Raw genomic sequence first — 70,986 nt, 5'->3', positions numbered from 1 at the left:
ACCCATTGCTAAACTTTGGCCTGGAAGCATCAAATTGCACTTATGATCATTCATATTTACATAAGCTGAGTGCAGAGGTAAAGAGTACTATAAGGGCAAGGCAGAGGAGAAAGACTTAAAAGCACTTCCCTAGCGCTGGGTTGAATTTGTGTGCATTAATCAGTCTGATTTTTGCACTTGTAAATACTAGAGTTTTTGCAAAATTTGCTGCATGGGGCCCTTTACAACAGGTGCAGGGCTTGACCACAGCATATTTGCTTCCCCTATATCTATTAATGTGCCACTGTGTAATTTTTGCAGTGTTTCACATAGCGTGGATTAAACAAATAGGAACACGTGCCTCCCTATTCCTTCTGCAGAAGCAGCAAGGGGGGAGGAAGGGCAAAAGAAGAAGTGAGTATTTCTGCTGGCAGAAATTAAAAACAGCTACAGAACACCCAAAGAGCTTTTCTTTGAACAACATACTGATGTGTCTGTCTACTGCTGAGTCCCACTGCACTATAGCAACTCCTGTATGTATACACATAAGTACACACATACGTATATACAGAATATCTAGGCTAGGTTTTCTTATGAAGATAGTTTCTGTCTCCTTACACAGCACTGAAATAGTTAGTGACAGAATATATGCCTTTCACCCTTTGTCTACATGTATATACACAGCTATGCCAAACTCCCCAAACACTGTAAACCTTACTCAAGGCACAAACTGACTGCAACTGGGTGAGAAACCTGACCTGATTCTTGCCTCCCTGGGCACACCTCCACCCAGTGATCCTCATGGTATATCCCAACTTACCAGATGCTCCCAATGCAAAGAGAGCACCTCCTTAATTCATTACGGATTGTTTATGATTGGCAAGTTGAATAACACTTACTGGAAGCGTTTTATTGAACAAGCACAGCGCTGCAGACAGACAGGGATATTAGGCAGCTCTATGTTCCTTTCCTTCTATAGCACGTAGATAAACTGTTGGAATATTTTCCTTGCTCGCAACTCAGTCAAATGGATTGTAAAAGCACTTGGGAATTAGCCCAGGATTTTTTATGATGGTCTTGAAGAAGAACACTGTGAGTACTTCTTTAAACATCCCAGCTCAGGTCAGTGAGTGAATTGCTTTTCTTAGTGCCTATGGAGCCCTTAAAAAGATCACACTTCAGTTTGGCATTACTGGGGACTGGCTGGAGAGGCGCAGGCTTCAGGCACCACCGGCGTGTGAAGCAGACACTGTGCCTTTATTTGTCTCGTGGCCTTGGGGAGCAGGCTGTCAGGCACAGATCTGCTGCAAGACCCCTCTATCAGGGCCATACGCCCTGTCCTCTCCATGTCCTGCACCAACATGCCAGTACGGCACTGGTGTGGTGCGTGGGGTCAGCAGTGAAGGTGCTGGTTCACCTCCCTGTGCAGGAGCCCTCAGGCAGGTAAGCTGGGCCTTGCCTTCACCTGCCCCATCCCTCCCACCCCCCAGGCACTCTGCATCTCCTCAAAACCTTTGCAGCACAGCCAGGGTGGCTCATCTTTGTATATTGCGATAACTACTCTACTAAAGCTAAACCAGGATTTTATTTATTTATTTATTTTTAACCCAAAGAGCTCTGGATGGTGGCATGTGAATGCAACCACAAAGCTTTGGAGAGCCTCTGGAGGTGGATGCGGACAGGGCATTGCACCTTGGAAGTCCACAAGAGCAGCATAACAGGTGTGTAAGGATGTCCTTCTGCTCATTCTGGCCTTTTGTAAGATGAAGCTATGTGTCATATGCTTAATATTAAATGGACTAAACAGGTCACTTGGTTCCTCTTTAATTCTTTTAATCTTCTTATGAGATACAAAATAGGATTAGGTCAGAAACTGGTTTTTAAATATAAAGGTTTGGCAGGGGGTTGCTTGCTTTGCTGTTTTGGGACGTCGAAAGCTGTCCCTTAGGAAGACTATTCTCTCTAGCAGGTTTATGCCTCCTTACTCAATATCCGTGAAGATTCCTGGGAGTCAATTACAATCATAGCAGCAGGAAGAGTCAGACTGCAGTTAAACCTTCCAGCCCCCACACAGTAACAGGAAAATCCTGTTTGAAGAATAAGGGAAGAGCCTATTCTACACCATAAGAGATAACGTGCGGATAAAGCTGCCATCCCTCCACCCTCTACATGGCTACCAGGCTGTAAATGACCGCAGAGTCCAGCCCAGTGGGTGTTTTTACATTTTTTTATGTTCATTTATACAAGGAGGGCTGCCCAAGGTGGGATTAGGAGAGATGGGGTTCTTAGAAGCTTTTACCCATTTGAGCTAGCAATAGTTTTGCTTAATGACCATACAAGCTCAAATCACTGCAGAAATAATTGTTTTGTAGCCCTTGCTTTTTTATTTTTTTGTCCAGACTGAAAACCAGGGAGGGACAAGAACTGTTGGTAGGGAGATGAACAGCAGCACAAGCCACCCAGCATAGGAATGGGAAAAGAGAGGGTGTCTGTTATGGCTCTACTCAGGGTCCCATGAGTGTTGATGCTGCTGGCACATAGCTGTGTTGAGTAAGTAAATCTACAACATCCCGAGGGCAGATTTTCCCAGGAGAGGTGCTGGAAACTTTTGCAACACTGTGCGTGGTCTCAAGTTGCACCTGGGGGGGTTCAGCCTGGATTTCAGGATGAATTTTTTCACTGAGAGGGTGGTCGAACGTTGGGCTGCCCAGGGAAGCCATGGAGTTTCTGTCCCTGGAGGTATTTTAAGAGACGCGTGGATGTGGCACTGAGGGACACAGCTTAGGGATGGGACTTGGTAGGTCAGGCTGACAGCTGGACTTGGTGATCTTGAAGGTCTTTTTCAACCTGAATGTTTCTGTGGTTCCATACACCAACAATGTAAAGCTAGTGTTGGTCGAGTAGTGAGTAGGATTCCCATAACTGACACTTCCCAGCATATAGGCAAATTAGTAGGGATTTTTAGCCAAGAATCACAACTTTTTTTCCCAGAAAAACACCCTGAGGTGCAACATCAAATTCACAGAGCTTCCTTCTAATCTAACTGAGGAGCCAGAAAGAACAAACACCACCCATCTTATCTGCTGACTTCAGGGAAAACTGCTTTGCATCTCACTGCCAAACCATGCATTTTCTGGTAGATAGTGTTCTTCTGTTAAATTAAAGAGAATCTTAAACTTTGTTTTTACTTAGGAAAAACACACATACATATACATTTAAATATTTTCCAAATTTTTGCAGACATTTTAATTTCTTTATTTTCTTATATAATATATTATATAATATATTCTTATATTCCTTTTTAATTTTTTCTACAGTAGCGTCAAAGTGATTAGAAATTGGCAACAAAAATTTATCTGAAAAAAAATCAAAACAATCAAAAGCCTTATTTGGGTAAGAAGACACTTGGAGAGGAAAAAAGCACTAAATATGGCCAATTCATTAGGGCTTTTCTCTCACACAACATTCCCATAAGCAAAGCAGTTGAAATGTCTATAAGGTTGGTGCTAGACTGTTGTATAACTGTTCTCAGAAGATATTTATCAGTGATTCACTGGCAGACCAGAGTTATCTACCTGCAGGGGTCTTTCTCGGGTCTGCTGCTACCTTCTATATACAAATAAAGGAACCTGTACTTTTCCCCCTGTACTCAGCTTCCCCCTGTACTCAGCTCTGGTGAGGCCGCACCTTGAGTACTGTGTTCAGTTTTGGGCCCCTCGCTACAAGAAGGACATCGAGGTGCTTGAGCGGGTCCAGAGAAGGGCGACGAAGCTGGTGAGGGGCCTGGAGAATAAGTCCTACGAAGAGCGGCTGAGGGAGCTGGGCTTGTTCAGCCTGGAGAAGAGGAGGCTCAGGGGCGACCTTATCGCTCTCTATAGGTACCTCAAGGGAGGCTGTAGCGAGGTGGGGGTTGGTCTGTTCTCCCACGTGCCTGGTGACAGGACGAGGGGGAATGGGCTTAAGATGAGCCAGGGGAGTTTTAGGTTAGATGTTAGGAAGAACTTCTTTACTGAAAGGGTTGTGAGGCATTGGAACAGGCTGCCCAGGGAAGTGGTGGAGTCACTATCCCTGGAAGTCTTCAAAAGACGTTTAGATGTAGAGCTTAGGGATATGGTTTAGTGGGGACTGTTAGTGTTAGCTCAGAGGTTGGACTCGATGATCTTGAGGTCTCTTCCAACCTAGAAATTCTGTGATTCTGTGATTCTGTGAACTGCTCTTTGTTTTCAGGTCTTTATTTATTTATTTATTTTTCCCCAAGGGATTTTAAAGTGTTGGGCAAAGATCAGATGCTTCTCTGCTAGTCAGATGCTCCTTCACGGAGAGCACGTGGTTGCGCTGGCTGTGTGTTCATTATGTAAACGACTTCCAGTTTTTCTAGTGGGTTAACGTAAGGCAAGTGTCTATAATAGCATCAATGAGGAGTTAGATCTGATGGATTTGGTCCTGGCAAGTAATAAATTAAAGGCCAGTCATCTTCAGTTTGGAGTATATAAAAGGTTATTTCTGAGCATTTGGAAAATAACAAGAAGAGGAATAGCAACTACCATGAAATTGTATCAGGTAAAAATAACAATCAAAATTCTTTCTATGAATGGCTTAGAAGATTCATAAATAAGCAAAAAGAAATAGATATCAGATATCTGGACTTCAGTAAAATATTTGTCTCATGATGCATTCACATAATCTAGCTAAAATACCTACAGGGTCAGTACAACATGGTTTCATTCCTTGTCAAGACAGAGAGGTGGCTACAGGGGTCTAGCCTACCTACGGGTTTGTTTAATGTTTTCACTAAAAGTATGGATGATGGAATAGAAAACGCATGTATGAAAATTGCTGATAGTGCAAACTGCAAAGACTGTGAGTATCATGGAGGATGGTTTGAATTCACTATACTCTCAACACTTGGAGCAATGCTTTGAAGAATGAAACTCAGTAGGGACCAGTTCAAAGTCGGACACTCAGGCATGAATGATCAGTGGCACTACAATAGGATGAGAAGGAGATGGGGAGGCAGTTGTTTTTTCTCAAAGGATCAAGAAAATAAAATGGATCACAGCAAGCATCTATCATTCCTCATACCCTGCCACTGCTTTTGGTGCCAGAAATAGCACATGCATTGATCCCAGTGGCTGAAACAGGTCTTTACACTGATGTGGATCCATAGGCTGCTGATGTTTGGAGAGGAGACCAGAAAGAGAAATCCAGAGAATTTCAAGCTCTGTATAGTTTGCTTCACACAGCTGGCAGGTTAAAAATATTTTGCAAAGGGGACTTAGGAAAAGCAGATACATTCCCCCAAACAAATAAGCAGACAAAAACAAACAAAAAACTTCACAACATTTAGAAAGCTGATGCAATGCACAGAAATGCCAAAAAAAAAAAAAAAAAAAAAAAAAAAAAAAAAGATCCCACAGCCAGATGCAGGTGTGATCAGGAACGGGAAGGCAGGAGGGGCTGCACATTTGGGTGGCAGCCCCCAGCACCCACAACCTCCAGCAGATGCAGCTGACTACAAAAGATGACAAATGATATCTAACAGCTTTTTTTCTTTTTTTTCTTTTTTTCTTTTTTTTATAGAGATTACATATTACAGACCATAGAGTGTGATTATTATCAGACTGCACTGAAACATAACAGAAAGGTTGGTCAATGACTTTAGCAGATGCCAAGCTAGCTACAGTCACATTAAACACAGATACAACCTAAATACTATTTCACTACACGAATTTTACTCACAAGGTTCTCAGGTGACTGAATTACAAAAGGTGGATGAGAACTTGGATTGCCCAAACACTGCTGCAGATTCTCCCATGTTCATTGGCATCTATCCCAAATTCATTGAAACCAGCTGCAAAAGTGGAGGTTGTTGCTGTGGGAGGAAGAGCTGAACTCCCAGATCAGAAGAGCAGAAGCTGAGCTGGGAGGGGGGTGGATGAAACACTGGACTGATCGCCTGCACGTGACTGTGCTTTATCAGTCAGGAAACCAGCTGCCTCCTTGGCTGTGGTGCTGCAGCAAAGGGTAACTGGAAGCATGTGATGCGATGCGATAGGGACAGTTCTGGTTCAAAGAAGAGCTTCTCCCGTTATCTTTCAGAAAAAAAAAAAAAAAAAAAAAAAAAAAAAAAAAAAAAAAACTGTTGATCATCTTGCTCCTCTCCTAAAAACAAAAAATAGGCTCTGAGTCAAAACATTTTGAAAATGCATCTTAGTAAATACACCTTTAATTCTGAGCTCTGTGTTCCAGCTAATCACAGCTGCTTTCCTTGGAGCCATTAGTCTGCTTGCAGGGAAGGCAAGGAGAGCAGGCCAGCAAAAATGTGAATTATTTATGTTCCTGCTGAAAGCACGAGTCTTGTCACTAGAGCCTTGCTTGATTGAATGGATCTGTAGAGACAGTTTCTGTAGCAACCCAGAACCTCACCCAGCAAAATGTCACCCAGGCAGTCACAGGTAGCACAGAACAGTAATAAATACATTCCTGGGGAGCTGCAGATGACACAGATGTGCCAAAGTAAAATATATCCGGGTTTTGAGGCCTTCATTCTCCCAAGACCCAAGAAGATGCCATTTCAGACTAACTAGGGTACTGGTAACAACCCAGCTGTGACAACACAGGGTTTCGAAAGGTTACACAAGCCTTTGTGGGAACTCAGAAAGTCTTTAGCATCTGCTCAGGCAGTTGCTTACCATAGAAGCTGCTTTGGTCAGGCTCTTACAGGTAGCCCAGCTAGCTGGAGTTGGCAGAAAGAAAGATGTGGTTATCCACCACAATGCCAGGTGTTGTGTATGCATACCAGGCACTGGGTTTGATAATGTTGTCCAAAATGTTTCAGAGGTTGGGTTTTTATGCCACTTCATTTAGTGTAGATTGACAAAGGCAGGGATATGCGGATTCAACAGTTTTTCCCCTGTCGTTAGCCTTTGATATTGTCTTGTTGCTGTTTGCAGCCTGCCTGCCCTCCTGTAAAGACAAACCCATCACAATTAAAAGGTTACAAATTACAAGCTGTCAGGACTATCTTGCAAAGCTTGGCTACAGGTTAGAATAGACGTACAGGTCTAGACATACTAAACATATTTTTCAGTCAGTATTTGAATTTTTCCTAATTATCAACACATCAAATTGTCTGTTACTGAATATATTCATGTTGCCTTCAGTTTTGAGGCTGTGAAATACAGATCACTTTAGAAAAAATCCAATACGCAGAATTTCACCTGTACTGCAATGTTAGCAGATGGTTCCTTCACCATGCATCTCCAGTGGAGTCCTGTCCACCACCAGACACTATAAGAGCAAGCCAAAAGTTTGTTGTGCTTTACAGAGTCTGCATTTCCAGCGTTTTCTACAGTTTGACCTTACAAACAAAACTAGACTCTCTGCATCCAGAGTAACTGGAGCGCTTAGCTCTGAAGAGGAGATAATCCAGTTATAAAAAGCTTATGGTTAGTTGGTCAGAGGTCACGAAGGTACAACTCTGAACATGAATAAAAGTGTGAGAAGCTGCATGAGTCCTGCATGACCTGGACAAGGAGTGATCTGACTGGCAGGGCTGGAGGCAGGGTTTATATTTATAGGTTTTGCTGACTTCACAACACCAGGATTATAACAACATTCAATAATCAATACATTTGCTGGCAAAATCCTGTCGATATACTTTCAAGAAAAACATCCGTTGCTGTTTTGATATAAGCAATATATAGTAATATATTGTAGTGATCTAAACTTGATCCTGTCTAGGAGGCTTTACGAGCTCTTCCACTGTAGCTGTGCTGGCAAACTTTCCAGTCGAGACTGCTGTGCAAATGAAGTAGTGAAGAGCGTGATGCTCATGACAGCAGAGCTGCTTCTGAGGCTTGAGGAGGGAGTAAAGCTTTTCACCCTTCGGGAGGAACCACAAAGAAACACTGTCTGCTTCCTTAAGTGAATCTCGGCTGGAGAACAAAGGACAAAGCTGTGTACAGTGAGGTAATTTACATCTCATTAAAACGATCTTTAAAAATCTACACTGTGTTTGTTTCTTTTGTATCTGTGTTTTTCCTTCTTAAACACGTGAAAAACGTTGTGTGTGTGTGTTTTTTTTTTCTTCACTAGAATAAAAGCAAGAACATTTCTAGGTGCCTAGAGATTTTTTTTTCTATACTTGTTTAGCTGTAAAGTAATTTTCAAAGGAATTTTATTAAACTTCCCAGAAAAATTCAGCTCAAGCATAACCACAAGGAGAAGCATTTTCAAGCACAACTATAGATGGTTGGGAATGTAATAAATTCTTGAAGGCTACTTACCCTGATATATTTTTTGACATAGCACTATACCATCACAATTATCCCACAAGATTAATTATCATTTGCTGGTGATTCGCAAGTGCATGTGCTACAACCAGGTTTATTCTAAATGCTTTTTGGTGAGTGTATACCAGCAAAAAATTCCATCTGTACAGAAAGACTTTAACCAACATCCATGCCAACTGGGATAGGAAGAGGTGGAACACATTTGTCCCAGAAGCATTTTTGAATGATTTCAGCAAAGCTATGCTGTGATGGGATATGCTTTTACAAGGTGGTTTCAAAAATGCAGGTAATGAAGCATGCTTTTGCAGGTGTGGATAAATCCACACTCTGGCCTTACTGTTCATAGAATCATACAATCATAGAATATCCTGAGTTGGAAGGGACCCTTAAGGATCATCAAGTCCAACTCTTGACACCGCACAGGTCTACCCAAAAGTTCAGACCATGTGCCTAAGTGCACAGTCCAATCTCTTCTTAAATTCAGACAGGCTCGGTGCAGTGACCACTTCCCTGGGGAGCCTGTTCCAGTGTGCAACCACCCTCTCTGTGAAGAACCCCCTCCTGATGTCAAGCCTAAATTTCCCCTGCCTCAGCTTAACCCCGTTCCCGCGGGTCCTGTCACTAGTGTTAATGGAGAAAAGGTCTCCTGCCTCTCGACACCCCCTTACGAGGAAGTTGTAGACTGTGATGAGGTCTCCCCTCAGCCTCCTCTTCTCAAGGCTGAACAGGCCCAGTGACCTCAGCCGTTCTTCGTACGTCTTCCCCTCAAGGCCTTTCACCATCTTCGTAGCCCTCCTCTGGACACTTTCCAACAGTTTCATGTCCTTTTTATACTGTGGTGCCCAGAACTGCACACAGTACTCGAGGTGAGGCCGCACCAGCGCAGAGTAGAGCAGGACAATCACCTCCCTTGACCTACTAGCGATGCCGTGCTTGATGCACCCCAGGACACGATTGGCCCTCCTGGCTGCCAGGGCATGTTGGCGTGGCAATTTCCGTAGCGATATACAACTTTTAGGCAGCCCAACGATAGACTCAATGTGGGTTCTGTACCACTCCTAACGAGCTGTGCCACGAATCTCTTGCAGCATGGAGTGTTCCCACAACTCGTTAGCATGGGGGCCTCACAGGCTAACAGTCAGTAGACCTTGAGGAGGTACTAGTGGCTGCGTACTACAACCAGTAAAGACAAACTAATGACACGCTCAAATACTGGGTGCGCTCAGGCATGCAGGGTGTGCATGGATTCAGGGATCCTAGGGGCGTGCTCCGGGGGGCTGATAACTGCTTCACCTCACACCAGCCTCCGTTGATTGCTGACTTATAAACAGCAAATCTGCTTTTGAGGGTGGCCTTGACATCCTCATCAAAGCAGTTGTGCTTGTTTTCTCGGTTTTACTCTAGTAATTAGTATGAGGGAGCATTCTAACTTACAAATATAGTACTTCGGGGAGGAGCTCGATTTCTTCACCCCCACATTTTCCCCCTAGGAGCTGAACACTATATACTGTTTTTGCCAAATAAACTGAGTTTACATGATGGCTTGACTCCTGATACATGATTAATGCTTGTCACAGGCAGCGTGTCTTCAAATAGCTGGCTAACATTTACACTGAGAAAAAGCCTTGCAGTCCTAGCTTCAGTTGGACGGAAACAAAAACTTGAGTTTCATTTTCTGGTCTTATGATGGCACACTGCAAAGGAGAAGTGGTGTGTGCAACGTACAGCATTTCGAGGTGTACCGGAACAAACACAAACGACCAATTAAACAGGCAGATTCAAGACGCCAGTGCATTTCCTGCTCCCTCTTTCCCATTTTGAAGGTCTCATTTTTCAGAAAAGGATGCAAACGCTGAGGTAGAAACTAAAACGCGCTTTTATGAGATAAAAGGGCAATAAGCTGTTTTTACCACAGACCTGCCAGGTCTCAACTTTTGCTATCGTTCTGCTGCACTTGCAGACATACTTTAAAAACGATTTTGTGACAGGACCGTTTTGCAAGTGTACTTCAATTTGCAAGTGTATGTTAATGAAGCATTTACCCGTGGCCTCCTTTGCCCTGCTGATGGCTCCTCACAGTTAATAAGTAACGTGAAGAGAAGGAAGAACTGGACCTTAAACATATTAAGAAGTGAGCGTTATCATCTTTGGGCAAATATCATGGTACAAGAGCAGGTTTTGCTACCTCCAAACCTTGGGGTTTGCAAACCCCAAACACTGCTCCTTGACCCCTTGAGTGGGACAACTAAACTAAGAAGAAACGTCTCCTAATTTCTGACCTAAACCCTGTCTGGTTTTTAGGTGTGATTGGCACAAGGACCTAAACCCCTGTTTTTTGGGGGGTGACTGGGACAATGACCTAAATCCCTGTTTTTTAGGGGTAAAAAGGCACAAGGCAGGCGGACTGGGGATGGAGCAGGGGTGGCTGCCTCCCTCCTTCCTGATGAGGGAATTCCCGGGCCGCACAAATCCCCTGGGTTCCATCGCCACAAGCTCCCCGTTAGGGGACAAGGCGGTTGCTGAGCGGGACCCTGGGGGGCCACCAGGCCGCGGCCTCTCCCCGGGGCCTAGGCCACAGGGGTGGTGGCGGGTAGGCCGCGTTGCTATGGCAACCATGAGCCAATAGAGAGCGCGGCGCGGGTGGGGCCTCGCCGGGAGCGCAAATCATCATCGAGGGCCGGGAGGAAAAGGCGGGACCGAGCGCGGGGGCCCAATCGGAGCAAGGGGCGGAAAGGGAAGGCGGGAGGAGAGGGCCGAGGGAGCCGTGAGCGAAGGGGGTAGGGAAGCGCGGCCAATCGCGAGCCGCCCTTCAGGGGGCGAGCGCGGGCCTTGAGCGCATCAACCAATCAGCGGAGAGAAAGGGCGTTCCCAACCGCCCGAAGGCGGGCGTTCTATCGGGCGGGCCAATCCCCGCCCGAGCCGGGGGCCCGCCAGCCAATCGGGAGGCGGCGAGGGAACAAAAGGGGCTTTCCAAGCCGCCGGCCCCTTTCCCCTCAGCGCAATTTCACATGACGCAACGGTTGGAGGAAGAGGTCCGCGGGCCGTAGCCGCCGCCGCCATTTTGTGAGCGCCCGGGAACGGAGCCGGCGGCCGGCCGAGCGGAGGCGCGGCGGCACCCGCGGCACCGGCACCAGCACCTCAAGCAGCGCCGGCGGCGGCGGGAGGGAGCCGCGGCCCGAAGGATGCGGTAGAGGAAGCCCAGCGGCAGCGGCGGGGGGGGCGGCATCGCTCGGCGGCGGAGGCGGCGGCAGCATAAAAAAAAAAAAAAAAGAGAGAGGAAAAAAAAAAAAAAAGGGGGGGGAGATCTCGCGGGGAGGGGGCTGTCTGTCGGTCGGTGGGGGTCGGGGCGCCCCGGTCGGAGGAACATGTCGGCCCCGGAGGGCAGCGCTGGTAGCAGCGAGGCCCGGGAGGACGCGTGTCGCGATTACCAGTCGTCGCTGGAGGACCTGACGTTCAACAGCAAGCCGCACATCAACATGCTGACCATCCTGGCCGAGGAGAACGTGCCCTTCGCCAAGGACATCGTCTCCCTGATCGAGGCGCAAATCGCCAAGGTTTTTATATTCCACCGACTCCTACTCCTACCTATACTGCTGGGGGGATAAGCCGGCCCGGGGGCTGAGGGATAGGGGCGGCCTCCGGGGAGGGGGAGGGGGGGGGAAAGGAGGAGAAGGGCGTGGGGGAGATGGCCCGAGGAGGGGTGGAGGGGTGAAGCTGACCCGGAGGAGGAGGAAAGGGGGGAGATGAGGGCCTGGAGGAGGGGAATTAGGGCAGGAGAGGGGGAGGAGGAGGGGCCGAGGAAGGCTGGTGGAAGGGTGGGGGCGGTTGGGCTGAGGGCTCGCAGGCAAACAGGGAGAGGGGTGGGTTAGTAGGTAGGGGTGAGCAGCGAGGGCACGGCTTTCCCGGGAAACAGGAAGCCTGGAGTTTTTTTTATTATTTATTACTAGGGAGAAGATCAGGACCTCGGGGTCGCTGCGAGGGGAGCAGGGGGCGGAGGGGAGCGGAGCTCAGGCGGGGTCAGGGAGCACGGGAGCTCGTCCTAAACACCGCGGGGCTTCAATAATAAGGCTGCTGCTGCTTCCCCCCAAATCCAATCCACTCCAAAGAAAAACCATAGGGAGCAGGGGACTCGAGGGAGGGGAAGGGCCCCCCCAGCACCCAGCCGCAGAGCAGGGGTGTCGGTAGCAGGGGGGGAGGGTTTGGGACTTGCCCCCACTAAAAGGCGCTGGGTGGGGAGGAAAAAAAAGAAAAAGAGGGCAAAGCATGGCTGGCGAGCGGAGGAACCCCGTGGAAATAAATAGCAGGCAGCACAACATGGCGGCCCGGCAGTGACTGGGCAGCAGCACCTCGCCCTCCTCGATGGGTTTCCCCCTTCCCCGGAGCCAGCGTTGAGTGTCTGGAAGCTGGTGGTGTAGTCCCCAATCCTTGCATTTAAGCGATTTTCTACCCTTAGATGAGTACCGCGATTAGTAGGGAGGGCCTGGACGGGAGATATTGTGGAGTTGTTTTTTTTTTATTTTCTGGGTAGTTCGAAGGAACGGAAATAAGATGGAGTTTGTAGCACGGGAGTTGTCTGCTTTAGAAGGACTAAATTTAACCATTAAGTATCGCTTTAAGCATCATTTTAAGTATAAAATACTTTTAAGTATATTATAGTTCAGAAGATAAGGTTATTTTCCCAGTGTGGTCCCTATGGGATATTAACGGGGGGGGGTGGTGTGGGGGGGACATGACACTTACCTGTCAGAAAAGTTTGTGGGTGAAAGGTGATCATCTGCTCCGGGTAGAGAAGTGTGTGCGTGGTGGTGATGGGGGTTGTTTTGCTCTGCCTGCTTAGAGAAACTTAGAGAAAATTACGTGGGCTTGGGATGACCTGTTTGGATTTCAGGTGATCTGTGCCCAGAGTAAAAGCTAGTGTTGTGTGTGGATCTCATTCATCATGGCTAGAGAAGTTTATCGGTCGAGGATGGGGAAGAAGTAATTCTCCCTGACTGTAGAAACTGCAGCAGCCTGTAGGATCCTAACATGGCGTCTGAAAGGCACATGATATAAAAGAAGGGAAAGAGGAGGCTCCCTCTGAGCCCAGCCCAGGCAGTTGCTGACATCCGTCAGCCACAGCACATGGATGGGGTTTTGCCGCACCTTTTTACCAGGACCTTTTTATAAGAAAAGCATTCTTCTTTCAGTCCGCCCTGATTCCTGCCAGTCACCCCTCCCCCGTTGTGTCCCTTGCTCCCTCTGATACCAGGTGTTCGTAGGCTTTTTTTCATTTTGGCTTTAAATCATGGTTTATAATGGTGAGAATTGTACTATCTAATGATGGGGAGGGAAGGATCTCTTACGTTATTTAATCTATCTTTCTATCAATGCAGGATGGCTCTTTAGTGTTCCACAGACCTCTTTCAGTCTAGTTTTAAATGCTGCCAGTGGCCAAGTTTTGCCATTCCTTGGGGAGGTGACCTCAATCTAATAGATCTCACCATTATATCTCCTAAAGGGCAGTGGATGTATATAACATAACTTGTGATAATATCAATGCTGTCAAATTTCTTCATTTCTGGGTGATTTAGAGCCTGCCCTGAAGTGTGTTTTTAAAGATGTCTTAAATCCTGTATCACTGGTTAGTTTTGCCTAGTTACTGTTTGTGACTGTGGTTTATTCAAGGCAAGTTCTTAGTTGTTTTTGGGAAAGTGATCTCCTTTACTAAGCCACTTTTAAAAAGTGTTGCCTGGAGACAGTTTGTTTAGTGTAAAACTTGAGTGGTCTGCTTTACAATTTAATAAATGGTTCTGAAATGTGTGACTGGTATTATAAAATTTGTAAATAAAAAGTGTGAAATATGTATTTGTCTTTTTATTTACCATTGTATAGTGCAGAATTTGTTTCCAAGACCCATTTTGTGTACAAGGTTATTTTTTAAACAAATTTTTTCACAAGTTTGTGACTTTCGGGGTTCAGTTACCAGATACAATTTTTTTAAAGGCTGAAACCTTTGAGGAAACTAATAATAAAAAAAAGCCACACATTTCCAACAATAGCTTTCATACATTTTTTGAAAGAACAGTGTGAATTATGTGATGAAGTTTTTAATATCAAGCTGAGAAACACAGAGTTAGCATTCTTCTGTGTTCTGGTGGTTATGTGGAGCCTCCCTGCATTTTGGTTAGCGTCATGTGGGTCTCTTTCTTGCTAGGGGATGGCTGTGTAGATCGCCTAAAAACAAAATACATTCAAATCTGGGACTCCCTTGTGTGGTTATTGGAATGTGTGCTAGATAGCTTGACATAATAAACATTTCCAGAAGTGAAGGCTTAAATATTTAAGTCCTGGTTCTTAAAATGTAACACCTGAGTAGCATATCTTTGAAGCAGGAGACCCTGCTGAACTTGTGATTCTGTGTCATATTTTGAAGTAGGTGTCCTTACTAGATTACAGTGTTTCCCTGTATGTTTGCTTTTAAACAGTCTGATGGGTAATGAAGGTGACAGTTCAACTTGCTACCGGGCCTTTGCTACTAAGTGAATGCCCCAACGTCTCAAACTCTAAACTTAGTGGAGGGTAGTGAGCTACTTCCATGCGCTGGTGAAATGGAAGAATATAGTGTGCTATGCCAGTAGCTCTTGGGCATTGGTGCTGCTGAGACAGCTCTTTGTTTCCCTAAAAGCTGACTTTGAAAGTCAGAAACTCTGCAGTCTTTTTTTTTTTTTTTTTTTTTTAAATAAAGGAAAGCATTCAGAACTTAGTGTTTTTAATGTGCCATTGTGTAGGCTGCATTAAAGAAGAAACCAGTATTTCACAGCCATTTTAATATTAATAGTTTTACAGCCAGGGTTGGAGCGTTGAGGCTAGAGAGGTGCCCTTATTCTAACCACTTGCATAGTAGCTTGTTTACAGCTCAGTATTAAGTCAGTATGCTCAGCTCTCAGGTAATACAAGTGGTGTAAAATATTTTTATGTACCACAATTAATTTTAGGTAGCTTAACTGCACTTTTTTTTCCACGTCCAAAAAATGCCACCTGCCTATTACGTTTTTCAGTATGCTCAGAGGCAGTGATTCCCCCCCAATTAACAAGAAACCAACCTTTCCAATGTAAGTTTTAGGCCATGGTAAATTAATACACGTAGTGGTGAGGAAACAATGTGATTTACCCCTATAAAAGTACTGTTGCCCTTCTGTGAACCACCTTAACGGGGAAGGAAGAATTGTAAAGCAAGAGCACTTCACACACTTGTCTGGACAATGGGGCTGTGAAGTCGGGCATTAACAGGGTAGCCTGTCCTGTTTAAAATGAGTGGTGAAGTTATTCTGGTTTTATCCTGAGTTTACTGGATGGTGAATGGGACTTAAAAGTTGGAGTGGATGCTCCTCTAAGGGGATCGCGGTCAACACGCAGCTTGTGGTGTTGTCTTTCACGTTGTCCTCTTCAACAAGTTTGTGTACTTGCTGGTGCTTTCTGGAACTTTGTGCCTTCTGCTTGTGAAAGCCCATGGTGGGCATTAAAAACACCTTGATTTGGGCCAGTAGTGCTTGGTGTACATTAGAAGTTGCTGTAGCAGTCCAGTGTCACCACACTTCTAACACACAAACTTGCTACAAGTTTTGAATGTGGATTTAAAAACAAACAAAAAAACAAACCAAGCTGCCTCTTGTAGCAAAGATGTGTCCAGAATATGAAGACTCCCGTCTGTGAAAATCGTGGTTGCAGTTCCTGAGCTTCTCTGTGTCTTTACTGGGTCGACTTGATGATTGAGTTCTGTCTGGATTTAGAACTTTGTTCTTACTGCACATCTAACTGAAAACCTGACTGTTGCTATCGACAAGTGCCAAGAAAGAATGGGACTCCTTGCTCCGTTCGTTTGGATTACAATACAATAGTTGCGACCTATTCTACGTGTAGTATATAAAAAGACTGTGATACTCAACATATAATCTACGGCTGCAGAAGTTCACTAATTTGGGCTGTTTGCCAGAAGTCTGACTTGTGTTCTGTGAAATCCCAAAAAGCAAGCATTCAGGAGGTCCGAATTATAAACAATTTTTAGAAGTTCCTTGAAGTTCTAACAATGGTTTCCTGCTAACTTAAAATTACTTTCTCAAGTGGGTTTTGAAAGGTTACACTCAGTACACTAGCGGTAATACTGTCTTTTGGGCTTCTTTTTTTCTTTTTTCCTTTTTTTTTTTTTTTCTCCAAAGCTTTGAGACAAACAGAATAACCTAAGGTGTTCCTTTTTTTTTTTTTTTTTTCCTGTGATACACCCACTGCATTGTACTTTGAACTGAGTATTGATTTTCCAAATTAAGTTTTTGTATATAAAAAAAAAAAAAATCCCAAGCAAATCCCTTGGTGTTTATAGTGGCAACCAAAATGAGAGGTCTGTATTTCTGGGATTGGTAATCCCTTTATTTAAATAGCTTAAAATATGTTTTGTTGTACTAAACTTCTCAGTTTCTTCTTATTACTCCAGGCTCCTGCATCAGAGAAGCTCCCTGTTATGTACCTTATGGATTCCATTGTCAAGAATGTGGGAAGAGAGTATCTTACTGCATTTACTAAAAACCTAGTTGCAACATTTATTTGTGTATTTGAAAAGGTATATACGCTTTCAGAAAAGTTCTGTATTCTAAGCAAAATTGTTCCTGGTAAAATAAATACCTGCTTTCAGTTTTGGGTTTTCTTGGGTGGTAAACCATAAGAATTAATCGGTTTTTATTAATCTCAGTATGTATCTATAATGTGGATGGGTATTTCTGTTGTAAGTTAAGTTAGCCAAAAATATAAAGTTTTACTTAATTTGGTTCCTAAACTTCTGTAATTTTTCTATCCAGGCAAGATTTTTCTAATTTGTTTTGGTTACTGTTACCTGGATGGACTTTTTGTAATGTACAGAGCAATTAATTATGAATTATTGATTTTTTTTTTTTAAGATAGTAAATAGCCTTTATGTCAGGAGTATACTGAGAATCAGTTTAATAGAGATTTCTCAGAGCTCTCTTCCTGCTCCTGTAGTTAGATTTGTCTGATGTACATAATTTTTGATGTACAAAATGAGTGCGTGAACTATGGAGAATATCATACCTGCTACTCTTTTGGTGGTCTGTGATTTAAATATTAAATATATATATGTGGGGGAGAAGGCCCTAAGAGTGTATTGCTGTTACATTACAAATACATTCTAATTTAATTCAAACTGCCACATTTTTTTTCTCTCAGTTTTTAACCACAGAAAAGTAATTGTGCTTATTCTTCAATGAGGAAGGCAAATCCAAGTCCATTTTTTGAAAGATTGGACTTGAAAGGCTTTATGTTGGATCTGAAATAAAGGGTTAACTTCTGTGGTATGCTGTATGCTCTAAGAACGCAGTGTCTCATATGAATGAGATGAGTGGAGCTTTGCATATTTATTTTTACATACCAGGGAAGATCTGTGATCCTAGTATGTTTTCTATATGGTTTTCACATGTATAATGTATGGCTAAATAAGGAATAGATTTTAATAATGACCACAGAAAATTTAAACTTCTGTGTGTAGTGTAGCTAGGTAGACATTCACTTGTTTTTCCAGTATTAGGTTGTGTTCTTCACTGAGTTGCATTTAAATTTCTTGCAGCTGAAGCTCTGGATAATAACTGATTTTCTGAGTTTGGTAGCGTAACTGTCTACTAAGCAAACTAGAGCCATTGAATTTGTATTAATTGTGTAAAGTGGCAGTCACTTCAGATAACTTAATTGATGGTATTACAAGGTGGAATTCTAGTTACTGACATTGTTAAAAGCATTTGTTTTATCAGTAAATGGTCACTAAGGTATCTTTAAACACGTAATGAAGTCAGAAACTTGCTCAGTCACTACAGCACCTTTCATGGTCTACTTCGTACCTACTCATTGAAAATTGTATAGATGCATCCTCCCACTCCCTATAGCTACGTATGAATTATTTTTGTTGAAGTTCTTGCCACCCTCCCTCTTCAAAGAACCTCTGAACTTTCTGAACTTCTGGACAGTATGTCTTGCTGTAAAATGTTAACACACAACTGCAGCAACAAAGGGTCTCCAGGGTCAATACTGCATGATTGAATTAGAATATTCACTGTAGGACAGCTTTTGTCTTCCAGTGTTTTAAATTTATTTAAATTAACTACTTGAGTTATGAGATGAACAGTATTTTGCTTTGATGTAAATGTCTGACTTACCTGTCAGGAGATGATTCAATGTAATTGTGAAGAGAGAAAAAATGGGAGGCAGTACTGCAAATATGCTTGATTTGTGGCTCAGATAGTTCTACTGCAAATTAGACCTGAAATGTAGTTGAGTTCATTTTAGCTAATATACATTTTGTTAGAATTGTTAGGGAAAAAAACAAAAACCTTCAGTGATTAAACAGCTGAACAAAACACCTTTTCTGTTCAGAAAATTCATTGTTCTCTGACTTGTTTGCCATTGATCTATGCCATTCAGCACAAACACTTGAATAATGTATCATCTCAGAGGCTGCTGCCTTTCGATATTTTTGTTACTGTATTTTCTTTTTCACAGAAATTGGCCAAGTAAAGTGAGAATTTTGGTAATGGAAAAGTTGAAAGAAAATTCTCAGAGAAATGGTAATACGCAATAAAACTTTCAAATGGCCTTGAAATGACAATGCCACATCTGAGTTTGTTACCGATTCTGTTGGTGTAGATGTAAAAGTCTGCTTTGGTTATAAGTTCTGTATAGCCAGTTCATGGTGTTAAAATGATAAAACTGATAAGAATATTAAACAAATGAAGCCTTAAGTTCTACAGAAAAGTTTTAGAAGTTGTTTTATATTAACTTAACAAGCCATAGAATTGTTTTATTGTTTTAGGTGGATGAAAATACTAGGAAAAGTTTATTTAAATTACGCTCCACATGGGATGATATTTTTCCTTTGAAGAAACTATATGCCCTTGATGTCAGAGTCAACTCATTAGATCCTGCTTGGCCAATTAAACCTCTGCCCCCAAATGTGAATACTTCTAGCATCCATGTGAATCCTAAGTTTTTAAATAAATCGGTAAGTTTTTATTCCTACTGTATGAGCAGATGGTAATATATGTAGTTTTCATTGTTTGTATGCTGTTTTTTGACAATTTAGTATATTAAGAATGAAGCATCTGATCTTTGTAGACAGGTAAGAGCAATTTCTTAACTAAGAATATTTGATGGGTTTGGGTTTTTTTGTATTTCAAAACTGAATCCTAGATTTCTGAACATTGATATACTAAATAGCATATTTAAACTTGTCACACTGGGGAATTTCTCACGGAGCAAAAGTTCTTAAAATGTTTTATATTTTGCATTAGAAATGCAATACACAAAGTCCCAGTGTTGGGTGACAATAACAGAGGAGATAGTTAGCTGATTCCATTAAGATTTTATGTGTAACTTTTTTCTTATGTTTGTTTTTAGCCAGAGGAATCTACTGCACCTACCTCTGCTGTCACTTCTGGTGCCTCTACTCCTCCAGCTGTTCCTGAAATACAGAAGAATTTGACACAAGAGCAACTGATAAGGCAGCAATTGCTTGCAAAGCAAAAACAGTTGTTAGAACTTCAGCAAAAAAAATTAGAGCTGGAGCTGGAACAGACTAAAGCACAGTTGGTGAGTAGGGTAGTTGATGAAATGTCCATACTTGGGTCTCACTTTTGGATAGCACCTTAGCTATACAGGTAACTGCAGTAAATTATGTTAGAAAAGTGTAGCTCTTGTAGGACTAGAGCAATGCAACTTGTTCTGGTGTTCTAGACCAGTATTTGTTACCTACAAATTGTAAGAATTGCACTCAAAACAGGTTTAAAAGAAGCTTTTGTGTTCTGTTACTAACTTCTCCCCGAAATAACGTGTGCACGTGATCCTAGTTTTGCACCTCTTCCTGTGATTCACCACAAGACAGACTTTTTCAAATATATTTGCTTTAAAAAGAGTAGCATTTCTTTATAGAACAAGGAATTCTGATCGTTAGCAATACAAAGGCAGTTTCCTCACTGGGTCAGTTTTGTTTAATGCCAACATCTGAAGGTGGTGGTTAAGTTGTGTTTTTTTACATTCATAATAGAAAGTCCACTTGTTATGAGTGTTAATGATAGAAAATAAACATCTTAGAAGTTTAGGGAAAAAAAATCAGATCTGTCAGTTTAGTTGTCATGAATATGTCGAATATATAGAAAAACTAATGCTGTAATGAGAACATGTGCTTAGATTATGTATTTTGCTGCATTGACATTGCATTGATTTTGCATTGTAACTTGATCTTCTCTGAAGGTACTGCAATATTTTAATGCCTGTGATTAGCAATTAATTGGTCATTTTCAGTTAAATGGCTGAATCTTACATAACTACCTTACAAGTGTTTTCTATTTATAGTTTTGTTTTCAAGTCCGAACATGAGCGTCTCTGGGTAGGAGTTGTATCATGCAGGTTAATGCTGTTTTTTTCCCCCCTATTTCAGGCTGTTTCTCTTAGCGTTCAGCAAGGATCATCTACTATAGCTTCAGTTCCAGCACCTTCCAAGCCACATGTGTCACAGACACCTCATATGACAGTTAAACCACCTCATCAGACTTCTGTGCAATCCGAAAAAATCAAACCATCCCCAAGTCCTCCACTTCATGATATCAAAATAGTAAATAGGGATCCTCGACTTAATAGGATGGCTCAACATTCTTCTCATGCTAAAGATCAATCTCATAGGAAAGAATTTCCACCAAACACAACCAGTCAGTCTGATACCAAGGCAAGCAAAACATCACAGGCTGAAAAACAAAACTCCACAAAGCAAGAGAAATTGAAAGCAGGTGAAAAAATACAGAAGAAAGAGCTTGATCAGTCAGAAGCAAAATCTAAATCACCATCTCCTTTGAAAAACAAGTTACCCAGTACTAAAGATACTAAAAACCAGGAAAGTGAAAGCACAAAAGTATCTGAAATCAGTAAACGGGATCCAAGACTGAAAAGACATCTTCAGGAAAAGCCAGAGGGCAAGGAGGATGAGGTGAAAGAGAAGAGGAGAAATGTAGAGAAAAAAGAAAAAGAGGAACATAAGACGTGTGAACATAGACCAGTAGGCAGCAGAAATAAAGTAGTTAATGGTGTTGTTCAGAAACAAGACACACCTACAGAAGAATCAGAAAAACAGGGTGGAAAACAAGGGAGATCAAGTAACAGAAAACGGTCACGGTCACGCTCTCCTAAGTCACGGTCACCATCTACACATTCTCCAAAAAGAAGAGAGAGGAGATCACCCAAAAGAAGACTCAGAAGCTTATCTCCCACTTCGTCAACTCCTAAAATCGGAAAGATACGTCAGATAGGTCCTAAGCAGTCTCATGTTGAAGAACCCACACAGGCAGCAAGAGATGAAAGAAATTCTAATAAGCGGAACGTGAAACAAGAGGTGCGAGATCCACGGAGAGTGAAAAAAGCCCAAGAAGACAGGCCTCAAGAAACAGCAAGTCAGCATTCTACAAAAGCTTCTCCCGATCCAAAGGAGAATGCAGAAAACTGGCAGGGATCCAAAGCAGGCAAGAGGTGGAAATCTGGTTGGGAAGAAAACAAAAAGTAAGTTACCATCTTTTAAACAGGTTATGTCTGAAGTCAGTGGAAATTCTACTGCTGACTTCAGTGTAGTCAGATTTTAAGAGGAAATGTTCAGGTTGTCAAAAATTGTCAATGAAATTTCTTATCTTATTTGTAGTTAGAGAAATTATGCCTACTAAGATGATTGTGATGTTTTGTCATGATCAGTTTTAATAGGGATGTAACAGGCATGTCCTGAATAACGAAATAATTTATATTTTAAATATGTTCCCGTTTTCAGCTCGCAGCAGAGTGAAGAGCACCAAGCACTTGGTAAAGCTCCTCACCAAAGACACCGGGAAAACTGGACTGCTGCTAAAGGAATTTTATCACCCCGAGCACCAAAGCAGCAGCACAGGTTAAGTGTGGATGCCAATTTACAAATTCCTAAAGAATTGACATCTGCAAGCAAGAGAGAATTACTTAAAAAGGTAATGCTAATTAGCTTGTCTTCATAGAAGAGTCCTGGATGTAGCTGTGCTTTTCTTTTTAGAAATCTAAACTTCAACTTTATGTTACAGGCCAATGATCGCTTAGCATCTGGTGAAATAACTCAAGATGAATTCCTCATGGTAGCTCATCAGATTCGACAGCTGTTCCAGTACCAGGAAGGGAAGCACAGATGTAATGTGTGGGATAGCCCTACAGAGGAGAAATGTGTTTTGAAAAAGAAACCTCTTCTATCTGATGCAGAATTAACATACTACGAACACAAAGCTAAATTAAAAAGAACCCAAGTTCAGCATTCATTATCAAGGCTTGATCTGTTGGATCCTGATGATATTTTGGATTATCATTTACCTGATGCGTTGCTTTCTGGAATAGAATGTGAGCAAGCAAAAGCAAAGCGTGGAGTACAGTTTGACAGAAAAGAGCCATTTGGAGAAAGATCTAGGAGGCATTCTCCTGTAACTGGCACTAACAGACCTTTTCCTGATAACCTTTCACCGCTTGAGAGTCGACGAAGACTTGAGGAACAAAATGCTACTAAAGGAGCAAGAGGTTCTAAAACATTCGATCCTTATGACAGCTGGGGAGAATCAGAGGAATTTAGAGATGCTCTCAGACAACAGGGAAAAGGCACACCGGAGTTCCAGAAAATAGATGGTGATGCAATTTGCAGATTTGATAATCGTGAAGAAAGACAGCTTCTCGGGCAAGCTGGTATGTTTTTTTGCCTTATTTTGCAGATGTTAAATAATATCAACGTTTTGGTGGGTGTTTATATGTTGCTTTTTTTTTTTTTTTTTTTTTTTTAAGGTGTTCGAGAGGAACCAAGATCGCCGTTCAGTGAGCGTTTCAAAAGAGCTAGATATGAAGATCTGGAGAAAGCACCATTTCCAGAAAGTCCAGGAGCAAGATTTGGAGGCATTGAAGCCAAGCAGAGAATAAGTGCACTAATGGAAGACAGACCTCTATTTGATGGCTCACCTAGACAACCTCCTGCAAGGGTTGGGGTAGATGGACCAGGAAGTCCTTTTGGTGATGGTCCTGCTGCTGGTTCAACTTCTCGAATTGATGGGCCACCTGGACAGGCTGCTCTGAGATTTGAGGGGCCGTTGGTCGGAGCAGGTGCATCACAGTTCGATGGACCACTGGCGGGGGCAGGGGGATCAGGAGCCCTGAGATTTGAGGGGCCACCAGGGCAGCTGGCAGGAGCTCTCAGATTTGAAGGACCCCCAGGACAGGTTGGAGGAGGAGGTCCACTGAGGTTTGAGGGACCTCTTGGGCCTTTGCGCTTTGAGGGTCCTGCGGGCCAGCCTGTAGGTGGTCCTAGATTTGAAGGACCTGGAGTTGGTCTCAGGTTTGACGGACCCCGTGGTCAGCCTTCAGGTGGTCTCAGGTTTGAGGGACCCCATGGTCAACCTCTGGGGCCTCGAGGTCAACCAGGGGGTGGTCTCAGGTTTGAGGGACCCCATGGTCAGCCCTTGGGGCCTCATGGTCAACCAGGGGGTGGTCTCAGGTTTGAGGGGCCACATTTACAGCCCTTGGGGCCCCATGGTCAACCTGGAGGTGGCCTCAGATTTGAGGGGCCACATGGGCAGCCTATGGGGCCACATGGACCATCAGGAGGTGGGCTCAGGTTTGAGGGGCCACATGGACCTCCAGGTGTAGGTCCTAGGTTGATTGACGGACCAGTACACCAGGGAGCTGGTGGACTTAGATTTGATGGTCCTCTGGGACGGACGGGTCCAAGATTTGATGGCTGTCATGCTGGATTTGATGGTCAGCCTGGACAGCTGTCTCTTTTGCAAAGATTTGACGGAATTCATGGACAGCCTGGCCCAAGATTTGAAAGGGCACCTGGCCAGCAGGGACAGGCACGATTCGATACAGCCATACCTCAAAGATTTGATGGTCCTCACCAGCCAGCCTCAAGGTTTGACCTGCCCCTTGGCCTTCAAGGTGCACGGTTCGAAAATGTAGCTAACCATCCTGCCTCAAGATTAGAAATGTCGCCATACGGACAAGGCGGTCCGTTCGTTGATCATCCCAGCCAGGGCTACAATGGACCATCTCATGGGATGCAGTTCCAGAGGCCTGACATATTTGATGGTTCACCAGGACCAAATTTCAATGGGCCAGCTGGCCCAGGAGCACAGAATTTCTCATTGAGAGCATCTGGACATTATTTTGACGAAAAAAATCTTCAGGGTCCTCAATATGGAGGCTTCAATAGTATGGCAGTGGGAAGTAATCAGGTAAGAATTATTGTTGTAAATAGTTTGCTTGCAGAGGTATTTATGTGTAGATAATTAGTAGCTTTTCTTTCTCTAAAAACATAATTTTTTTTGAAGAGCTGGCACACTGGGAGACAGTTTCAGACTTAAAATGTCATCCTTATGTAGTATCTGGATGAGTCAAGAAGGGCATGCACTGTTATTTTAAGATTTTTTTTAAATTAACAGATCTAATCATTTTGTAGGTGAGAATATAAATGAAATTAGCATTTTTAGTTTGAAAACAAATCTAGGTAATTGGAAGTCTGGCATTTTCATTAAACTTGAACAGGGTGAGCGCTATAAATCATGACTGATGATACAAGAGAATATAAATAATTAATTTTTCTAAAGAGGTGTAGAATTAGGATGGACCAGAAATAATCTTACTGTCTTTTTGGAGATTATAGTGCAGGTGACAAGCCAGTAGTAACAGACACCCATAATTTGGGGGAACTGAGAAAGATGCAGACGTTAAATACAGTTTTTGAAAAACAATCTTGGCATCAGCATGCTTTGAGTTTAGTTGTCTTTCCTACTGCCAGTTAGAAATGCTTTCTTCAAAGGGAGAAAATAACCGTACATCAATCAAAATGATAACATTTCTTCCAGTAGACTGCAGATTTTAGAGGGTGTTTTTCATTTGGGGTATAACTGAACACAAAGAGTTAACAGCAGGTAACGTGTCCGTCTAACCTCAAACAGGATCAAATTTTAATCAATGTAAACCTTTTTTAGTAAATCCAGAAAGCAATTTCAGAAAAAAAATACAATCTCACTCTAAAATTATTTTTGTGCATGTAGTTTGCTGCAGCTGGGTTGCTGCAACCTTCAGAATGCATTTCATACAGTAAATACTATTTCAATTATAGAAAAAATAATAGTGACCTTTATTGATGGATGTTTACCAGTTTAACTTTTCTGATGAGCTCTGTTTTTGTGAAAAGGATCAACTTGAATTATTGTGCTTGGAAAAATGTGTTTAAAGGCTTATTGGATAAGCAGAAAGAAGAAAAGTTTTTTTTTTTTTTTTTTTTTCCATTCGTTTAAATGTTAGGCAAAGTAAATATGCTTTTTGATTTTTTTTTTTTTTTCTGACAGGAAATGAAAACAATGGAAAGGTTACTTAGGCATTTGTGGACCCTTCAATACTGAATTGACATAGTTCACTAATGGAAGGATTTTAATATTTATAACATTATTGAGAAATTTGTAGAAATTACCCTTATTTTGGAAAAAAAAAATGCAATTCAAAGAGTGCTTAAATGTTTACTTTTACAGGTTTCGCTCATGTCTGCTCAGCCAGGACCGTATGGCCAAGGTCAGCAGTATTTGCCAAATCCTGGAAGCTTTGTTCAGAACCCTGCAGGTACCAAATAGTTAACTTCTTTTTGTTTCTTTCGGACTGTTCTGTTTGCTAGTGGACACACAAAATTAGCTTTCTGGTTTGTGGTGGTGTACTGGGTCTGTGTGGACTAAGGGAGATCCCAGTGAGGTGGCAGTAGATGTTGTTTCTGGAGTACTTTAATCTCGTTAGGGGTTTCCTTCAAACTGTGAAGGCTTTCATTAGTTTTTCATTAACCGTATGGCTTTAGTATGTAGTTGTGCTAAAACAAAGCAAACCAAAGTTTTGGTCTGCTTTTCTGATGGCAGAAAGGTACCAGTTTGTAGGTCTGGCTTGCATTTGACAGGTTGTATAAATTGTCAGGTTGTATAAACTTCCGAAGTGTATGAATTGGTTAGTAAAAATCTTGAAACAAGTCATAAATAATTGAAGTACGTTGGTCCTGGTGAAATATTCAAGGATAAAATGAGAAAATACTGTGTTTCAACAAGCAGAATCCAGTAGAAGTCTCTTTACAAGGCTGTCAGCATAGAGAGCACTTCAAAAAATTTACATTACAAAGGAAGTTGTTGAAAGGGAAGAAGTAAGTCCAAAAATAGATATGAAGCAAACAGTGGATAAATAGTTTGAAATAAAAAACAGTAAAAAAAAAAAAAAAAAAAAAAAAAGGTAAAAAGTAGATAAAGAAAAAAGATTAAAAAAAAAAGTAAAAAAAAAAGTAATAAAAGACATAAGGAAAAATGTGTTGTCAAATGTGCTGATAGAAGTTGAAGTAAATTCTTGATGTTAACGTTTAGTCTCCTTGAATATTGATATTTTTCTCTAGGAGGCCTTCCACATTCATATCCTGATAACCACCTTGGCCAGCTTGATGTCAATGAATTGTTTGCTAAACTGTTGTCAACAGGAATTCTCAAACTGTCAAAAACTGATTCCACTTCAGCACGTATGTAGATCCATTATATTCTAACTACTTGGGCTATCCATAGCTGAATTGTAAAGCTAAGTGTGAGAACTTTTGAGTTCTTGCATCTGTTTTTTTTTTTTTTTTTTGAACTGAGCTTTGTGGGAAAGGATTTGGTGTATGTGAATTACTAACTTTCTAAAATGTGTATTACTTCATGTGTATGCTTAAGCTATTTAGAGCAGCCTATTGTGGTTTTGGTGCCCTGCCTCAGTAACTCGTTCTTGATTATAATCAATGATTCTTGTCAATTTCTGAAATATTTCCGTCTGAATATTGAGATTTAATGCTGAAAACTTAGCTGAAATACAGTTTTCCTAAATTGAAATGATGAGTAGTGTACTGTATTGTGTGTTTTTTAATGTTACAATATGAGACTGACTCAGCTATTATTTATTAATAATATTAATTCATATCATATTTATTAATCATATTTTTTAATTTTTGAGTAAAACAAAAATAAGGTTCATCAGCACCTTACTTCTTTCTGATAATGTACTGAAATTTTGATGAACTTGCCTTTATTCTTTCTAGAAGTGAATGAAACATCAGCCCAGCCAGCTGCTGAAGAGGAGGATGATGACCAGAGTGATCAAGATGTCCCAGACCTCACAAACTTTACAGTTGAAGAACTCAGACAGTGCGTATAGTAGCATGAGCTTACACTGCAGTAAGAATAATGGCATAGAAGTATCTAAATAGTGGAATCCAAGACAGTTGAGAGCTTTTAAAAGATGTTATGCCACTTTTTGACTAAGAGGACCTGCAATTTTTGATTGTTACTTCATGACTAAGGATGTGCAGTTTTTGATTGTTGTTAGTCTTGGAGAACTTCAGGAAGGAAAAAGAGGGAAAATGAATGACAGAAAACTTCCCTTTATGCAAATGGAGATGTTGTCATTTAAGCAGCAAGGCTGTGATACAAAATGAAGTCAGTGTTACTTTGTTACTACTAACTTTGCTACCTTTGTGGTAGTTTGCAAAGCTGAGCCAAATGCTAGTGTTATCATTTTATGCCCTATTAGGTGATGAAGTTAGTAGGCATGACACTACTAATAGTAGCACGTTTCTTATGAATAGTTCATACAAGCCTATTATTTATTCAGATGTTTTCAATTAACTGTTACAAAAATCAGGAATAATTAACTATGTTGCATGCCCTAACCTTATATTAGATTCATGCTTTTCTTCTGCTTCTGCAGTCCTACAAATCAACTTCCTGATAAAGTTCATATCTGTTTCTTTTCATAAAGATGTTAAATTTTTTTTCCCCTTTTTGTAGGCGTTATGATAGTGTTATTAATCGACTATACACTGGAATTCAGTGTTACTCATGTGGAATGAGATTCACTACTTCACAGACAGATGTTTATGCTGATCACTTAGATTGGCATTATCGCCAGAACCGCACAGAAAAAGATGTTAGCAGAAAAATTACTCACAGAAGGTGGTACTACAGTTTAACAGTAAGTAACGCAGCGTGTGTCTTAATACATTAAAGGTTGGATTCAGTGTTATACTTTATGTATGTACTTTAGGATTGCAGTTGAAATTGCATTCTCACAGGATTTTTCCTATGGTAAACAATGTTGTATTCGATATTTCAAGCAGTTTTTATAAATGCCTGTCAGAAAACAAAAGGCAGTTATATGATGAACAATAAGCAGCTGGAAGCTGTTGGTACTGCTTTGGTTGCACCGAGAATGGAATAGAAATAGAAGGAAAAGGTTTTCTGAGTAGTGTGGCATTATTAGAAAACATGCACTCTGCTGCATGTTAGAAGCATTTCAGTTTCAACGAAGTAATATGTTCTAAATAAGGTACTTTGGGGATGTCATTTCTCTTTCCCTTAAATTTGTTTTAAGTATTTCTGGCTATATATAAGTGTCTGAGTATGAATGAAAACTTTTCCTTAGGATTGGATTGAATTTGAAGAAATAGCTGATCTAGAGGAACGTGCAAAAAGCCAATTTTTTGAAAAAGCTCATGAAGAAGTTGTGCTCAAGACACAAGAAGCTGCAAAAGAGAAAGAGTTTCAGAGTGTCCCTGCTGGACCAGCTGGAGCAGTTGAAGTAAGTTTCAGCTTGCCTGCATTACCCTATGGGCAATAAAGTAGACTGAAGTCTTGCTGTTGGACCTGTGTGCAGCTACTTCATAGATGTTGCATTTGTGTCAGATAGCATTAATAACCAGTAGTACAAAAACTTACATGCCTATTGGCATGCAGTCTTTTTAGTGAAATCGAAATGGGGGAAAGCGTGTCAATTTACTGAATACTTCCATAGGGGGAGTAAGTTCAGTGAGTTGGAAATGATCCCTTGTGATTTAAGTAATGATTTTTACTGGATTTTTGCTACATTTACACATTCTTTTTCATTAGATGATAGGCATTAGGACATTAAGTGTTAGGACAAAGAACTATCTGAATCTTCTGACTTGAAAATAATCAACAGATATGTATTTAGGTAGGCAAAATAGTTAAGTAATTAACTACAAATGTTTTATATGGTAAACCTATAAGAAACTAGCTAGTGAGTCATGTAGACCTTTGCTTTAATTTTTAAAAGGTACTTGTGCTTGTTATCAGAGTTGACTTATGTATTTTACACAGAAGCATTAAAGGTGTTAATACTTCGTGTAAGAGTTCTCCCTCTAACGTGAAACTCAAAAGTTGAGTTATGGGGAAAAGTGAAGATGATGCCATAAAAAAAATAATAAAATTAAATCTCCATACTGGATTATTTTACCTAAATCCCTGTACTGCATTGTCTTACCTGAGTAAAACAGCATTAGATTGTTAAGGTGTTTTGCAGAGAGTTTCTAGTTGAAAGGGCAAAGTTTGCCTTTCTCATATGATAACAGCATTCAAGGTCAGATGATTGTTGCTAAATTTACAAACTGTACTCAATTTTTATTAATATTTTCTAAAGTTACTTTTAAAATGTAGAGGAAAGATCATCTGTTAGTCCACTATAGATATCTTAATTTAAAAGAGCGTTATTTAGCTGTTACTTGTCAATTTCCTGAAGTTCATGTGTTTTATTTTAATAATGTCATATGTCTGTTATTTCAATACCTTTTCAGAGCTGTGAAATTTGCCAAGAGCAATTTGAACAATATTGGGACGAGGAAGAGGAAGAGTGGCACCTAAAGAATGCTATACGAGTAGATGAAAAGGTAATCTGATTTTAATAGACATGATACTTGTTGATATTTTAAATGAAAAACAAGCTGCGCCCCCCCACCCCGTCATAGTTAAAAACAAACAAAAAAAACACCTCAGCTGAAGATTTGTAGTTAGAAAGTGAGACAGGAAATTGATCTGTCTCTCCTGAAGGGATTTCCCTGGTAGTTTTCCTGACTTCCAAGTACATAAATATCTCAATCTTTGGAAATGCTTGAAGTCCTGGTACTGTTAGTACAGGCTTGCTATGCTTCCTTCATACTGCTGTGCTAAAAGAAAAATGAAGGTGATCCTTCCTCTCTGCCAGAGGGGTTGAACCAGATGGACTCAGAGGTCCCTTCCAACCTCAAGCATTCTGTGATTGTGCAAATGTTTTTATATATGGTGTAGGCCTTTGTTCAGTTCTTTCTATATGCAGCTATCCACGTTATGGGATTTCCTATACTTAACAGGCTTTTTGTCTGATATCGTTTCCTAAAGATCTTTACCTAGTTACATTTGACACCGTAGTTTGCCTACTTGTAACGTTGTTGTTCTAGAGGAATTGTGTGATCCATAATTGACACTGTTCTGTTCATGACCTGTGCACCTACTCTGTTCTTAGGCATTTAAATTTACAACTTTTATTTTCCAGATTTACCATCCATCTTGTTATGAAGACTACCAAAACGTAAGTGAACGTGAACCCTTTTTATTTTTGAAGCATTTTGCTTTCAGTTTGTTCACTGACTTTACAGGGAGCAGATGTCTTCAAAATCCATCTTTCTTGCATTTGACCAGACAAAGAATCAAAGGGCCCTGGGCATGGCAAGTTTATAATACAGAAGTTGCTAGGATACATTTCTCATAGTGATGTATCATGACAGCTTGTGTGTCATACATGACTAAAGCAAAACCATTATTTGAAAACACATCATGAATTTGAGTAACATGCATAATCTTAGGAATTTGAAATGGGTGTTTAGTGTGTGTTAAGTTTTTAATGATATGGGAGTACAGTTCATTTGTGGAGAGATGGGAATATTGTATGGTAATGTGTTAAGCATTTCATTGCTACGTGAATGATACATTTTCAAAATAATTGTGAAAAAGTAATGCTATTAAACAGCGAATTTGCTTTATATGGATCTTGACAAAGTAGAATTTTGGATTTTGAGTGCTTTACTGTCAACACGTTTGCATTTTAGGAAAGACTAAAAGGGAAAAGGATTTAAAAGTGGCTGCTATTGTAATGATGTGTTAATGCTACATTAACGTTCATTTTGCAGACATCATCATTTGATTGCACACCATCTCCCAGCAAGAATCCTGTAGAAAGTCCTCTAAATATTATGTTGAACATTGGTAAACAAGAAACACAAGAGTCCTGTGACTCGCCTAAAGTCAAAGAAGAACCTGATGACACCCCTCCTGCCTGTGCAGAAGAGAGCACACCTGCATCTACAGATATTAAAACAGAACCTGATGAGTCTGTTTAAATAAACTGAGGTATGTTTTTTTTTACAGAAAAGCTGCTGTGTTATCTCTGGAAGGCAAATACTTTTTATATGAAATAAAAACATTCAGCTGAGGCAGGGCCTTAGCTACTGTTTGGTTAATAAATACATTTTTGTATTTGTATTTCTTACTGCCTGCACAGTTTCAGGTGTCATTGTGTGAAAGTTCTGTAGATGCGTGAAAATTTAATGGAATGAAATTGTATATGTAAAAATGTACAATTTTCACTTGTGGAAATGTAAATTATAAATAAAAGATATTTTTGCTATATATGGAGTGTAATGTTTATGCACACCATCAAATGAAGAGTGTTTCTGTAGTTTTTTCAGTTTAAATGGAATTAAAAAGACCTCTGTTTTAGACCTCTTGCTGAATAAGATTCAGAAAAATGAAAGCAAGCAACTTCCTTCAGTTATCTCATAGGTGGGTTATCAAGGGAAGCGGTGCAGGAACTTCTCAAGACACAACCCTATATTTTTCTTTTTAAACTTATTTGAACAAACTTACATATCCAGATATTAAAAATAAAAAAGTAACCAAAAAGACAGTTCTGGGTAGAAGGGGAAAATTTAACAAAGGAACCAGAGTGCTTGATTGTGAACACAAGTGCCAACAAACAATTAACAAACCAGGATGCCTGGTAGCTGAGACATTTTAATGATTTTTTTTTTCCGTTAGTCACACATAAGAATTTAATACAGCTGAACAAACTTTTCTTTACGTTACAGGGGGAAACGAATGTAAGAATGCTCATTTGAAAAATGGTTAACATTTTTTTTTTGTTGTTTATGACTGGACTTAGATGGTAAACCAGATATCCTGAGATGTTAATATTTCTTAAATGTAATAAATAAAATTAAGCATATATTTGTGTAAATCTCTTCCTTTCAGTAATGGGTTTGTGTGGCTGGCATGGTTGTGGGATTGCAAATAAAGATTCATACAATGTTTGTCTTGGGATAGTATGTCATCTGCATTTAAGGTTTTATTCGGTCTGCTATGTGGGGTGGGGAGTGCATACTTTTAAAGCTGCAGGGAGTAAGACACAAAACAGTAAGTGAAAGAGTAGTCCTAGTGTATTGCTCTTGTGGTGTGGATACTCAAAAGATAAGAATTCAGCCTTAGTGTGTGATATAAGTAGAAATAATCAGCTGTAAGTAGAAAATCAGCTGTGAATGTGCTGTTAGTTGCAATGTTCCCAGTCTTCTCACTCAGGTTTCAAGGGGTAGGCTGAGACATCCTTGTGCAGTAAGAGGATTTACAGCAACTTTCTAACAAGAATAATTAATCTCAAAATGGATTTTATTTAGATGTAATTATCAGTGCACACCTGTAAATCTGATTTGGGAATGGGCCTTGAAATGCAGAGTGCTTTTTTGGCCCCATCAAAGGAACCCAGTTTCCCTCCAGGGTATCAGATTCTTCTGGCTAACAGGGCTGAAGAGCAGGACTTCTGAACTGCAGGAAAAAAAAGAAACAAACTTGTACCCTGAAACATCTTAGTGCAGAGAGGTTACAAGTACAAGAATTGTGGTTAGTCAGATTATCCCACAGATAGAGTGCAAGCGGGTTGAATAGTTCTTGGTTAATACATGGATGACAGTTTGAGGGTGATGATAGTGATTGGTGTGATTGGTTTGTGCCTCTCCCTGGGGAATGCCACAAAGGTGGTAAGCCAGGGCATTGGAAACAAACAAAAACCAACAACAAATAGCTCGGGATACCCTTTTCCTGCCAACCTGCCCAGCGATCCCCAGGCAGGTTTATCCCAGGTCTCACAGAGGAACCGTCCTTTACAGACGGAACATACACCTGCAGCCCAACATCAATTACTCCACGCTGCTGCCTCCTCAGGCAGTCCCACACCTCCCCCTTCAGCTGCAGCCCCCTCACAGCGCCCCAGCCCCGAGGCTCCATCCCTCGGTGCCCAAAATCCCTCAGGGCCGCCGCCCTCCCCTGGGCCGCTGAGGCGCCATGGCCGCCGCTCCCGGCCCGCCATTTTCCTGCGGCCCGCCGGGAACGCGAACCCTGTGCCCATGGCAACACCGTTGCAACGGCGGGCAGAAGCGGGAGGAAGAGGAGAAGGAGGAGGGCGCAACGAGTGAAGCTGCTTGTGCTGTGAGGGGCTGCCATGCCAACAGCAGCTCCGGCGCTGCCTCCTACTCCGGCTGGTGAAGGTGCTTTGCCTGCAGTTTCCCTTCCCTTCCCTTCCCTTCCCTTCCCTTCCCTTCCCTTCCCTTCCCTTCCCTTCCCTTCCCTTCCCTTCCCTTCCCTTCCCTTCCCTTCCCTTCCCTTCCCTTCCCTTCCCTTCCCTTCCCTTCCCTTCCCTTCCCTTCCCGTTATTTTGCCCGAGGTTCCCCCATCTGTTAACATATCCATTTCACGTGAGGCTCATATAAAATATCAGGCTTGATCGATATTTACCAAGCATTTGGTAAAAGGTGGCACAGCCCTGAGGTCACCCCCAAGCTGGTATTTTTAACCCCCCAGCCCAATAACTGTGCCTGTGCCTACTGTGGGGCTTAGGTCCTTGTTGCCTTGAGCTCCTGCTAAGAAGTGTAGCACTGGATTCTTTTTGTGTTAGAGAAATATAGGGAAAACCTAAAACTGACCCTTTTCCCCATGCTGAGTAAATTCTTTAGTGAATTTTGGTCAGGTACTGTTGCCACAATATTTACCTAACTCTACAGGGGAATTTTTCCTTAGTGAATGAGCATTTGATAACAGTTTCAATTTAAAAAAAAATGCATTAAAATTATGAAAGATGTCATTCGCTGACTGAACAAATATATTTCGTACAAAATTCTTGTTAACAACCGTTTATTAAATTTCAATCCCAGCCTACAGCTTGCTCTTGCTGGCCTGAGTCAAGAAGCTGTGCCGCAGCATTTGGCATCCATCTCCGTGGAGCTGTAGGTCACTGGTCCTTCCAGAGGGAGAAAGGAGGCAAAATTCCCTCTGCTGGGGGCTGGGAGTGTGTGTTGCTATTTGTATTACTTCTGGGAAAAAAAAAAAAAAAAAAAAAAAGCTTGAACTTGTTGCACTGGAAAGTCGTGTTAAACACATTAGTACTTTGGCAAGTAGTGTAATTGACCAGATTTTCCTCTGGTGTAAGGCTGCCTAATTGTGCTGAAGTCTGTAACCCTCACTTGACATAATGAGAAATGACTCCCCTGTGGGAAAATTATGTCCTGGTGATATTCTCTGTTTAAAAAGAAGCAAACAAAAACAACAACAAAACGAAGAACCCCAAATGCAAAATGTAATTATTATTTAAAAACATGAACTAGATTACTTTCTGACGTCCCTTCCAACCTGAATTATTCTCTGTTTCAGTGCTGCTGCTGTTTGTTCTTACAGCATTTTGCATAATAAGAGTCCCAGTTCCTAACTGAAGCTGCTTTGTGCAGGGCAATGATACAGCCTGTCTCTTGGGCAAGTGGGAGTGAAGTGATGATACACAGCCACAAGATCAAGACGTGTGTGTTAATCTCAGTCTGTATTACAGCAACAGTTTAACCCCTCTTTTCTTCTCTGTGGCAACCCCAAATCTACCGGAGCACTATAATCCTGCTACAGATTACATGAAATTAGGCACAGGTAAACTGTGAAGGCTGTTTTTCATCATATTAGCACTTTTTTTACATGTGTCAGTAGCCTTTTCACAGAGCATCTCATTGATATCTAATATTTTTGGTCAGAAAATGCTTAACAGTTTTAACTATTACCACCATTTCTTCTCTACAGGCAGGGAAACTGAGGCACTAATACCTTAAGACCAACCTTTTCCCACATGCTTGATTTGCCGAACAGTAGCCTACTTCTTCAAGACTTCTCCTTATAGTGTGAAATCTAATCCAAGTGTTAGTGCATTTTGCTGCTGGAATGATGACTACTCTAGAAGGTGATTAATAATTGTTTTGAGTTACTCATACACTTAGCTATCTGTTGTTCAGCCATTAGATCTACTTACATCACTTATTTCTGTTGACCAATTCAGGCAAAGTGCCAAGATGTTGCAAGGGATTTTGGATATCTGACTCCCAGTGCTCCCACTTATCCTGTTAATCAGTGAAAAGGCCTGAAGGAGAATACAGTTTATCCCGGTGACATATACTTTTGTACCACTCTGCCTTTACCTAAGTTCAGAGTTTTATTCCATGCTACTGAAGTCAATGAAAATACTACTGAGTTTGGTGATGGCAAAAATTTAGGCCAACAAAGTAACCTGTGCCAGAGCAATGCTATAGTTACAGCAAGGGAATGACACAGAATGACTAACACAATGTATAAATAATTGTTTTTGTGATGTAGCAGCTTTCATTGTGACATGAGCTTGTAATGAAGCTGACTTGTGCAGCTCAGTCAAGAGCAATTACACGCTATGCTTAATTGGTAAAGGCTCTGGTGCCCTCAACACAGTATGCCATGGTATGCTGAATCCTCAGGCAGCAGTGGGAGCACGGCCACGTGGAGCACTTGAAAAGTGATGGCTGAGAGCTTGTTCACCCAAGTGAGAAGCCCCCCTGGTGATGCACTTGAAGATGTGATGGATGAAAAAGTTTGTGATGCCCACAGTTTTGGAAGAGAGCCAGTGTTGCAGTGGACGTGCTCCAGCATTTGCATATGTAGATGGAGTAGCTCTGCTTTCCTGCTCTTACCATGTTTCTTGTCATCTTTCTTCTGGCTCTTATTCATGGCTTCTTTTGGTCCATTTTCTGAGGCTGGAGATGACATGGCTGTTTCACATTTTTGAGTATTGCTTTGTTTCTGACAAACAGAGGCTAAGGATTCCTGCTGATACAAGGCTCACTCTCAGAAGTTACTCTGAACACGTTGGGTTGGTTCCTATAAAGCTGTCACCCTGATGATTCTTTGACTCATCACTTATTTACTCTCTCTGAAATGTTACTGAACTGGCTAATGCCCTTTTATTATTCCTCACTAGCTGTCAAGAACCAGCAAAAGTACACTAGTGTACACGAGGCAGTGAAAGCCGGTGATGTAGAACAACTTGCGTCAATGATAAAAAGAGGAGCTAGTATTAACGAGGTGGATTTAGTCCACGAGTTCACACCTTTGCACTGTGCTGCACACTCTGGAAGTCTGGAGGTAAAATATGATGTTGGTGTTCAGACACAGCAATGTTTTTGTGAGTTAATGTTTTCCTTCTTTAGGAGAGGCTGGACACAAAGTCATTGGCTTTGATCAAGCTAAATTAATAATCTCTGTCTGATTTTCTCAGTAAATATATTCACTGAGAACAGAAGTACAGTTTTTAGTATCTTATTTTGCCTTTCAGAAGTCCCAGCCACAGTTTACATAGTTAACACTGCCAGATTTTACAAAATCAGTGATTTTCTTACTCTGAGAAAAGTGTGCCTTATGGCCTCCCTTCTAGATTTATGACCTTCTTTTGTTTCTGTTGTGTTTTCCCTTTTCTCAGGACACCTAGAAACTCTGCTAGGATGTGTACAATGAGAAAATTCTCTAGGACATGTACACATTCTCTAGTCATGAAGGTGATTGAACCAAGTGAGAAGTGACATGAGAGCCTGTTCATTCTGTTTACCAGTGTTCTGTCCCGTGCCTCATTCTCTAGAAACAGTGCTAACACATTTTATTTTAAGAAATAAAAGCACTGAATGTTGATGTAGAAATCAGCAGGTACTTTGGAAATTTTGAATTTCCAAAAGGACCGAGCTGCTGTATTCAGCACAACATTTATCTCCTTGTTACAGTTTTCTTGCATAATATTTTTGCAATCTAACTTTGAAACAGTAAGGTCATGTATAACCATATAAAAATCACGTCCCAAAGGAAAAAATGTAAAATTATTGCTAAACTCAAGAAATGCAGTTCTGTTACTGGAATGAACAGAAACTGTCAAAAAATGCTGATGATCATGCTGTCAACCCTAAAAACAGATTGCTTGCCCACCCTTTTCTACATGTGTAAATTCTGCCACTTCTCATTTGACTCTCCTACTTTGCAGTTGATGTATAAGACTTTATTGGATTATCTGTCATCTGTTTGTTACTAAGCTCCTTGGTGGAAACAATGAAGGAACCAGAGGTGGAGCCTGACCTAAAAGAATATATTAAATAATGATAATATATAACAAAACATTTTAACTAGTTCTCTTGCCTTTTTTTGATATTTTTTTAAAGCTTTCCATTGAAAGCAATAACTTTTGGTGGAAAAAGGTGAATAAAGCTAAACTAAACTATGAAAGGATGAGAAGAGAGGTAGGATTACGTGCACCCTAAGGAGCCTAATAACTGAAATGAGGCATTACATTTAGTTCATGGTGTTTTTCCTGCCAGTAATTTTAGCTGGAATTCAAGTGAGCATGTTTGCACCATTTTTCCAATGCTTTTACCTTATGCCATGTGTATGTTCTCACGGATTACATTTTAAATCTGGAAGAGTAAAATTAAGAAGCCATTCTGTAAAATCAGTGCTAGGGTCTGAGTTAGTAGTTATTTCTACTTTTGTACCCTTGGATGAGGCCTTGAAACTGTCTAACTCACCTGCTAGTCCATGCTCTGAGGTGTCATGTTTCCATAAAGAAGTATTCTGATGCAGTTTTGAAATATAACATCTACTGTTAACTTATAGTTAAAATGTGCCTCAGACACATAGTAATAATAGTTAAATAACAAGAGTTTGGTTTTGGTTGAGCAGTGTCTTCACTGGTTGCTCTGGCACGGAGCTGACATAACACAGGTGGCTGTCAGAGGCTGGACTGCAGCTCACCTTGCGGCTATCCGAGGACAGGATGCTTGCATGCAGGTATGTGTAAATATTTACTCTCAAGCAAAAGTAAGGCAGGCTGCAGTTTGGACACAGTCATTATGAAGATCAGTTGAGAGGGCTCCTAATGGAGCTGTGAGTATCTCATCTTCCTTCACAACATTAGAGCTGGAACTGAGTCGCTGTTAAAAGCAGTGCACCCATTTGTTCCATCTGCGCAAAAAGATTTATTTTGTGTAGTGACAATGCTTTGAAGTTACCCCAGAGTTACCCAGCTGATCATTTTAAGTCATCCTGCTAGGCTATGTTTGCTTTTTCAGCTTGCTTTCTGAACTTAGGCTTTGTGTTTCTTTTAGGCTTTGTTATTAAATGGAGCAAACCTAGAAGCTCGAGACGACCGTGGGTGCACCCCGTCACACTTAGCTGCAGCCCATGGGCAGTCGTACACTTTACAAACCATACTGCAAAGTGGAGCGGTGAGACTTTTACCTGCAGATCCCTAGTGCGGAGCCAAAGTCTGCTGTCCTTTTCCAACAAAACTCATTAGTTTAACTGAGATTTGGGACTGTAGGTTAATCTTTGTTGGCATATTCTTGTTGGCAGGTGTGGGAATTTATTCTTAGGTTAAATTTCTTTCTTTTTTTTTTTTTTGAATGTAAGACATGTTAGAGAAATGTTCCAAAAATCTAAAGAGAATCAATAATGTGGAACACCATTTGACAGGGGATGTCACCAAATGAAGATCAGGCACTGAGGTTGTTGTGATTTTTTGTGATTGTACAAATCCTATACAGTAAACGACATAGACTGAAAAAAATACAGATGTATATTTAAGAATAATCATCAACACATCGATAGAAGTACTTCTGAACATCTACCTTTTCTGCATATATTATTTCAATACAACCAAGAAACAGTGAAAAATACCCATCTTGGAATGGGAACTATTTATATGACATGAACTTTGAAAAATATTATTTGATTTGATGGAAATAATTTAACACAATGAACAGCTGGTTCCTGCTTATAAAATTTGTTTTGTGTCTAAGATTTGTAAGTGAATGAATTAACCTACTGTTTTCATTTCAGAATGCAAATGTTTCAGACAAGAATGACTGGAAGCCTGTTCATTATGCTGCTTTTCATGGTCGCTTGGGGTGTTTGCAGCTTCTTGTTAGATGGGGAGCATGTATAGATGATGTGGATAACAATGGAAACCTTCCAGGTATGTCAGGATAAATCATATACTTAATCTTTGGATTACAGTTGTTGTGATATGTGATAATCTTAGCACACCTTCAGCAAAGCACACCTATCAGCGTTGGTTGGACAAGAGATACTGTTTTGATAGAACAAGGTGTAACAGTTTTAAACTAAAAGAGAGTAGGTTTAGATTAGATATAAGGAAAAAATTCTTCACTCAGACAGTGGTGAGGCACTGGCACAGGCTGCCCAGAGGAGCTGTGGATGCCCCATCCCTGGAGGTGTTCAAGGCCAGGCTGGATGGGGCTTTGGGCAATCTGGTCTGGTGGGAGGTGTCCCTGCCCAAGGGGGTGGAAATGGGTGGGCTTTAAGGTCCCTTCCAACCCAAACCATTCTGTGATGCTATGCTATAATTTGCTAGTTGGTTCCATGCAATACACATAGTTGCTCTGTTTTTAAAACGATGAGGGAATTCATAAAATCCCAAGTAGCTGTCAGTTGGCACCAGCATCCTATTCAGCTCCTGCTGTTCCTGGCAAGGCTCAGAGCTAAGGGTGCTGGAACAGCTCATGTTGGGAGCAGGCTCGTTTTGAGAGGGCAGCATCCCCTGAGCATGTGGTGGAGCGCATGTGCCAGTGGAGGTCACAGGAGGGGAAGGGTAGGTGGGGCAGCAGGCAGGTCCAGCTGCTACCTGCTCTTTGTTGAATGTGTGCCAGCCTTGAATGGCTGTGCCAGTGTGAGCAGATTCTGACATGTTCATATGCAGGTTTTGGTATCCAAATGTTTCTTAACTAGGTTGGTAAAACCCTTGTTCTCCTTTACCTCTGATTTCCTCATCTTGATTTCTAGAATACCAGAATTTCTATATTATCTGCAGTCTGTACTCTTTTCGTAATTATGTGCACAGTCACCTTAGCACAAAAAAATGGGCACTCTCTTCATAGTCTCTCCACCATCCCTCTGCCTAGCACACCACTGCCTCAGTCCTCTGTAAGTTGAATGCTGTTGCTCATACCCTTTGTTCCTGTTGCATCCTTTCCCTTTTAACATGCTTTCTTATGGTCAGTCATATTATTTGTTCCAAATAGCATAATTTTCCCTCAATAACTTGTTTAGAGGTTTAGAGTTATCCTTTTAAATCTACTTTCAAAATCTTTTATCCTCTATTAAGCACTATTTATCCAGTAAACCAATATCTATGTTTTGTTTTTCAAACGTGGGTTTTGTTGAAGGATGTGAGGCTCTTACATCCCGGTAGGACATGTGGTGTATTGGCTCAAGCGATAAAGGTTTGTGATGTTAGGCACCCTGGGGGCAGCATAGAAGGTAGCTTTGTTTGCGTTTGGGAACATTTCCCTGATATCACAATCTAGTATGGAGATACGGTGAATACCAGCACAGTTCCACTTAAATGCTCTGTATATACATGTTAGTAGAAAATTGCGTTTGTTACTCTTCTGACATCTACAGAAGCTGGTTTGTTCAGCCTTTGTTCTGTTTCATTTGATCCTCCTATGATCCAGAGGAAAGAAATTGCTTTGTAATACTCCTAATAAATGATTAACAGGAGTGTTATGCTGTACAGATTAGAGTATTTTCCTCAGCGTCTGAAACAGTCAAGTAAATTTAAATCATTTTTACATAATTCAGCTTCAAGATTAGCTGGCCAGTGCTGTAATATTACTTGAGTATACTAAAAGGAGTTTACTGAGGTTGCAATTCCATGCTCCTAAAACTTAAGAAATGTAAGACTGCACCTTGTCATAGAATCATATTTGTATTATGGCAGAGGCTTTAATTATCTAAAAAAATACTTTTTTTTTTTTTTTTTGAAGAACACTGTCTTATTCAGTGCCCTGAATACTCTGCATTCTTTAATTCAACATTTTGTTTTCTAATTGTATTCAGGTTTTGGCCATGCTTCACTTATTTCTTACCAGTTAAGCCTGTTCTAAATGTAATAATAATTTAATCATAGTGTGACACCTGAATTTTTCACAGACATAGTTCTTCCACTCACTGCTTGGAGAAGAGAGAATAGTGTTAGCTTGATTTTATAACAGGTGAGATGAAACACCGAGAAGTGTGCCTGCAGATCACATGGAGTAGTTAAACACTGGGCACTCAGCAACACACAGGTTAAAAGCTGTCCGTAAAAAATTCCTTTATGTGTCTTCCATAGCATCCCACTGAAACTGCAGAAAGACATGGACAGAATTAAACTCTTTTCCATTTTTGCAGAAAGCCTCAAGCTTTTTTGACTGCTTTCTGCATAGGGCAGACATTTAATACGATTTCATTCCAAAAGGTGAAGTTTCATCCCTGAGATTCTTGCTTATCTGGAAGAGGATTTGTAAGAGTTGAATCAGTTTTGCACCATCTGACTAATAAACAGAAGTTAACTTTAAGATACTGTTTCTTTTCACTTTGTCACTTTTGTCCATGAGTCCACCTAGGAGAATGAAGTCAGATCAGAGCTGCTGATCAGTGAGATTTCAGTTCATGGGGAACAGGGCACCCCAGCAGTGCACTCTCCTAGCTAGAGCTCAAAGGTCTCTTGGCAGTGTTGTGTTGTCTCCCGCCGTCAGCTCTGCCAGGGAATTTTCTTTGCAGATCCCACCCTTGACAGTTTTCTTGTACCTCCTTTGCATACAGCTGGACTCTATCCTGGATAGGAGCTGAGCATCCCCTGACCAACTGGAGCTGCTTCCTCTTGTTGTGCAGTGTTGGATGGCTCAGGTGCTGGTGGAGGAGCTAGATCTAACCGTTAGCGAGAGCACTGCTTTCTTGGTAGTAAGCAGTGCTTTGCTCTAACCTACTTTGTTTTACTTTGGGCTACAGCACATCTGGCAGCAATGGAAGGACATCTGCACTGCTTTAAGTTCTTGGTCAGTAAAATGGCCAGTGTCATGCACATGCTGAAAGCCAGGAATGACTACGGAGAGACTCCAAGGGACTTGGCTGAGCGCTTCTATAAAGATAATATTCTGCAATATATTAACAGTGTGGAAAAAGAGGGGGAGCATCCAGAGACACAGGAAGGTGAGTGTGGATCAAACACTAAAATGTTGTTAAAATTTATACTGTTAAAATAGGTGTCATTTCATAAAACACTTGATTCTGAAAACTTACACGAGAATTGCAACCTTCATATCATCAATGTAAGGAACAGCTACTGCTTTCAATAGTTACTGCACTTACTGATAGCTACAGTCTGGGATTCTCAATGTGATTTTAAAAATATCTTAGATTTATAATAATCAAAATAAAACTTGTCACACTGTTGCACTATGAATACCAAGTTATGCACGTTCTTAGACTCCAGCAGAAATCCAGAATAGCTGTATAATTTTCATGAATTTTCAGATTTGCCTGCTTGGAATTCTTTACTTATACGGAATAACAGTTCAGCCTGGAAATGTTCTACTAAAATTAAGGTTACTTGTTAACCAGCAATACTACTGCAGTCAGAACTGCCAAAAGATGCAAGTGTGGCAAGCTTCATAAGGACAACATTCCACAGATATAAGAACTGCTCTTTCACCTTTCTACTTTTTCCAGGCACTTATTTTCCTTATCTGCTAGTCTTTTGTCATTATACTTATATATATATATATTTTTTTTTCAATACTCTCTCTCTCTCTCTAAATATAACTGGAAAAATCCAACTTTCTTTATGAGTAGTTTTTTTTACCAAGAAATAAACTAGTTTATATATTTGGTTAGACTGTGGAATTCAAAATAGGCATATGACTCTAGTTACCACCAGTAATAGAACAGTAACTGTGAAACAAAGGTATTCCAGGTCTTTGAAATTCATCTCCAAGCTGTATAAGATGCCTGTAGCCATAACCGAGACATGTTTAGTCAAGTCTGTGATGAACAGTGCTAGTAATGCAGCTGTGTTTTAACTGATTAAAGATGCGTTAACCTGGCTATGAAATTTCCATGAATAAGTTGTTACGAGAGAAGCAAGCTGTATGAGACAAATATGAACATGTTTAGAGGAATTACTGGTATCTGTTTGGAAACACGTGTTTTGTTTTCAGTTTTAGCTTTCCCAGCCCATAGCGCTGCTTTCAAAGGGGACTTTTTGGAACTTAGAAGATTAGTGAAAAGTGGAGTAGTCAATATTAATGAGCGGGATGATAAGGGATCCACTCTCATGCACAAAGGTCAGTAATTATGATTTGTGTTTTAGCTTGTTACCGTTCGTTGCTGGCTTGTTTACTTAGTTTTTCAAGTGGCTGCTCATCAGATAAACTTAATGAAAAACAGTGTCTCATTTCCTGAGGGCTTGAAAGGGCAACCTGAAAAACATATTTTGTGATGTATGTGTGTGTAGGTGTCACTTTAAAAACAAAATAACCAAGCTGAAGTCAATACAGAAAATTTATACATGTATGAAAAAGAAAACAACATCTAAACTGAAATTTATTATTTTTTTAATCAGGTGAGATGTCAGTTTTAGAAACATGGGCTAGTTGTTCATAACAGTGATCTGTGTTATGGTCTGGGCCATTATTTGGTGAACATATTGCTACCATGGAGATGTGTTATAAAAACCACAACAAAGTAATTTGTTATACGCTGTGGAGGAAGCTTAACTTCTTGTATCTAACACCTTGATTTGCAGTGGAGTGCTAGCACTACAGAAGAATGGTCCTCTTGTGTCTGGGGTTTTCTTAGTAATGCCTGAAAGATGAATCACAGAGTTGTAGGGGTTGGAAGGGACCTCAAGAGATCAGTAGGTCCAACCCCCCTGCCAAAGCAGGTTCCCTAGAGCAGGCTGCCCAGATAGGCATCCAGACAGGACTTTAATATCTCCATAGAAGGAGACTCCACAACCTCCCTGGGCAGCTTGTTTCAGTGCTCCGTCACCCTCACCGTGAAGAAGTCCTTTCGCATGTTGGTGCAGAACTTCCTGGACTCCATTTTGTGGCCATTGCCCCCTGTCCTGTCCCCAAAAAACACTGAAAAGAGGTTGGCCAAATCTCTCTGTCTCCCACACTTCAGGTATTTATACACATTGATAAGATCCCCTCTCAGTCCTCTCTTCTCAAGGCTGAACAGACCCAGGTCTCTCAGCCTTTCTTCATAGGATGCTCCAGGCCCCGTATCATCTTTGTGGCCCTCTGCTGGACTCTTTCCAGGAGATCCCTGTCTTTTTTGTACTGGGGAGCCCAGAACTGGACCCAGCACTCCAGGTGAGGCCTGACCAGGGCAGAGTAGAGGGGGAGGATCACCTCCCTTGACCTGATGGCCACACTCCTTTTTATGAATGCCAGGATCCCATTGGCCTCCTTGGCCACCAGAGCACACTGCTGGCTCATGGTCAACCTGTCCCATGAAATGGGAGAGAAAAAATAATGGAAAGTATTCTTGTAATACGCTTTTAACACTATTTTCTACAATTCTTTTTGATTAGGTAACAATCGATTTTTTAAAAAGATAACTGAAGTTCCCGTTATAAAAAATTATATGAAGGGATTTTAAAAGTGTTTTCTACATTCCTTCCTACTCCTTTTCGTGGAATGTTGCTACTTGTTTCGTCCAGTCTTTACATGCAGTGTTGATGAAATGTTGAGGGAAATTTTATGGCTGATTGTCTTTGCATTTCCTGATTTTTTATATGTGAAAACACACATGACACTTATCCAAATGGGTTGCTGTGACAGACAGAATTATTCTTCCCTGAGAAAAAGGGCTGGCTGTTTTCAGCCAGATATGCCAAATACCATCCTGTGAGACATCGTTCCTGGGGACCACGCGGCATGGGCAGTAGCTGTGCTAGATCACACAACTAGGCAAAGCTGTTGCATTGGGCTGCAGCTGAGAGGCATTGCCTTATGGGTGTGGCCCAGCTCCTCTCCAGCAAGAGTTGCAAGTAAATTTCCAGGACTAGGGGCAGGCACAAAAACACATTGCAGGATCTTCCCTAAAAATGGGCATGCCCGTATGACTTGATCATCTAGAAATGCAGGCTTCTCTGAAACAGCATCTCACCTGTGGGGTCTTAATGAACCCACCCTCTGGCACATTGAACTGTGTCAAGAGGGGGATGTATGAAGTTTGAAACACTTCAGCTGAATACAACTGACTTGCGTGCACCTTCCTTTCCCCAGCTGCTGAACAGGGGCACGTCCATTGCTTACAGTGGTTACTTGAAATGAGAGCTGACTGTGACATTACAGATGATGCTGGAGAGACTCCAAAGGATGTAGCCAAGAGGTAGTAACACATATCATGTAGCTCAATCATTTATTTGCTTACTATTTATATATCAATATCAAGTCAGCTTAGTTGTAATTACTTCTGATTTTCAGTGATGGAGGGAGGAAAAGGTCAAGTCTGTGAATTCCAGTTCTGAGTAACAAGCAAAGCAGTACTGTAGCTGTAAAAGGATTTATGTTTACCTTGTTTTTCTGAACATGGCGAGACATAAAAGGTGAAAAGTAACTGATCTGCAAAAGGAAGGTCGTAAGCCTATATATTCCAACTGCACAAAGTAAATGAGAACTAGAGAAAACTGTCTGATTTTTGCATTAATAAAAATAATGCAGTTTCTGATGAGATTCAGTTAAGAAATCCTACACAGGAAAAGATCTCTCTGATGTGGGAGTCACTGCCATAAGATTTCAGTGAGGCAGAGATCATGCTGGGAGAATACTGCAGAAAGCAGATCAGCTGCTCATAGTTTGTGTACCAGTGCTTCCTGTAACCCTGAAACTCCCTCTCTCAATGGGAACATGAAGAGTTTCAGAGAGTTTCTACCACGTGGGGAGCATGGCTATGCTTTTACAGATTACGGGGATGTATCAGTGCAGGTTAACTGTTCTCTCTGCAGATTTGCCCAGCTGGCAGCTGTGGAACTTTTGACACAAAGAACTGGAGACAGTAGCTCCAGTGATGAAGAACTAGATGCAAACAATGCAAAATTTTTTGAAAGACATGGTGTGGAAGGGAGTACGGATAGCAAAGAAGATTTAATCCTGAACAAAGCAGAGAAAAGGAACGCACGCAGTAAGCATTTTCATCACTCCTTATTCGAAAAGGTAGTCTCAAGACATTCTGTTCCTACTTGCACAGTTTCTGCTAACTGATGCGACTTTGTTGTAGGATGAGTTTGTTGACAGGGTATCTGCACTGATGAGTATTCAAACAAATTGTGGAAAATTAGGCAACATAGTGCAGGACAGTCAGAACGTATCTGTTCCAGTGTTTTAATCTGTGTTGGTGAAACCACATTGGATTGCTCCTTGTTTCTGGGAGCTGTCTGTTGTGTGGATGTCAGATACCTCTCAGTATCTGCTGAGCAGTGTGATTTCTGTCTTTGTGAGACTTTTCCAGGCTATTGGATTTCAGCATGACTGTCTTCAGTTCTCTCTGTTCATTTTACCTACCTGGAGATCCCTGTCTTACAGTAAGGGCCTATCGCAAGATTCAAGAACTTCAGCATCTTCTAGAAATTGCCTACAGCAACTACAAACAACTGGGAGGAATAACGGAGGAGGAGAAGAAGATGGAAAAAGAAAAAAGGGATGTTGAGAAGTAAGGTTAACTTCCTCTGGTAATGTTTAACTCAGCAAGGCCCATTTTAAAGCCTTCTTTAAGGCTACCTTACACTCAAATTGCTTTGGCCATTTTGTCTTTTCCACTTACCAACTTTAGCCAGGCCAAAAAGAAAAGGACTTCAGTGATTTTCCTGGCCATTTCTGGACTTCTGTGACCAGGATCAGCCTTACAGCACAACACAAAATATTATGTGTATGTACTTCTTTTACTTGTGCAGGACTACCTGTTCTGCCTTCAGGTATTCCTGCAGTGTATGTGCAGTAGGCTGTACATAAATCCTATGTTTTTTTTTTTTTTTTTCATCAAGGATGCTGAATACATGTATTCACTTTAATAAGTCTGAATAGAAGCATTAGTCTTAGCATGGCTTGCGTGGAAGTGCATATACAGGAGGAGTTATTCAATGACCTGTTATATTTCTTTGTCAAGAGCAGTGTATTTCTGTGCTCATGAAGACATTAGATCATTTTCAGACCACAAAAATAGAAATCTCAGCTAACCTCCCCTTGCATGTGAAGCACTTTACATAGTTTCTGCCTAATTCTCAGGGTCTCCATTAAATAAAAGGTTTCTGTTAGATGAGTTAGATGTTTAGATGGGCAGACTGTCTAGGTTTTAAAGAAATGCCTCTATTTCTCTTAAAGATTTAGACCTTAAACAAGAAAGCAACATCCTGTCCCTACTCTATCTGTCAAACATTTGGCTGTATTTTGTTCTTAATTCTTGTAGATAAGCATGTCCATGTCCATTATGTTTTTGGGCCACTGCAAACCAAACGTGTTACTAGAGCAATACGTTTGCAGCACTGGAAAAGTCGCTGTTGACTAACAGCAGAAATGAGAGCTCATTTTGGATACAGCAGCTACTGAAAAGCTGGCAGTGCCTGTTAGAGGGCTCTTGTAAGGGATTTTGCTTTCCATGGCATGTGGGGCTAAACTAGTAAAACAGTAATTGTGAGGGTCTCTGAGGGATGTCATCTGTGGAGGCCAGAGAGCATCCCTAGATCCAGTCTGGCCTTTTGAAACCGAAATACTGCTCCTCAGGATACTGACAGACACCTGTGTATAAACCCCAAGATGCTTGTATCATATGCTAGAAAACCTCATTATTTAAAAATATTTACCAACATGATCATTTTACTAGATGAAAAGCAGGAATTGCCACTTGGGAAGGTTGTTCTTGCAGATTTTGCTGTAAGAGGCCTGGTGGGAGCTGCTGTGCAGGGCCAGGCTGCATGGCATGGAAACAAATGCCACTGCATGTATGCCACACAGTGCTGGAGCTGTGCCCCACAAATCCGGAGTGTGCAAGAAGTCACCCTGTTCCCCCAGGCACTGAGTTCCCTGCAAAAGCACAGGTTGTGCTTACAGTGTCAGTAAGGCTGACATAGACCGGTCGCTTTGGACTGAGTCAGGAATGTTTTGGTCTGGGCAATGCAGTAGCTCTTCTGTCAGCTTTTTTTCCTGCCCTGCTATTTGAATCCACATGGCAGACATCTCCCTTTTCCTTTTACCAGTATTCTGTCTTTGTAGCTGTGCTAACTTGTGCTACAGATGAGAGCCAGCTCAACTCCAGATGACTCAGCTGTTGAGGTCAATTGTTGTTATAAGAATATATCTGAATTATGTCTCAGCTAGCCAGTTCCAGGAATCTCAGTTAATTTAGTAGCCACTGTGGGGGTGACTGATGAGAACTTGTGCAACTGTTTATCAGTCAGTGCTTCCGCTTTCCTTTAGTCGGTGCCATGCAGGCTGTCATTTGATCATTCCTCATTTGTGGTTAACCCAATCACTTTAGGAAGGATGTGGAGGAACCAGCCATAAATGAAGAAACTGCCCCTGGCCTGTCCAGAAAACCAGTTTTATGCTTGTTCTCTGTTTCCTGCCAACTCTTCTACCTCTTGGGCATTTCTCCCTCTTCAGCAGCTGGAGAACGACCTGGGTTGCAGCCTGCTCAAAACCCCGAGGCTGGCTCAATGTGTGGGAAGACGTCGCCATCTCGCGGTGGAGATGGTCGTGCGCTGAGCACAGCTGATTTGTGGAGAAGGAAAAATAGCAGATGCTGAAGCTTTTGCAAAGGGTCTTAAGCCAGGAGCACACTGGAACTGCAGTTTTCTGCTGTGACTAACCTGCTCCTGAAAAAAAAAACAAAACAAAACAAAAAAACAAACAAACAAACAAAAAAAAAACAACACGTGGAGTAGTCAGGACATGCTTGGATGTGCTTTATGCTCCGTTTGTCTCCTTTGGTTTTGGCAGGGCTGTGAAGGAGCTGGAGGCTCAGCTGGAATTCGAGCGAGTCAGGCGGGAGAAGCTGGAGAGCCAGCTGGATGACTACCGTGCTGAGATAGGCCACCTGAAAGAGAGCCTGGAGAAAACCTGCAAGCCACCTGCAGCCCTGGTGCGTGCCACCCGAACTCCCCCTTTCCCAGAGTGTGGGACAGAGACTTGTCCCACTGCTTGTGCACATCCATTCTTGCTAAGATTCCACAGCATGGTGCTAGGACATGCCAGAGTAAATGTGTCAGCAGCTTTCAGCTTGGGACACTGAGGGAAGCAGCAGCCTTTGCTGCATCCTGACAGTGTCTCTGCTCTGAAAAGATAGCAGTTTCTCCTTGTGCCCTGGCAGAGAAGCATCTGTATTCTTTCAGGATAGCTCTTCTCCTTGTCATTAGGTTTGTTTTCCTCCCTTTTACTCCAGACTGGGAAGTGAATGGGCAGAGTGCTGTACTGCTGTGTGCAATGACTGATTTCAGCAAGTGGTCTCGTGTCATCTTAATTATCAAGTCCACTGACAGCAAAGCAGATACTGGCATGAACGATTGGTTGACTTAGCAGGCAAAGACAGAAAATGTATAGACACGTTTTTAATCAAATCTGAGAACAGATCAGAAGTTCACATGCTAAGTTTGGGGACAGGAGAGCTGGCTTTTCAGGTCTCCCTCTGCCACATATAATCTCCCACAAGACAATGTGATAAGTCAATGTCCTGTTTCTCAGATCTTTGCCATGCAGTCCAGCCTTTGGTGAGGCACCTGGGCTCCTCCTGCTACGGCTGGTGGGAAGTGGTGTGCAGTGACACTGCTGGGTTGTCCAAAGAGAGCCAGTGTGAAAGGCGCACGGCCTGGCTGTTCAATGCTGTTCTTGGACCTTTGTTTACCGGCTGTTTTGGCCATTGCACTGCCTTGGCCATGCAACTGGTTGTTGGTCCTGCTATAACCAGTCTAAAAGTCAACTGAGGAGTCACTGACAACGTGGGGCACTTGGATTTAGGGCCTTCCTCTGCCAAAGAGGGGCCTGAAGATGCGTCCCCAGGGACTGCTTCGGCCAGCACAGTGTCAGCTCTACTGAAATGGTGCCATAGTCACCCCCCCCCAGCTTATGGTTGTGTGGCCACTGTAACTCAATATTCACAGATCCAGAGGGAGGGAGGGAGGGAAAACAGGTGTACAGGCTGTTGGGGCGGTCATATGGGATGGGGAAGCTGGTCTGTGCTTCACATGGAACATTTACTTATTTCTTGGAAGAGAAATTTTGTTGCTGGATAAGCACTGATATCTTCAGCCAGGTTTGAATGACAGCTTGGTATTTGGAGCATCCCTACTAGACAAGGGTCCTTTTCCAAGCGTGATGGGAAAAAAAATGCTTAGTGAGTGCATTGGGCAGGAAACAGGCAGCTAGAGCTCAGTTTTCCTACTGTTTAAGCCACGTGTGGGTTTAGCCTTCGCTTGAGTAGTTAAATGTGGACTGTGGGACCCTTTGGCTGTACCAAGTCTCCTACTGGATGGCCAGTACAAATGGTGCTTTTGCAGATATCATCCTTCCAGCATGGCCTGCTTACCATCTGCTGAGTCAAATGGCTTTAAAGGACACTGAGACATTTCTAAGAAATTATGAATAGCTTCTAAAAATACCGTTTTTTTTTTTTTGTTTGTTTGTTTGTTTGTTGTTGTTGCTTTGAGGGCTTCTGAGCCACAGAGCAGTCGGAATTGCTGTTGTTTTCTTGCAGCTTTCCCTTGGAACTTGCATTACACAGCTTGTTCCATCTCTGTCTACCCCATTCCATGGTTTCTTCCTCCTGCCCTCCCTTGCAGGACTGTTTCTGCACCCCTCCTGCGTACAGTTTCCCCTCTCTGTTACCTGTCCCTGTTTTCCTTGCCACCACATACACACTGTGAAGCTCCCACAGCTGTTTGCTTTCTGTTATGTCCTCAGAGCTGAGCTCTTCCCTGCTGCTGCCACCCTCTGGCTGGCCAAGTGCTTTCTCCTTTTGAAAAAAAAAAAAAAAAGTCACTTTCTGCTTCCACAGCACACTGTAGGATGTTACCCATTCTACTTACCTGGCAGGTTTAAAAATCTGAGATAACTACAACATAGTGCCCTCATTCCTACGGTGGAGGAGTGGCTGTAGGTAGTTTGCTACCAGTAGCAGTCTGGGAAAGCACCACTGGCCATTAAATTAATGGTGATCAATCAGATTGACATGTGATTACGTGTCAGTAGCTGAGGCAGGAGGCAACTTCCACTGAGGCAGATTTTCAAAAACTGCTGTGACTGCTGTAACCAAGGGACCTTCAAATTTTGCCTTGCTGTGACTGCTATCTCATGCCCTGCCACTATATTCTACTCCGGCTTCAGCACAAATACAGTATTCTGTGGTTATTAAAGCCATGGATTTCTAAAGCCTGTCTTGGGAGGTAGCAAGTTTCAGTGATGGCTGTTTAATTGCTGTAACATCCTTTGTTTCAGAAAACTGAAACTATCTCCAATTCTCGCAAAGAGAAAAAGAAAGTAAAGAAGAAACCAGCCTGCAACTCTGGCAGAGTGTTTGTGAGACCGCGCTGAGGACTGAACCTCAGTCAAGGGGCTGGAAGACCTGAGGAGGTAGTGGCAATATTTTACACCATGCAAAGTGTTTGCGAAGTCTAGTTCCACAGATGTGCTGTGGTTCACTGAATTTCATGGAACTACTCTCCTAGTTTTCTGGCATAGAATATACTGTTAGATCACTGCAACAGCATAAAAACCAAACCAAACCAAAACAAACAAAAAAAATAAAATAATAAAAAAAAACCACACTGTCAGACTTCTGTTCCTGTCCAGGTAGTAGTTAACAGCTTTACAAACTGTAGCATTTGAGAGAAAACTGCAGCAATGTCATGGGATCTAGGGTTCTAGGAAAGTATCCTCATCTACTAGTCTTTGTACTACTGCCTTAAAGAAATAAAATAAAGCACCTTACCTCAGTCAGAACCAGCAACATGGTCCTGAAGCAGTGTCTGGGACAAGTACTTGCTGAACAGCGGGGAACAGGTGCCAGGCCCCTCACTTTCCACGTTCAAGCCATTCCTAAATAAGCCCTGAAGCTATTCCTTTGTGAGGTGCCAGATAAACTGCAGCGGTGGGCCCCCGACTCTAAATCAAGGCTGAGGATATCACTAGGTTACAGGGCATGTTGCGGTTAGGAATAGCAATCCTGACATCCCTGCCCTGACATTTAATGGCTTTACACATAATAAAGATTTTTTTCTCTTATCTGCATGCTATTGTGAAGTTATTTTCCTCTGGAGCTCCCACCATGCATTAACATTTTGGCTGTCTCTGTTCCAATAAATCTTTGTATTATAGATGGTAATTTGCTAGTGCTTGAATCCTCATCTGTCTTCTTAGCTACCTAAGGAAACAATCTCTGCAAGTTTTGAAGTTACTGGAAAAAAATCAAATTGTATTTGTGTGCATACACAAGAGACTGTGGGAGAGGCATGCTACAGAACAACATAAGCCTTGTTACAAAGAGGAGAAATCCAGTCTCCAGAGCCCTCCTCAAGGTGTAGGTGGTAGGAAGCTGTAGTAGATAAAATTTCATACATCACTGCTGGAGCTATTCTCATGTAGGAATAGTGCAAAAGATGAACATAGGTCTTTCAGCGAACTTCAGAAATAGTTATAGCTCATACTAGGATGGATTTGTATATGCAACAGTTACAAGAGACAAGTCACTGCCTGAAGTTCTTGCTGCTGGCTCCTGTGCCTATGTCACTAGCACAACAGAAAAGACAGCCTCATTTCTCAACACAACAGCACTGTGCTCATTATAGACCCCACATTTTTACAATCTGGTAATCTGTATTAAAGTCTCTCAGACAGCAAATGTAAGAGATTAATTTTATTTTCATAAATGTAGATGGCAAATACATAATGTCATGCACTGAATACAAGAACTTGCAGGATAGCAGCAAGTTCAACTGCAAACAGAACTGCAATAAAAAAGTTGCCACTATACAGCACTATAAACTCTGTACCCCATAAAGGGCTTACTCTGATAAAGTATAGTCCAGGAAGGGCTTTTTTATTTTTTATTATTACTATTAAAAGAAATCTACCTAAGCATAGGCATTTGTACTCAAGATGTGACTGCTTCAGGGAAGGCATCCACCCTTTACATCCCATCTCTGGAACTAGAGCTGTGAAGGCCTTGCAGAAAGCAGAGGAGGGATCATCACCTGAAGGTTGAGCCTGCCTCGCAGCATTATGGACCACTCCAGAGGAGCATGGAGATGGGAGCAGGACAACCAGAGCCACATTGGCACTATCTGAGGTGCTGAGTTTCTGTGCCACAAGCCCGATCTGATATCCAGAAAACACACAACTGTTTTTTTGGAAATACTTGGTACTCCTTGAAGGGAGGAGTTAAGAGCACTTGTCAGTCCCAGGGTTGTATGCAGTTGGTGAGAACAGAGGCATTTCCCCTCGGAAAGAGGAGGACAGAAATTATCCCATTAGAGAACTGGCCTCTGGGGTTACAGAGATTGTAAGAGATATTAAAAATAACTAAATCTGTAGAGACATTTTCATTTTACATGAGATTTTAACTGTATGTAAACCATTTTTCAAGAAGAACACGGATTCTTTAGTAAAGGCCTTGGAGTGTGTTTATATATATATATATATAAATATATATATATATTCATATTTATTTATGAAAATAGAAAACGAAAGGGCCAAGCTTCAACCCATCACAAAAAACAGGCACAGACTAAAGGCAAACATCCAGCTCCTATTTTTCAGTTTACGTTGCTTGGTCAGGGTAGATCTGCTGGAATTCTCCTGTGTTGGTAATACTAATTTAGAAACAGTAGTCCCATATTCTCATGGGTATGTCAAGTATTTAGTATCTCCAGTTTGAGTGGAGCTGAGAGCACTGGAAGTGTTCTAAAATACAACAGACTTGATTCTAAAACCTATTAGGAAACACTTGCTAATTTTATATAGGAAATCTTTTGAAATAAATACATTATTCAATAGGGGACAATGAAATATTACTATTAGTTGCCTACTCCACACTCAATTATTTTGATCTTTAGTGTTACAAAGTCAGAAAACACTTCAGTGCACACTAAGAGTATCAAAACAAAAAGGTACCAAATTTATCTAAGCTCAACTGTGATCATCTAGTTGATGTTGCTTGGGTGGCCTTTTCTCCAGCTGTATTTGATGCACTCATTCCATTTACATCTATTTCCAGAACCTGTAAAATCCCAGTGCTATTGCTAAGCAAGTGAATACTGAAGCTGTTAAAAAAAAAAAAAAATAGTAATTAGATGAATGCTAAATCATATCACCTTTTAAATACAGGAAATTAATTGCAAACATATAGAAGGATAACTAAAGTACTACTTCTGAAACTTCCTCTATTGTTACAGCTGTGAAAATTCTGGAAAACAATGACTTGTCTCAGGTGCAGCATCCTGCATGGTAGCACTGCCTAGACAGTGAGACAGGAGGTCAAACTACTTAGCAGCCTGCAGAACCATTTTTTCAGGAACACATCTGAGTCACAGTGGATAACAGAGCACAACAGACTACAGTGATTTTTACTGTTGTTGCCCATCTATCAGTAACTGTATTACAAAATAGAAGGCTGTATCAGGTCTTTCATTAAACATGATTAAAAAGATTTTCCACTGAGCAAAATGACAACAAGCATTTCACATGACACTAGGATATCATCTCTGAAGTTTGATGAGTTGTCTTCCAGATTTGTTGAACCAGTGTTTTCCCTCTCAACTTGTTCTCTTTTCCAAATGTAACTAGGTTTCCCTCTGAACTTGTTCTTACTTCCAAATATAATGTGTAACTGCCTTCTTATCCAGCTCAAATGAAATACAGATTGCATTGGTTACACATTGAAAACTCCATCACAAATCAGACTTAAATTTGTTCTGCTTTGTAGAGGAACTCTACAAAGTACTGCCACAGTGAAGCTGTGTAGAAGTCAGAATAGGAGATGGAACTGCTCACTCTTAGGCTAATCCTCAAAGCTTGCTAACATTCTCAAGCAATCTCTGGAAAACTTTTGAAGCAACCCTGCCACATAAACTGTCAGAGTAGACAGGGTATTTTGATTTCTTTCCCAACCTATTTATTTATTTATTTTAATGTCCATGGTCCTCCTAATCCCAGGTTGGGGCACAATCATACACCAACCGCAGTGTTTGTTGTGTTCTCACCTCTTCTGTGCTATGTGTTCCATTTCTTTCAATCATGGGGGGGGAAGCCCCCACCAAATTTGAGTTATCAGCTGCTGCGCAGCTGACTTTTTGAATTCACTTGGCGAGTAATCTTGAGTAAGTCTTGAAAAAAAATTTACACATCCAAAACACTCCACTGGCACTCACCTCCTTGCCTATCACATACCTGCCAAGTAACGTATTGTATCCAGTTTATTCGATTCCATCAGTGTTTTTAAGGAAGCTATTTCAGTGTCAATTTTATTACTGATTTCTGAAATAACGCTGTTGGTACTTGAATCCTGAAACATTAAGAGAGGGCATATATTTGACAATGATCTCAAGCTTTGCAAAACCAAACAGAAATACCATGCTACCAGCAACAAGAAAGAGAAATTTCCAACCTATCAGTGAAGTAAAATATTTAATTCCTAAGTGATCTTCGAAAACACAGAACAGCATTTAATACAATCCAGGAAGGATATTAAGGATGGAATAGAAAAAGAGAAAAAAAATCTGTATGACCTAAGTTTTATCTCTGATTTGCCAAGTGCCTCCTAAAGGAGGCATGCTACAATGTGCAGATAGTACCCCTGAATTTTTGCTGAACAAAGTTTTAAGAATTCACGAGCCATATCTGGGAAATGGATGAGATGCTGAAGATGGGAAACGTCCATCATCAGCCTCTTAAGATTTCAGTGCCTTCAAGGAGGCTTTAAGGACTGCCAGCCCTTGAAACTTGCTTGGCTGTAGGTATCTGAACCATCCCACTGGCAGGGCTGACCAGCTCATCCCTTAGCACTGGGGAGAGCAGCATGCTGGTGCATGCCCACCTGTAACAGCCTACACAAAGGCACTCTGGAAGGGAGGGAATGAGTCTTGTACACCTTCTGCTTGGGTGATGTTTTGCACAAATCCCCCACACTGAAGCAATAATCACGTACAACATGTGTATGTGATACATGCTGACATTTTGTTTTACTACATTCAAGTATCTATTAAGCTTCTCAAAAGCTGTGTGTTCATGCAACATGTAATGTATAACTATCCTGCTCAATATAAAATGGCTTTTATTCACTACTTACTTTTTTATGAAACTCTGTAGTTGCCTCCATCAATTTCCTTTCTTGATCTGTAAACTGTGGATAAAAGATAAATTACAATTGTAGATAAAGATAAATTACAATTTATGTCATTACCAAATGACATAAAACTGGGCAGAGTATCTTCATAGACCAGCTTACCATATCTGTCACTCTGCTCCTCTCCAGGTTTATATCTAGCTTACTGTCAGCTCGGATTTTACCGGTTTCATTCTGTAGAACAAAAAAAAAATATCAAGAAAATAACTATTTAATTCCCCCAGCATGAGTGTATAGCTACTTGCTGTTTACTCACCATTAACTGCTGTTTAACTTGATCTAATTCAATTTTCATTTTCTAGATGAAGAGGAAAAAAAGTTTTTAGTAAAGTCAGAAAAATGCTGGCCAAGCCAATCAGTTCTGTGTTACTGCTGTAAGTGATTACTCTTCCACAATTTTTCTCTCAGCAGAGCAATTTGTTCCTAGTTATGCTAGTTAGGCTATTTAATCTATATCCTATAGATTATCTATATTCTGTGTAGTATATCTATACAGCCAGATATGATCTGCTGGAAATTTTTCATAAAGCAAAGGAATCATTTTGTGAAGACTTACAATGAAGATCTTGTGATTCTCAGACTAAAGAGAGCAGAAAAACACTAAAATGCTGTCAGGCAAAACTAAAACATGTCTAAATCACCAGTTTAATTAAATTGTTGCAAAGAAATGGCTGACTGTTCTCCCTGGATTATGCTCTTAATGGTGACAAGGCTAATGGAATCATCCCTAAATAAAAATACAGAAGGTGATTACAAGATGTGACCATTTTTTTCTCTTTCCAGAGGAATTAAACAAGTTGTATGAAATTAAATATACTTTTATACAATCCCAGAAGTTGCAACATATAAACATTTCAACTCCTGGTAAAAAGCATCCATAATTACTTCTATGTAAATATTTTGCACCACAGAAATATACAACAAATATAATCCAATTTAATTACACTAAATGAACTGCAATTTAACTGCTTACTTAAAAATGCTTGTTTATTAGTACCTCATTCTCAGCTCTCAAGTTTGCAAATTCACTTTTTTCCAGAATAACCATATCTTTTCGAATGGAGTCCAAATGTGCCATTATCTGCTGTAAAGTTATTTCCTTAGAAACAACAAAAAAAAGTCAATGATTAAGTTTCACACTTTCCAATAAGAAAAGATTTTAATGTTTAAACTTACGAAATTAGCTACAGCAAAGCATAAAAACATGAAGGGTCTCCAACAGGAAAGTGACAGAATCATAGAATTTCATGGCTGCAACTGTTTTTTGACAGACTTGAGAAAAGCAGACTGTGTTTTTTCCAGTTGCTTTTATGTTAACTCTGAATTTAAGCAAAAAAGCCAGAGGTATCTAGTCTAAGCATTTATGAAGTGAAACAAAAAAAATTCAGATTTGTCCTTCCATTTTCAATGAATGTTCAGTAGCTTATCAAACAAGTTGGCAGTTTGAATCCAGCTCCTAACTAAGCACTTAGGGGCATCCACAGCTTCTCTGTCAGGGCAGCCTGTTCCACTGCCTCCCCACCCTCTGAGTGAAGAATTTCCTCTAATCTAATCTAAACCTACCCTCTTGTAGTTTAAAGCCATTCCCCCTTGTCCTATCACTGCAACTCCTGACAAAGAGTCCCTCCCCAGCTTTCCTGCAGGACACTGTAGGTACTGGCAGGCTGCTGTAAGGTCTTCCTGGAGCCTTCTCTTCTCAAGGCTGAACAACCCCAACTCCCTCAGACTGTCTTCACAGGAGAGGTGCTACAGCCCTCTCATCATCCATGTAGTTCTCTAGATTCGCTCTAATAATTCCATGTCCTTCTTGGACCCCAGAGCTGAAGGCAGGGCTCCAGGTGGGGTCTCATGAGAGCACAGCAGAGGGGGACAGAGGGTATTCTTAGCATCACCCTGAGACCTAGCTCAGTAAGCTATTTATAGTACTATAGAGAGTTGCACTTGTTCTTTAAATATGCAAGCATGTGCCATTATACTTATACAGTGCTGAATATTTATACACACCATAAATAAGTTCTTACCTGCTGAGCCTGGGTAACCATATCCTTATAGACTGTGTCTAAACTGACATTCGACAGGGTGATTAATGCCGATACAATGGTCTCTGCTTGTTCTTTTGCAAAGCCTGAAAAACAGGTGAAGGATGAGAAATTAAGGTAACATTAGAAGGCTGGGTGACGAGTAGAGCAAGAGGTCCACAATAAATCGGGACACTGAAGTGCTGTACATAGTTACAGTAGCAAACGGGAAATCACACAGTTACTGAAAACTGATGGTGAAAGCTGGTCAGTGTGACATGTCACTACTTAAAAAACAGACAATGCTGCAAAAACCTGAAGATCATTAACTTTCAATACACTGAAACAGTCTTTGCAAGCAGCTGATGGGACTACCAAATTTCTGTACTGTTTAACTGCTAATGCGTTATAAAAATAGTTGAGCAAAATTTTACTTTATTATAAACCTTTGCAAATTCTACTAAACCCAAACTTACCTTTGGCCATGCACCACGTATCCTACAGAATAATAAAATTAAAAGGTGAGTCTGCATATATTCAAAGTTTCCTGCACAGGTGTGAATACATGTAAAACTCATTTGAAAACTGCTGTATCTATTGACTTTACAATTCAGGCTGCAAGATGTGTGCTTTCTGAGGATAAAAATTACACTTTGTTGATAGCTCAGTGCAATTTTGAACTGTTTGAAGATGATGTATGGTAAAGAGTGGAAAAAAAAAAAAAGCTGCCACGTCAGTTAAATCTGATTCAGTGCTGTGGGCTTGGACCCTAACAATCTATTTCCAGCAATCTCTCTGATGTGTTGTATTTCAGTTGCTCCATTTCCCAGCTTGGGATCAATTAACTTTTCATTGAAATATGCTTTCAAAGCAAATTATTAAGAAAAACATCAGTGAACTCTTCTGAAGTACAGGACTCTAACTGTACCACTGGCTTGTATTATTACAAAAGCTCTCATGCTTTATGACATTTTTCTTCCACTAAGAGGTGTGGTTGCATCGCTTCAGTTTCTCTAAATTTTCAGGGTTGCTTAGGTTCTTGCTATTTCTTTTGCTTTTCCTCTATTCTTACTTGCTGCTTGGAAGTTTAGAAAATGTGAAGAAATTCATACATGCAAGAGTTAAGACACCAGAGCCTGAAAACTGTCTGCAGCAAGTCTGACAAACATTAAAAGCATCCCTTAGCTTTGTGATTTCTTTTACCTTTTCAAAGGTAAAATAATTTTTTCACCTTTTTTCTTTACCTTTTTTGTGATTTCTTTTAACTTTACCTTTACAGCCCTGTCACTGTGATACTAAAGGGTCTGTTGTAGTTATGGAACAAATTAATAAACTGCTTTACAACAGCAGACCAGCATCAGACAGACTTCACCTTACGTTCTAAAGGAACTAGACAGAGAAATAGCTGAATTAGTACTCAGGACAAGTAACATCTAACAAGCTATCCTGGCTCCTCGAGTACTGGAAAGTGACAAATACAACATCAGTTCTAACAATAATTCCAGAAGAGATGTAAAGAACTAGGGGCTGACAAGTCAGACACACATGAAATGAACAAAAACAGAAAAAAAAATACATTAGCGTACTATTAAGAGTCTTCTAAGTACTAAGACACATTATTAGTAGACCTTAACAATGGAAAAAATCCTAACTCAATTGGATAAAGCTGCAGCTGTCACTTAGGAGAAAGATCTTGCGATTGTAACAGAGAATTGATAGCCTGACAAAAACATCAGCTCAATGCTTAGGAGGATCACCAGAGCAAACCAAACTTTAGGAATTATTTAGGAAAAAAAAAAAAGAGTAGAGAATAAAATAGATGTAATGTCAGTTTTCAAATCCATGGGACATCCAGTTGTCAGGTAATGCCAGCAGCTCTGTTCCTGCCCCTATGAGGCAGCTACTGCTTGGGAAAATCCAATGAACTAAGAATCTTCTGTTTGAAAAAAAATAATGATGGAGGAACATGACATACGTTTACATAATCTTAAGAGACGTGAGAGATCAAATGTTCATTCCTCCTTCCTTCAAAAGGACTGAGGGGCATCAAATTAACACAGTTGAAGCCAGGTTCTACATAAACAAAAGGAAGTATTTTTCCACACAATGAGTGGCCTTCTGAAACTCCATGACAAAGGACGTTGTGGGTACTAACCGGCCCAGAGTAGTTCAGGGCCTTAATGAACTTACAGAAGGAATTCACTTGGAGGTCACCAAAACTCCTACCCAGCACAAAAGACCTCCAAGGTGAGAGCAGCTGGAGACCTAGAAGGTACGAGAAATGTGCCACTCATCTGCCCCATTTTTACATTCTTCTGCAGACAAAGACTCGCAGTCCTGCTAAGGGACAGAACCCCAGGCTAGACAGATCCTTCAGCTGACAAAAGACAACCACATTCACTAAATAAAAGAACAGGTATTAAGGATATATCGTGCTGGAAGACGCTATGTAAATTTACCTACAGCTACAAAAAAAGGTAAATTTAATGTAAGATTTAATTTGTATGGTTACAGAAGCATCAAAAAGTATCAGATGCCTAGCCTGCACCAGATTTTAGTACTTTAGTACTGAAGTACTATAGTACTTTAATTCCAAGTTTTTCTGTGAATTATTTAACAGACATCACTTACCGTGGGCTTCCAGATCCTGCACTAAGGCATGAGTATCAAAAGTCACTCTCCTCTGCTCCAGTGGAGTGATATCAACTCTTCTCACATCGTATGAATTCCTAAGGAGCGTGGCAGCAAAACCTGGAAGTGACAAACAGGTCTCTGAAACTTCACCCAGTTGGTTTATCATGCGATACGGTAATTTTCTTTCACCGTAGAAAAGCCACATGGAAGTTGCAACAAAAAGCTGCGTCCTTTTGGTTCCCTGGTTACAGCACACATCTGAAGCCACCAGTCCTCTCTTTTCTTAGGGAATCTATACCACCCAGGACTCGCACATCAATTTTAAGTGTGTTCATATAACTAGAGAGCCGTGCAGGACAAGCATCCCGATACACAAGAAATAAAACTACCACAAGTAACAACAATAGGAGAAACCTGATTTAAGTGATGTTTCTCAACTTTTAAAACATGACCTTTCCAACACACTGGCAGTTTGTGCTGCTTACTGTTAACAATTGTTTGGCTCTTCACAGAATCCCTCAACTATATTCTCTTTACACATTCTCCTACCGCTATCCAGCAGAGAGTGCCAGGCGTGCAGATAAAGGTACACACACATTACACAGATCTAACATTCAGGATTAATTTGTTGGTTCACCAGTAACTGGGTGAAAAAGCAATGCTGGTACCTAACACATCCTAGATCTCCTTAGATCAAGACCCACCCTGCTTATTGTGTTAGTAACTTCCCACAGGATGCTTTTGGCTTCTCCACCTTTATTTCAAGGATACTTTTCAGTTCATCTCATCACCATACACCTTGCTGATTGCATTCTGACAGAATCTTTGTTATCAAAAATGCTCTGTTACTTCTAAATGCACACTTACTTGAAACCTCCCTGTCTCTCTCTGTTAATGAAACTGTTTTTTCTTTTCTTTAGGTGTTTACTTGAATGCTTTTTATCATTTAAACCAAAAGGAAGTTATGCTGTGACACTGCTAGATAAGTGCTACCTTTTATTGTCTCTAAAGAAGTGACTTAAACTAAGCTAGATGTAGTATCCAAATCAAAGTCCATGTTAGATTTAAGATGAGAGAAAAGAAAAAAAGCGCGTTTACATACATGAACTACATACAACTCATTGCAAGTAACTCTAAAACTTAACACCCCTCCCATTGAGTCATAACAGCTTTCATTTATAGAGCTCTTTGTCTGCTAAATGTGTCGACTGATTTTTTCTCCGGGTTTACCAGGGCTTGCAGTGACAGGAAAAGTGGCAATAGTTTTGCTGAAAGAGAGCATGTTTCAACTGGACTTATGCTAGATTTTTTTTTCCTTTTAAACAATGAGGTGGTGAGGCCCTGGCACAGGCTGCCCAGAGGAGCTGTGGATGCCCCATCCCCGGAGGTGTTCAAGGCCAGGCTGATGGGGCTTTGGGCAGCCTGCTCAGCTGGGAGGTGTAGGGAGGCTTGGTATCGAAGGTCTTTAAAGGTCCCTTCCGACCCAAGCTGTGATTCTGTGACACATGTCTGACACCGCCTCTCTCAAAAAAGCTAATATTACAGCACAAATCTTCTGGTACCCTATACAAGCTGCCAGCACTCTGAGCGCACCTCTCCGTGCCCCTCCGCTACCTTCTACTGCTCCTCCTGCACCCGAGAGCTGCTGCCAGCCCCCCAGCTCCTGCGGGCACCTCCTCCCCCGGCAGCCGTTCTGCGCTCCCCCCGCAGAGGCCCCCACGACCCCCTTCAGGGGGGCCGCCCCCGCCGAGGGCCCAGCTCCCCCCCACGCCACCTCCACCCCGAGGCCCCCTCCTGCCGCCTCCGCCCCGCGTCACCGGGCGGCTCCCGGGGCTCGCCCGTGGGCTCTGCGGCTCCCAGCGGGCCGCGAGCCAAACCACGGCCCCTCGGCCGCCTCTCACCTCTGCGAGGAACCGGAGGGAGCGCGGCCCGAGGCGGCTGAGGGGGGAGCGGGGCCGGCCGGGAGGCGGCCCCGGAGGCGAGGAGAGCAGCGCGGCGCCCGCCGCCCCTCATCGCCGCCCCAGCCGCCAGGCGCCAGGCACCGCCCGCCCGCCGCACCGCCCTCCTCCGCTCGGCCCCGCGGGCAGCGCTGGGAAGCGGAGTCCTCGGAGGGACGGCGAGCAGGGGAGGAGCCGTAGCGCAGAGAGCAGGAAGGGCTCCAGCCGCCGCTTTGGGTTGTCGGCGGGCTTCCCTCAGGCGCCGTGGTGGGGTCGTCCTCTCTTACCAGCTCTGGTTATCGCCAGCAACTTTGGCTATATGCAGTGAAGAGTTACATATGCGTGAAGTTTCCCAGTATGCCTATATATGCATAACCTATCCCCGCTTTGGGATTAAGCAAACCCCCATTCTTCTGTGAAATGTGTTCATCTGATTTGTGTCAATACGGAACAATGCTAGGGCCGCATGATGGAATGTGACCTGTCTTACATACCCTTGTATAACCACAAGTCTGAGAGAAACAGAGTGGTTAGCGTATATAGTTCTTGTATCTTGCAAAAGAATGGTCTAGCAATTCGTGTCAATAAGGGATTTGAAGGGTTAACATTGAGGCCCAAGTCTGGGTGTGTGTAATAAATGACTGAGTCCCAAATAGAATTGCAGTTAAAGTCTACAATTTATTAAATGAATAGAGGCAAGCAAACAGCGCTGGGTGCACCGGCTGTCTGCTCCACCAAGACGCACACAAGTTACATCAGGCGGCTGGCTTTTATGCTCCTAGGCAAATACATATTCAAAACCACTTTTGGAAAAGGCAGACATTATAATTAGTTTCCCAGGACCTGAATCATCCCACGGACGCATGCGTATCAGTCTCCAGTGGTCCCTCCGGGGGTTGCTTGTACTGAAGGCTCGTAGTCTTCCTCCCAGGCTTTGTCCTTTAATCGTTCTTCAGCTTTCCCCCTCTCCTTATTTAGTAGTCTCTGGGCCGGATGTCAGAAAGTTGTGTCCCGTGCAATAGTCAGCAGTTATCTCAAAAAACTCCTCCCTATTCTCTTATCTCCGAGACCTGAGTCTCAAGGTTTACCCTTCAAACCCTCTATCAACACGAACTGCTAGACCATTCTTTTGCAAGATACAAGAACGATATACCCTAACCACGCTGTTTCTCTCGGACTTGTGATTATACAAGGGTATGTAAGACAGAAGGTCACATTTCATCATGAGGCCCTAGCATTGTTCCATATTGACACGAATCAAATGAACATATTTCACAGTCTGGGAGAAAAGAAAATAGGGGGGGGGGGGGGGAAGTTTTGAGATAACCTGAAGGGTTAGCTTCGAAGCCCAAGTCTGGGTCTAGGAGATCAGGGAATAGGAGGGAGTTTTTCTTTTTTTAGATAACTACGGACCATTGCACAAGATGCCACATAAATCTCTGATATCTGGCCCAGAGACTATTAAACAAAGAGAGAAGGGAAAATGAAGAAAAACTGAAGGACAAAGCCTGGGAGGAAGGCTACGAGCCTTCAACATGAGGGACCCCCAGAGGGACCACCGGAGACTGATACACATGCTCCAGTAGGAGGGTTTGGATTCCGGGAACTAATTATAATAACCCTGCTTTTTCTAGAAGTAGTAATGAATATGTATTAGCCTAGGAGCATAAAAACCTGCCGTCTAATGTAACTGGTGTGTGTCTGGGTGGAGCAGAGACTCCCGGTGCACCCAGCACTGTTTGCCTGCCTCTATTCGTTCAAGAAATTGCAAATTTTAATTGCAATCCTATTTGGGACTCAGTCATTTATTACATTCTATGCCTGGCTTCATTCCCCCCTTTTCTAGCAGATTAGTAAATTCTTTTACTCACAGCAAAGATTTGCAACTTCTTTGGTGCTGACCACTCAATGCCATACCATGGACGCGTGACAAAGAAGTCAGCGTGGCTATCCAGTATAACATTCTCCAGTTCCAGATTAGTATACAAGACTTATACCAAATAAGATCAATATGACTCTGATTGACACAATGTGTTGAGAATGCCATTTGATGTTGGTGACTACCTGAAAAGTGTGTCCCACCAGTGATGAGTAGCGTCTTGTTTCACGCTTTGTAGAACCTAATTATTTCCTTGGTGTTGTGATGAACAGTAATTAATGTCTTTTCTCCATTTTCCTGAATGCCTACTAAATTTTTGATCAGGTCTTGGTGTTTAACTCATTGCGTCACTAACGTGAGGTTCATCCCAATAGGTGTAGGTAATAACTTGTGATACATTGTGTTTTTAGACTTGATCAACTGGTGGGATAAAACTGGTCCCAAATATAAAAATCACACCTGACCATTCTAACAAAGTTACAAATATGAAAGTTAGAATGATTTTTGCTGAGGAGAGTTATATTTGCCTTATCTACTTCTACAAAAGCACAAGGAGTTGTTAAACACACACAGCCTTGACCAATATAGAAGCACAGTCTTTTGACTAGTATTTGGATGAATCTCAAAGTGGGAAACATCTTGCTCAGTGTCAAGACATATGAAGGACGAGCATCAATTGTGTTACTTTCACAGATAAATCCTTGTTGTTCCTGGGTAACACATGATTCCAGATTTACAGTCTGCCTTTTCCCGCTCCCCATCTGTGGCCATATTCTATGCTCTGAAGGATAGAGCACTGTCTCCTCATGGTTTAATGCTAGTGCAGTGATGGGGTGGATAACATAAACTGTGGCATTATGTATAGTAAGCACAAAGGCAGTAGCCATGTTAACAATGGGATCATAGGTAAAATTTACTAGAGTCCACCAAGATTGAAACTTTCACTCAGAATCATTGGCATTGTCTCAAACAGCCTTTCAGACTTCAACTGGGAAAAGACCTTCACTTCCTTCCCTAATGATCTTAATTGCAGTGAAGGTAGTAAGGAGCACCTGGTATGGTCTGTCCTACTGTGGTTTCAGTTTTCTCTGCAAGAGATTTGACGTATACATAATCTCCAGGGTGTATGTCATGCACTGTTCCATCCAGCTCTCTACTCTGAGTTCCAGCTACATGTTTTTCTGCTCCTCTAAGTTGCTTACTCAAAGCCACTATATAGGTGTTCAGCGTCTCTTCCCTCAACCTGGGTAGACATTCCCTTCTGGACCCCATATGGTTTCTCATAAAGCATTTCAAAAGGACTTAATTTTTCTTTAGTTTGGGGCTTAGTCCGAATCTGCAGCAATGCTAGCAGGAGAGGTTGGGGCCAGGACAAGTTATCGTCTTGCTCTAACGTTACAATTTGTTGTTTGATCAAATGGTTTGTTTTCTCCACTTGACCACTCGATTGAGGGTAGTATGGAGTGTGGAGTTCCCAATCTATGCCCAAGTGCTGACTAATTTGCTGTACTATTTTTGAGGTAAAGTGAGGCCCCCTGTCTGAGGACACAGTGGCTGAAACTCTGAACCATGGTATTATTTCTTATAACAATACCTTGGTTATCTCTCGGGCTTTGGGTACTGCCTCTGGCCAACCTAAAAAAGTATCCATAAATGCCAATAAATATCAATAACCCCCTTCCCTTGGAAGTTCAGAAAAGTCATTGCTGTCTATGCCCATGGCTTTTCCCAATTTGGCCCAATTTCAGTTTGGGGGTATTTTTGGGGTTGGTCTGGAGACAGAGGTCACATTGTTAGGTTACTTGTGTGACAGTACCATACAAATTCCTAGCCATAGTTTTCCCAATCAGATAGTTATATAGGGAATTTATTCCCCAATGATTTTTCCGGTGCTCCTCCCTTACTAGTGACCATAGCAAATTAGAGGGGATGACTAATTTCCCTTTCCCTTCTTCGGTAATAGCCCATCCCTCTTGGTTATACTCTCCCTTTTGACTTTTGATTAATTTTCTGTCCTTTTTGTTGTATACTGGCTCACCATCAAGGGGGATCTACCCATCTGGGATTAGGGCTCCATCAGTTGCTACCTCATTTTATGCTGCTTCTTTTGCCTCTCTATCCGCCAGATTGTTTCCTTCCTCCAATTCTGAACTCACCTTCTGGTGTGCCTTAATATGCATGACTGCTACCTTTTCAGGTCGTTGGACCGCTTCTAATAAGAGCATTATCTCCTTCGCATGTTTGATGTTTTCCCCTTGTGAGTTCAACAGTCCTCTTTCTTTCCAGATGGCTCCGTGTGCGTGCACAACACCAAATGCATACCTTGAGTCCGTATAGATGTTTATTTTCTTTTCTTTTGCTATTTCTAAGGCACGGGTCAGAGCAATTATCTCGGCCTTTTGTGCAAAGGTATCTGTCGGCAAAGGTCCAGATTCTATAACCTCTTTGCAAGTGATAATTGCATACCCAGCACGTTGTTTTCCGCTGATGACGTAACTGCTCCCATCAGTGAACCAGATTTCCACATCATCAAAAGGAGCTTATGGCTGGAGTAGGTAGCTTCAATGGTCTCCAGGCAGTCATGGTGTACTGGCTCCCCTTTGGTTTCCGCTGAGGAAAGAAGCTGGGTTGACAATGTTAGTTACCACTATTTCTATATCACCTACCGGGATAGCATGGTATTTCAGGAACCTTTGTGGGGAAAGCCAGTGACCACCTTTCACTTCCAGCACTGTGGACACTGTGTGAGATACCAGCACAGTTATTTTCTGTCCCAAGGTGAACTTGTGTGCTTCCTGGATATCTAGCACCACTGCTGCAATGGCTCTGAGGCATCCCAGCCATCCCTTGGCAGCAGCATCCAGCTGCTTAGAAAAATAAGTAACTGCCCTTCGATATGGGCCCAGGTCCTCTGCGAGTATTCCCAGGGCAATCCCCTGTTTCTCATGGGAGAAGAGGAAAAATGGTTTATTCACATCTGGAAGTCCCAGAGCTGGGGCTGACATGAGAGCCTTCTTTAGTTGGTCAAAGGCTCACGTGGCCTCCTTTCTCCATTGGAGGTCCCTGTTCCCGTTTGCAATGAGCACATACAGCGCTTTTACAAGCAGTTGTGGTAGTTTTACAGTGCTGGGCAGCTAAACACCACAACCGCTCTCTCACTCCCCCTCCTTAGATGAGGAGGGGGAGAAGTAAAGCAAAGAACAACTCATGGGTTGAGATAAGGATAATTTAATTAAAGGGAAATAATAATAATTAAGGAAAGATTATTATGAACTAAACAATTTAACTAAAGGGAAATAAAAAGGGAAAGGGGAAAAGGGAGGGGGAAAGAGAAAATAAAAAAAAATGGAGGAAAACAAACAAATAAAACAAATGAAGGCTATATGGAAGTGCAGAGGAAAGAAATTACTCTCTACTTCCCACAAATGAGCAATGATTGACCATGTCCTTGAAGCAGGGCCTCAACGCACGTAGCCGGTGTTCGGGAGGAGGACCGACGTTTTCACAACGAGAGCCCACCCCTCCCCTCTTCTTCCTGTTTCCACCTTTTATTGCTGAGTGTGACATCACATGGTATGGAATATCCCTTTGGTTGGTTTAGGTCAGCTGCCCTGGTGATGTTTCTCTTCTCACTTTTTGCCAACCCCCTAGGAGGGTTAGAGAAAGGCCTGATGCTGTGCCAGTGCTGCTCAGCAGTGGACACAACACTGGTGTGATAACACTGCTGTTCCAGCTACAAGTGCAGAGTACAGCACTGTATGGGCTGCTGCAGTGAAAGTTAACATTCCAGCCAGACCCAGTACAGCAGTCCATAATTATAGATCCGCAATCTGCACCACCTCATCATTCCCAAAAAGGTTCGCAGTTCCTTTATTGTCTCAGGTTTCGGGGTTTGACATATTGCTTCTTTGTGGTCTTGCCCCAAGGCCCATTGTCTGGCACTAACTTCATAACCCAGGTAGGTCACCTTCTGCTTTACCACCTGAGCCTTCTTCAATATCCTGTACCCCTGAAGTCCCAGAAAGTTTAAAAGGCTTACCATCCAGGCCACACAGGCTTCTTTTGTCTGGGTGGCTATTAGGATGTAATCTATGTATTGCAACAGTCTTCCTCCCCCAGGTGGGGCTTCCCACGGCTCCAAGTCCTTCATGAGTTGGTCTCCAAATAAGGTGGGTGAATTTTTAAAGCCCTGAGGCAACCTTGTCCATGTGAGCTATGTTTTGTGCCCGCTTTTAGGGCTTTATGTGCGGAAAGCAAACTCCACCATCAGTAGGATCGTAAAGTAGGTATGTTTATTTAGTGCTGGGCAGCACTGGGGGTAGTCCCACCAAAGTCGTGTGCACCCCAATGCAGCACTTGCCTTGGTTATATGTGGTGAAGAGTTACATATGCATGAAGTTTCTCAAGATGCCTATACATATGCATGACCTATCCCCGCTTTGTATTAAAATTAGTTCCAGGGATTCGTTTTCATAGATTTCTCCTATCTGTGCTTGCGCAGTGTTTTCTGGTAGTGGTCGCCAGGGGTTGTGGGGATGAAGATTAGTGAGTCTTCCTCGTCACCGCTGGTTGACCTCTCATCTCAGCGCAGACTCATAAGCTTCTCAGCTTCTGCTTAAACTGCAGATTCGGTTTCAGTTGGTTCTTGAAATGTGTTTCCTGTTTTCTATCAGGAACTATTTTTCGTGAGGAATCCCAGAATTTCCTGCCTCAGTTTCTTTGCACAATAGGGAGCAGAAGATATAGTACATGTCCTTTACATGCCTTATTTACTAAAATTCTTTTGGTTTCCTTTCATATGCTCATTAGCCTATCTTATCTACCAAAATTCTTTCAGCCTCCTCTTAGTCCCCCCTTTTTGAGAGGATTAGTAAATTCTTTCACTATTTTACTACAGTGTTTCTTTTGTCCAACATTCTCTCGAAGTATTCATTGGACTCCAATTTTCGTCTTAATTGATTCTTCTTCCTCACTATAGGAGTCTCCCGTATTCTTAACACCACAAGGCACATCGTAGTGGAGGACTGGTTGGTGTTAGGTCAGAAGTTGGACTAGGTGATCTTGGAGGTCTCTTCCAACCTAGACAATTCTGTGATTCTGTGTGATTCTGTATTACTATGCAGAGTGCAATGGACAAAATCATGATTATTATTGTGACAAATAGCTGTTTCAGCCAAGTTAAATTTGGTAGCCAGGAAGTTGATTTTTCTAAAAAACCTGTAATCCCGCAGGAGGAAGCATCCTGAGCTATTACATGAAGGATTTTATTTTTTCCTAAATCTGTCTTGATCTGTTTTTGCTTGTTTACATATACACAACAAGTCTGATTTATTACTGTACATAGTCTCCCTTTCTTAGCTAAAAGCATGTCCAGTCCCATTCTATTTTGGAGCACCACTTTATGTAGGGAGGAAACCTCCTCTTGCAATGCTGAAAGAGCATCAGCTGTAGCATTCTTAATGGCTTCTAGTGTGGCTGAAATATTTACAATAGCTTTCTCTAATTCACTCACTCCCAAGGATGGGATCAACCATCTAATGAAACTGTGGAACCCTGTGGGCCTTATTACAAGGGGATTATCTGGGGACAGCATGGGTCTGCCTCCATAAAGTCTGAATTATTCCTGGGGGCAGGTCAGTACCTCCTTGAGGGTTAAGATAGCCTCCAATACAATGACCTTCCCAATTTGGGAGGAGGCTTTTTCCGGGCGTGCCTGTCTCCACACAACCAATAAAACCCCTTCTGTAACTTGAA

General features: G+C 41.7%; 3 protein-coding genes across 4 annotated transcripts; 2 read left to right on the top strand and 1 right to left on the bottom strand.

Annotated features, from left to right (window-relative positions):
* The first annotated feature begins 11,601 nt into the window (after nucleotides 1–11,601).
* On the top strand, nucleotides 11,602–32,438 carry PCF11 (PCF11 cleavage and polyadenylation factor subunit). Of its 2 annotated transcripts, none has more exons than XM_084299573.1 (16): nucleotides 11,602–11,827; nucleotides 16,741–16,866; nucleotides 19,120–19,308; nucleotides 19,704–19,895; nucleotides 20,743–21,851; nucleotides 22,111–22,300; nucleotides 22,391–23,033; nucleotides 23,130–24,571; nucleotides 25,871–25,958; nucleotides 26,761–26,880; nucleotides 27,436–27,538; nucleotides 28,181–28,364; nucleotides 28,815–28,970; nucleotides 29,983–30,075; nucleotides 30,717–30,752; nucleotides 31,351–32,438. In XM_084299573.1, the coding sequence occupies exons 1-16, from the start codon at nucleotides 11,639–11,641 to the stop codon at nucleotides 31,558–31,560; spliced, it is 5,070 nt and encodes a 1,689-aa protein (XP_084155699.1). In that variant the 5' UTR covers nucleotides 11,602–11,638; the 3' UTR covers nucleotides 31,561–32,438. The 2 variants fall into 2 exon arrangements, with proteins under 2 accessions (XP_084155699.1, XP_084155698.1); XM_084299572.1 differs by having other exon boundaries at nucleotides 27,433–27,538.
* Nucleotides 32,439–35,464: 3,026 nt separating this feature from the next.
* On the top strand, nucleotides 35,465–51,957 carry ANKRD42 (ankyrin repeat domain 42; the record flags this gene model as incomplete). Its single annotated transcript, XM_084302527.1, has 12 exons — nucleotides 35,465–35,483; nucleotides 36,528–36,691; nucleotides 38,267–38,374; nucleotides 38,692–38,811; nucleotides 39,425–39,560; nucleotides 42,380–42,580; nucleotides 43,588–43,713; nucleotides 45,664–45,769; nucleotides 46,386–46,561; nucleotides 46,963–47,089; nucleotides 49,372–49,513; nucleotides 51,862–51,957. The coding sequence occupies 12 exons, from the start codon at nucleotides 35,465–35,467 to the stop codon at nucleotides 51,955–51,957; spliced, it is 1,521 nt and encodes a 506-aa protein (XP_084158653.1).
* A 1,306-nt stretch (nucleotides 51,958–53,263) lies between these two features.
* On the bottom strand, nucleotides 53,264–63,461 carry CCDC90B (coiled-coil domain containing 90B). The gene is made up of 9 exons (XM_084302131.1): nucleotides 63,318–63,461; nucleotides 61,414–61,533; nucleotides 58,786–58,889; nucleotides 57,762–57,863; nucleotides 57,021–57,062; nucleotides 56,867–56,938; nucleotides 56,708–56,761; nucleotides 55,810–55,924; nucleotides 53,264–54,683 (listed from the first exon to the last, which is right to left on the bottom strand). The coding sequence occupies exons 1-9, from the start codon at nucleotides 63,427–63,429 to the stop codon at nucleotides 54,628–54,630; spliced, it is 777 nt and encodes a 258-aa protein (XP_084158257.1). The 5' UTR covers nucleotides 63,430–63,461; the 3' UTR covers nucleotides 53,264–54,627.
* Nucleotides 63,462–70,986: the final 7,525 nt, after the last annotated feature.

Source organism: Netta rufina (assembly GCF_964035555.1).
Source record: "Netta rufina genome assembly, chromosome: 1".
In the NCBI taxonomy this organism is placed as follows: domain Eukaryota; kingdom Metazoa; phylum Chordata; class Aves; order Anseriformes; family Anatidae; genus Netta; species Netta rufina.
This window is presented reverse-complemented; position numbering and strand designations above follow the sequence as displayed.

Bases quoted from the DNA above. Each gene is read 5' to 3' on its own strand.
- CCDC90B (XM_084302131.1), bottom strand. From the start codon at position 63,429: ATGAGGGGCGGCGGGCGCCGCGCTGCTCTCCTCGCCTCCGGGGCCGCC. The intron at 57,864-58,785 runs GTAAGAACTTAT...GTTGTTTCTAAG, and splicing joins TGGTTACCCAGGCTCAGCAG to GAAATAACTTTACAGCAGAT. The intron at 55,925-56,707 runs GTAAGTAGTGAA...TTAATGTTTCAG, and splicing joins CTACAGAGTTTCATAAAAAA to GATTCAAGTACCAACAGCGT.
- PCF11 (XM_084299572.1), top strand. From the start codon at position 11,639: ATGTCGGCCCCGGAGGGCAGCGCTGGTAGCAGCGAGGCCCGGGAGGAC. The intron at 19,896-20,742 runs GTGAGTAGGGTA...CCCCTATTTCAG, and splicing joins AACAGACTAAAGCACAGTTG to GCTGTTTCTCTTAGCGTTCA. The intron at 21,852-22,110 runs GTAAGTTACCAT...TCCCGTTTTCAG, and splicing joins GGTTGGGAAGAAAACAAAAA to CTCGCAGCAGAGTGAAGAGC.